The sequence below is a fragment of the Stegostoma tigrinum genome, chromosome 39 (genome assembly GCF_030684315.1).
Source record: "Stegostoma tigrinum isolate sSteTig4 chromosome 39, sSteTig4.hap1, whole genome shotgun sequence".
Lineage (NCBI taxonomy): Eukaryota > Metazoa > Chordata > Chondrichthyes > Orectolobiformes > Stegostomatidae > Stegostoma > Stegostoma tigrinum.
In genome coordinates, this window is record NC_081392.1 from 19,517,910 (window position 1) to 19,589,998 (window position 72,089).

The window sequence follows — 72,089 nt, forward strand, 5'->3', positions numbered from 1 at the left end:
CTGGCAGTCTTATTGAAAAACTAACTTTCACTCACTGCGAACTCGATGGCAATTACTACAAATCTGCCTTTTGTATCTTCACAGAGGATCCTTGTGCATTTACAGCTGCCTTCATCCAGTCCCAGGGAAGCCTTGTTAGTTTGAAAGAGAATAAAATGGTAGAGGAAGCTTTTATTGAATCATTTGTGCCTGACTTGTTTCCTGTAAGTGGATAATGCCCTGTCAGATCTGGAAACTGGACAAATATTCCCTTAATGGATATATGTTCTCTGAAGATGAAGAATGACCTTACTGCAGCTTACTGGATTCAGCACACCAACAACTGAATTTCTAGGATGTGAGATCTTAAACACATTCTATATTTCATGGACTGAAGAAACTAACATGTGTATTTATAGTTAAATAAAGGATGGTTACCAAATACTGAGAATACAATAGGACCAGGCATTGGAGCAGAAGTGGGCCATTCAACCCATCGCGTCTGTTCCATATTCAATGAGATCATGGCTGAACTGATAATCCCTATCTCCGCTTTCCTGCTATTTCCCCCATATCCTTGATTCCCATCCTGATTAAAAATCTGTCTATCTCAGCCTTGAATATACTCTATGGTTCAGCTTCGACAGTGCTCTGTGGTAAAGAATTCTCCAGATTCGCTCCCTATGTAGAGAAGGAAGTCATCCTCATCTCTGTCTTAAATGGGAAACTCCTCATTCTGAGATAATACATAGAACAGTACAGGCCCTTCGGCCCACAATGTTGTGCCGGCCAATTATCCTACTCGAAGATCAAACCACCCTGCACACCCTACATTATACTATTATCCATGTGCCTATCCAAGAGTTGCTTAAAAGTCTCTAAATACCAAATGCCTTCTGGCCCTAAACTCTCCCACAAGGGGAAACCACCTTTCCACATCTACCCCATCAAATCCCCAGAGAAACTTGTACGTTTCAATAAGGATGAATTTTACTCTTTGATTTATCCAATGTGTACAGGGCAGGTATATATACTTAATGGTAAGGCCCTGGTGAGTGTTGCTGAACAAAAAGACCTAGGAGTGAAGGTTCATAGTTCCTTGAACATGGAGTCACAGGTAGACAGGATAGTGAAGAAGGTGTTCGGTACGCATGCCTTTATTGGTCAGTACATTGAGTATAGGAGTTGGGAGGTCATGTAGTGACTGTACAGAACATTGGTTAGACCACTCTTCGAATGCTACGTTCAATTCTGGTCTCCCTACTATAGCAAAGATGTTATGGAACTTAACGGGTTCAGAAAAGATTTACAAGGATTTTGCCAGAGTTTCAGCGTTTGAGCCCTAGGAACAGACTGAATAGGCCGGGGTTATTTTCCCTGGAGTAGCAGAATCTGAAAGGTGACCTTATAGCGGTTTATAAAAGCATGAGGTTCTTTTTCCCAGGGTAGGGGAGTTTAAAGTGAGAAGGGAAAGATTTAAAAGTGACTTACGGGGCAACATTTTCACACAGAAGGTAGTGCATGTATGGAATAAGCTGCCAGAGGAAGTGGTGGAGGCTGGTACAGTTACAACATTTATTAAGGAATCTGGATGGGTACATGAATAGGAAGGGTTTAGAGGGATATGGGCCAAATGCTGGCAATGGGACTAGATTAATTCAGGACATCTGGTCGGCATGGATGAGTTGGACCGAAGGGTCTGTTTCCATCCAGTATATCTACTCTAGATTCCATGAGGACAGACCTAACCCTCTCAACTTCTCCTCATCAAACCTGTACGGATGCACATCCCAAATATTCTCAATTCATAATAAAAATAAGTGCTGGAGAAACACAGCAGCATCTGTGGAGACAGAAGCAGGGTTTCTGTTTTGAAATGACTCCACAGAGGCTGGTATCCCATCGCCACGTCAGCCTTTATATACACATAAACAGTCCTTAACCATAGTGCTGCCCCATTCAGAGTCAGTACTAGAGTGTCAGTACCTCTGACACCCCACCCCCGTTTTATGTGTCAGCCAGGGCTCCCTGATTGTACCAGATTTCAGCCAGAGAGTGGCGGGCTTGTGGAATTCATTGCCACAGCGTGCAGTGGAAGCCGGGACGTTGGGTGCCTTCAAGGCAGAGATCGACAAATTCTTGATCTCACAAGGAATCAAGGGCTACGGGGAGAGTGCAGGGAAGTGGAGTTGAAATGCCCATCAGCCATGATTTAAATGGCGGAGTGGACTTGATGGGCCAAATGGCCTTACTTCCACTCCTATGTCTTATGGTCTTATGGTTTTATAGCTTAACAGCCCCAACCAGGGAACTCGTATTCCATGAGGTTCTAGCTGGCTGACCTTGTTACATTTACTACATGTTACTAGTCTAATATGACTATTGACAGCCTCAGCTACTCAGGGTAAACAGTATCTGGTACATGCATTGGGAAGCAAACAGAAAAGAAATACTTTCGTGGGTGCAGTGACACTTTATTAAAAATAAAATTTAGAACAGTATTGCTCCTTTACATTCACAAAGTGCCTGATTGGTTCTCACAGTAACTGTAGCTACAAAAATAAAAAGGATAGAGTCTCTCCATCCTCAGCACAGTGCCATTGGCGTGATACCATGTTAGAAACCAAGCAAAGGGAGTGCTAATCTTTCCCTAACACCCAGCATAGAACAGCAATGTGGGAGCATCAGAAGCTGGAAAGCTTTCAACAGTGTTAAATTAAAAATTACATTTGCCTCTGGGGACAATCAAGAGCTAGTAGCTTTTTGAGAATCGACAAATTTAGTGTCAATGAATGATCATCGCACACGGCTCACAGCTATGGGAACTGCCTGTCTATTAAATCCCCCATCTGTGTCACAAGTATCCTTTAGGGGAGGAAATCTGCCATGCTTACTCTGTCTGACCTAGTTGTGACTCTAGACCCACTGCAGTGTAGTTGACTGGACGTTACTGAGATTGGAGAGTTTGCGTGATAAGGAGAAGGTGGGAGGCTGGGACTTTTCTCACTGGAGCATCAGAGGCTGAGGGGTGACCTTACACAGGTTTATAAAAACATGAGGGGCATGGATAGGGTGAAAGGCAGGTGTCTCTTCGTAAAGGTGGGGGATTTCAATACGAGGGGACATATTTTTAAGGTAAGGGGGGAAAGATTAAAAAAAAGACATGAGAAGCATTTTTTTTTAACACAGAGAGTGGTTTGTGTTGGAATGAACTTCCAGAGGAAGCGACAGATGCTGGTACAGTTACAATGTTCAAAAGACATTTGGCTATGCCCATGAATAAGAAAGGTTTCGAGGGATATGTGCCAAGCGCTGGCTGGTGGGACAAGTTTAGTTTGGGATAATGGTCAGCTTGGACTGGTCCTACGACTGATGTGATAGTGGGAACTGCAGATGCTGGAGAATCCAAGATAACAAAGTGTAGAGCTGGATGAACACAGCAGGCCAAGCAGCATCTCAGGAGCACAAAAGCTGACGGGATGAAGGGTCTAGGCCCGAAACGTCAGCTTTGGTCCTGTGACTCTTGACTGGCCTATCAGCAATAATGGTTGGCTTTAGCCAGTGATGCCCAGATCCCACAAACACATTTTTCATAAAGTCCTATCTGAATGTTGAGCCTGTCGCTGCTGTGCTCGCTGTAGGTGATGTTTCTCTTTCTCCTGCTCTCCCAGCTCTCCAACCTCCATCATGTCCTCTCGTCGCCTGGTCCAGTTATGTCTGGAGTCACTGAAAGGCATTCTCTTTGCCCGAGAGCGATCCAAGTATTGAAACCTCATCTTCAGGAGGATTATTGCCGACACCACCAATGCTATGGTGGAAAAGTGAAATGGCTTTACTCTCGGCCTCAGTCTGAGGCCTGTGCCTTGGAGTTATTGGCTGGTGATTGCAGAGAATAGCTCTTGTCCGCTGATAACTATCCCGGTACGGCATCAAGCCCTCACAGTGAAGCAGGAATCTGAGGGTTCTTCAGGATACAGGCACAACTGAAACCTGGTGCACACCTCTGTGAGGGGTCCTGATGATCATAAGTGACTTCCAAATTGATGAAATGGTACCTGTTTCTGTTGATGAAATCTGTGCAGTCAATTGCATCTTGCACCTGGGGAAAGTTGCTAATGTTGGCAAATCCTGCTGACCAGGCTATAGCATTGACCTGGTCACAGGGCTTCGAGGTGAAGTAATGTGATCTACCACAAACTCTGTCAGAAATGGCCTTGATACATTTGAGGGTGGGTGATTGAGGGATCCCACGGTGGGTTCTAGTGGATTCTTGGATACTCAGAGAGGGCAGGAAAGGCCCTGGGTGGAAGTGTCACCAGACAGATGGTACCTCCAACAGTGTAGCACCCCTTCAGCAATGCACAGGCAGTACCAGCCTAGGTTTGGTGGTTCAGTCACGAGGGTAGGGCTGGAACTGACAACTTTCTGATTAACCACTGAACTGGTTAACCAACCAAAGGCTGTCACTGGGCAGAGGGTTGGAGTCTGCAAAGCAATCAGCTACATGCTGGAGCAAACTCAGAAAGGCCATCGACTTTTTTTTATCATTCTGGCATCACCCCAATTCCCAATCTCCCCAAACTCCCAAATCATTCACGTTGACAAATGAAGTAGTTCACAGAAAAAGTTGATGTCACACTTACCATTTGAGATTAGCCCAACTGGATATTTGAACATGCTTGAAAATCAGGCAAACTGAGCGGGTCAGAGGCTGGGAATACTGTGGCAAGTAACTCATCTCCTGACTCCCCAAAGCTGGTCCACCATTGACAAGGCACAAGTCAGGAGTGGAATGGAATATTCCCCACTTGCCTGGATGAGTGCAGCCCCAACAACACTCAAGACACTTGACACCATCCAGAACAAGACAAGCCATCTAACTGGCAATGCATCTACCGACCTCAAAATTCATTCCTCAATCACAGCAGTGTGTACCATCTACAAGATGCACTGCAGAAATTCACCAAAGGCTCCTCAGACAGCACCTTCCAAACCCATGTCCATCCCAGTCCAACACCGACATCTCCACGTCATGGAAATATATCACTGTTCCTTCATGGTCGCTGGTTCAAAACCCTGAACCTTCCAGTTAGCACTGTGGGGGGGACTGCAGCAGCTCAGGGAGGCAAGCCATCTGCACCTTCACACGGGCATCTCTGGAAGGGCAAATAATGCTGGCCCTGCCCGAGGTGCCCCTATTCCATTTGATGAAAACTGTCGCAATGATATTGCAACATGGAACTTGGTCATGTTACTCTACTGCAGTGGGTTTGGGCTGTGGGTCATTTGCTGGAATTAGGAAGGATAAAGCATTATTTGACTGCATCTGTTCAAAATCCTTTCATGACCCTTGGATTACAAAAGTTAGTTAAGGTCTACTTGTACTTGTCAATTTGCTACTTGACTGGCCACAATTAGCTGCTCCCAAAATTCATCAACCACTTATCTTTTAAATTCTACAAACAGACTTTATACAAACAAAAGTGAAGCGAGTGGGTTATAACTGATAACAGAAATTATTTATTACACATATGCTATTTATTTTGATGTGCATGTTGTTGTTGAGCTGTGAGCTATAAATTTTGGAATAGAAACAGCAAACTAAGCTCCCCAGGAATGATTTGCTCCTGTTAATGTTTCTTATGATGTTCCAAAAATATTTGCAGGGAATACTGCCTCCCATGAAGCATTTGAGGCCTGGGGTTAATTAAAGATTGCAAAACTGTGATTCAGGGTTTTCTTTTGAGAGTCAATGGTATTAAGGAATCCAGGGGAACGAGGGGAAAACATGCAGGATGATAGAATTCAAGACCAAAGGTGATCCCGGTGAATGCTAGAGCAGGTACTAGGGACCAAATAAAAATCTCTTGTTTCAAATGTACAAATGAGACATTTCCGAATTGTTTTGGTGCGCTCAAGGGACATGTCATTGCTGGCTAGACCAGCATTTATTGTCCATCCTCTACTATCCAGAAAGCAGTTAAGAATTAACCAATATCACTGTGGGTCTGGAGTCACGTGTATGCCAGACCGGGTAAGGGCATTGGTTTTCCCCTGAAATCAGGCGTGGGCTTTTCCTTCTTCCAACCACTGTCAATGGTTTTGGGCCATCAGCAGACTTTTAATTCCAGATTCTTTTTTTAATGAATTTTAACTCTCCCATCTACTGGGGCAAGATTTGAACCTTGGTCCCCAGGTGGTCTCTGAATTAATGGCGTAGAGATCATCGCGTCCCCTTCATGCCCCTTTTAAACTTAATGTCCATCTTGAGCTAATCCTCACTGGAAGTTGTCCATGGGCCTTCTGAACCTCAGGTCTGTTCATGTCCCTGAGTCTGGGCTCTGCTCTTGGACATGGAAATGAAATGGCAATCAGTTTAACTCATTGAAAAATGCTGCTGTTAAGGTGTTTATGTCAAATCCATTTCAATTATTGTAGGATTGGTTGGGCTGGGTTGATGACACTCTCTTGGATCCATGTCTCATTCCCACACCTTGATTTCATGACGCCATGTCCAAGAGTTGGAGCTAGTTATGATGATCAATATTTGAAAGATGGCAGATTCTTGGCCTGCCATCACATTTCTGTTTGTAGGGACTTGCTGTGTGTAAATCATTTGCTCTATTTCTACATTCCAACAGCGAGCATAGCTCAAAAGGACTTCATTGTCTGTGAATGGGTGCATCTGATGTAGTGGATTTGAAAAGCAAGGCTTTATTTATTTCTGAGTTGATGTAACTCTAATATCATTATCCTTTCAGCAAGTTTAATCCATTTGATTGTTGCCCTGCTAGATTGTAGGCTGCTTCTTAAGCCTATTAAGCTGTTCTGAAAATTTCTTTTTTTTTCGCAAATAAAGTCACATTTAAAAGCTAATGAATGAATTTAGTCAATAACTCTCCAGAGGAATTTGTTGGTGAGGGAATAGATTAAAGTACCCCACTCTCATATCCTCACACGCTTTGATGATCTACAAGGCAAACGTTAGTTAGCGAAGTATTTCTGGACATCACTGTGCCAGTGGGGGATGTACAGGGATATATGAACAGAGCAGCATGAGTAGGCCATTCAGCCCTTCAAGCCTGCTTCACTCTGCAATATGTTAAGAACTAATCAGTCCCCTTGTCCCGCTTTCATCTGTTTGCTTTAAGAAACCATATCTAACTCCTCTTTGAAAACATTCGATGTTTTGTTCCCAACTTCTTTTTGTGGCAGAATACTCCACAGGCCCCCCCCGAGTCTCTGGGTGAAGACATTTTTCTCTATCTCAGTCCTAAACAGCTTATTCCATTTCCTTAAACTGTGACCCTGCTGCCTTGTCATCATGGTATGGATTTAAAACTGATATTTAGCTCTAACATCTGATACAGGGACAACCATATGGAGGTTGGTGCTTTTCAAGAGATCAACATTTCCAACCCAATGCCCAAAGGTGTTGAAACCTATTCCTGTGGCTTAATTAGAATCAGAGTCATACAGCACAGTTTCTAACCAGTCTGTGCCGAACATAATCCCAAACTAAACTCGTCCCACCTGCCTGTGCTTGGCCCATATCCCTCCAAACATTTATTATTTATGTACTTATCCAAATGTCATTTAAACATTGTAACTGTGCCTGCATACCACGTCATTCTGCACATGAACCACTCTGTGTAAAAAAAAGGCCCCATGTGTCCTTTTGAAATCTTTCTCTACTCACCTTAAAAAATGCCCTCTCATCTTGAAATCCCCCACACGAGGGAAAAGGCCTTTGCCATTAATCTTATCTATACTCCTCATGGTTTTATAAATCTCTAAAAGGTCAATCTCGTACACTCCAGTGAGAAAGGTCCCAGCCTATTGTTCAGATAAGGATCAGATGGATCATTCCTGCCACTCATATAGGCCTGAGATGCTGGTGGAGAGCTGTTTTTGATTGATTGTAATCTGTGGTTCCATTTCAGGCCGTTTATTTTATCCCAGAGAGAGTGAGACACCCTCAGGGCATTTTACAATAATTGTGTTTGGTTAAGGTGCTCCTTGCCTGGCTATAGCAAATTGGAGCAGTGTTCGCCCACTCTTAAGCTCTGTTCCTCTGGGATAACAACCATAGCTTGTATTTGCATGGTGAGAGTCTTCCCATAAAAACAATAAACCCCAAAACTCAACGAAGCCACTCAGAGAGAGAGTAGAAAGCTAACCAAATAGATGGGCTTGGTAGGAGAGATTCAGGGAAGGGGGTAATTTCGGAGATTAGGGCTTAGGCTGCTGAAGGCACAGTGGTGGAGTGATCGAGGGGCGGTCTCGTCAGAGATACAGAGGTGGGATTAAAAACTGGCTGGAGAATTTAACACACGGCCAATCTCGGACCTCTCAATGACAATGCTGTTGGGATTCAAATACTTCCAGGGTCATGTTCTTTAGGTGCCAGGTTGAGGTGCCCACAAGCATTTCACGCACATGATTCAGTGTCAGAGGTTAGCACCAGGGACCCGGGTTCGATTCCACCCTTGGGTGACTGTCTGTGTGGAGTTTGCACACTCTCCCCGTGTCTGCGTGGGTTTCCTCTGGGTGCTCCGGTATCCTCCCACAGTTCAAAGGTGTGCAGGTTAGGGTGGAATGGCCATGCAGTATCATCCATAGTGTCCAGGGGTGTGCAGACTTGGTGGGTTAGCCGTGGGAAATGCAAGGATAGGGAGGATCTAGGTGGGATGCTGTTCCGAGAATTGGGGTGGACTTGATGGGCTGAATGGCCTGCTTCCACATTGCTCACAAGTGTTAACCAGAGCACCTAGCCTCGGTTTCAGAGCACCAGAGAAAAGGGGGCACAAGATAAAACTGGCATCATAGTAAACTATTAGATCGAGGTTTGGGTGGTCAGTGAGACACCTTGTACTGAAGTTTGAAATCGATGGAAGTCCTTGTGAAAATTGGCCCAGGAAAATCTACTGAAGCATTAGCATATCTTTTACTAACATTGCTCTGCCTTCCTCTCATACAGGGTTAAAATACCAGGATCTGCACATTTTTATTTATGTCTCTTTTGTGCTTTGAATCAAAAATATTTTCACTTCCTGTCTGTTTTTGAAGGTGTGGACTTCAGTCTCTTTTCTAGCTCTGTATCACTGTTAGGGACTGTTCAGTTCCCAACTTCCATCTCTCCCATCTCACACTCACTCTGCTATTGTCCCTGCCTCCCACTAAAGCTCATGGTCCACCATTCATAGCATTGCATGCATCATCTTCCCTCGCTTGCTCTCAGCCACCCAGTCCTTCTAAACCTGCATGGCCACAGCACAGTCTACTCATTCACTTGAGGCAATTCACCACCTTTCCTGACCTGCACCAGCACTAATAGCTGTCCCAGTCACATTCATCACTTGCAATCTCTCCCTTTCTCTCATTCCAGGACATTTAGTCCGCAGTGAGGAAGGAAGTGGGTAATGAGCGGCCTGACATTCAGCTCCTCGCCCCTCATGAAGAGAGGTTCCTGACTCTGGCCAGTGTCAGACTGACAGTGACCAGATCTTTGGGTTGATATCCATGGTGGCTGCAGCAATGCTCACGGGCCTTGCTCTGGGATGTCATAACCGGGTGCTCGATGTGGAAGTCCGAGGGAGTGAATGATGAATGAGAATCACCAAGCATCTGGGAAACTCTGACTTTCTTGACACGATTTGTCAAAGGTGGATGGTAGGATATTACTGAGGTGTGATCTGCAGATAAGAAGGCCAGTAGCAAGCAATAATCCTATATAGGTGGCATCTTGCTGCTCCCTAGAGAGAATCTCACCTTGACACTCTGTTGGAAAATGGAGTTAGTTTTTCCCAAGGTGAGATACATGATATAGACTGTGGTATTATGGCGTTAAGCCACAGTTCAGAATGAACAATTGAACAGGCTTGAGGGGCTAAATGGTCCACTTTGCTTCAGTGTTCCCTGATAGACTTTGCTGGATCGCTCACACAATGATCATATCATTCAGGGCCCTATAGGACCTGTCTACATGCAATAAGGTACCAACAGGTGAAGGCTGAATATATTTACAGATCAGAGCCCATGGTGACAGTAGTCATATATTAGCATAGAGAGAAGATTGGTTAACTAATAGAAAACTAAGAATTGGGCTAAAATGGATCAATTCTAAATCAAATCTAAATTAATTCAATTCACTTCCAAGTCAATTCAATTCACTTCTAAACCAATTCAATTCAATTCTAAATCAATTCAATTCGATTCTAAATCAATTCAATTCAATTCAACACATACAAAGAGCAGGCATGAGCCAAGGAGATGCAAGCAATATGCAGGCCATGCACAGTTATGCATGAGGAAATACAGGGAAGGTGAAGGGAGTACTCAGGTAATGTGCACTCAGTCCACAGGCAGTGGGCATTGGAGCTTATATAAAATCACGGTTGCAAGATTGACCTGGTAAATCTTCTGATGACTGTCTCTTGACAAGTATGAAGGTTTTCCTTCCAAATCTTCCAGTAAAGTAGAAGCCACCATCTGATTATATCAAATCATAGAACAGGCTTGAGGGGCCGAATGGGCAACAACTGTTACTAATTCTGATATTCGTACAATCTTTGGCCAGACGCACAATCTGTAACTTGGGCCACACCAAGCCTAGCTAGTCTGTGGGATGTCCCAGTTGACTACGGTTTGTGTACTAACAGCAGACGCTGCAATAAATTCTGAGCTGTTTGTCATGCTTACACTGAATGTAAGGAAGCAGGAGCCAGCTGGTATAAGATTCCTAATTTCAATCTAATTTCTTAATTTAACACATGGTTAAGCAGGCAGAAAGGCAGAGCGATTATTCTCCAGTTATATTCTTTAGTCCTTCGATTAAAAACCAATGTGTTTTTGTTTTAATATTTGAGCAAATCTGGAAATAAATTATAATTCCATGCAAAGCAGCAACTGGTGCTCAGTTGAATTGCTAAGACTTAGTAAGGCTGCATTGCTTCAGACAAATGGCAAGATGTATCTTTAAACACCTTCTTTATTCCCTCTTCTTCCAACAGAGGCTGAGAACTTTGCTCAGCTTCACTACCCATTCACGTGATGTCAGGCCATTTTGAGTGAACTTTGATGTGGGGCCAGTGGTGTAATGTATAACGTTCTGACTTTGGATCAGAAGATTGCAGGCTCAAGTCCTACCTTGCTTGAGTGCAATTCACAACATTTCCAAAGAATTTTGGGATGGCACGGTGGCTCAGTGGTTAGCTCTGCTGCCTCACAGTGCCAGGGACTTGGGTTCGATTCCACACTCGGGCAACAGTCTGTGTGGAGTTTGTACATTCTCCTCGTGTCTGCGTGGGTTTCCTCCGGGTGCTCCGGTTTCCTCCCACAGCCCAAAGATGTGCAGGTTAGGGTGGATTGGCCATGCTAAATTGCCCCCATAGTGTTCAGGGATTTGTAGATTAGGTGAGTTATAGGGGGATGGGTCTGGGTGGGATGCTTTGAGGGTCTGTATGGACTTGTTAGGCCGAAGGGTCCGTTTCTACACTGTAGGTTTTCTATGATCTATAATCATAGTAGATCAGTGGTTAACATTGCGGCCTCACAGCACCAGGGACTTGGGTTCGATTCCACCCTCAGGCGACTGTCTGTGTGGAGTTTGCACACTCTCCCCGTGTCTGTGTGGAGTTTGCACACTCTCCCCGTGTCTGTGTGGGTTTCCTCCTGCAGTCCAAAGATGCGCACGTTAGGTGGATTATCCCTGGTTAATGTGGGGCTATGGGGGATGGGCAGTGCGGGAGTTGGATGGGGTACTCTTTGGAGAATCTAGTGTGGATGTGAAGGACTGAAAGGCCTGCTTCCACACTGTAGGCATTCTATGAAAAGCAAACCAAATATTGAGTTTCAACTCTAGATATTAGGTCAATATCAAGGCTACAAAGTGAAACTTGAATCGAACTTTCATCAGTACTTTGCACAGTTCTGACCCTCATTCAAAAAAATTGTGGTGATTAGATAGCTGCCTTCAATATGCTACAAGGTTTTAACAGATTTAGAGAAGTTGTTTGTGGAAAGTTCAATAAAATTGAGACAGTCACAAATAAATCCAATCAGGAATTCAGGAGTAACCTCTTTATTCAGAGACTTGGGGGGAATGTGGAAGCTGCTACCACATGGAGAGGTTGGGATGAATCCCACTGATATATTGTGTGTATCATCTATAAGATAGCACCTTCTGAACAGACAACCACTGGCAGATCTTCTGTGAACTGAAACAAAAGCTTTCCAGTGTATGGATGGAATCTTCCCTGGCCCTGAACAGGAGGAGCTTTAGTGAAAAGTTTTGATGAATCATGAGAGGTTGAATGAAGTCTTTCTTGATATCATGATCTAAAGTTGCATTTTCCAGTTAAGTCCTGGACATTGTCATAAGATTGAAACAAGTGAGCTTCACTCTCGTTATCACTTAATCTTGGCTCATCGTTATATGGGCTCCTGTTCTCGTTGGAAATGAAACACTGGGAATTCCCAACATGAAAGTCTGAGTGGGTACCAGCCCACTCCAGCTTGCCACTTTGCTCCTTAACTTGGCACCGACATCTCAGGCCATTCTCTTGAGTAGTGACTGCAAGCATTCCATCCAACATACTTGAGCATCTCTGCACCTCTCCGTTCCACTTACAGCACAATTCTGCAACTGCTGTGCTGCACTTTAGGTGCACTGGCAACTATCGTTGGTGTGATGGTCAAGAAAGCCCTCTACTTCCTCAAGACGTTAAGGAAATTCAGCATGTCCACAAAACCCCTTGCTAATTTTTAATAGGATCACCACAGAAAGCATCCTGTCTGGATGTGTCACAGTGTAGTTTGGAATACTGCACTTCCCTGGACTGTACGAAACTACAGAGAGTTGTGAACACAGCCCAATCCATCACACAAACTAACCCCCCATCCATTCACTCCATCTTTACATCCTACTGTCTTGGGAAAGCAACCATCATCAAAGACCCTCACACTCCGGTTTTACTCTCTTCCACCCTCTTTCACCAGGTTGAAGATATAAAAGTTTGAATACATCTACAAGTAGATTTAATAACAGCTTCTTCCCTGCTTTATAACAATTTTGAATGGACCTCTGAAATGTTAACGTTGGTCTCTCTCTTGCACCTTCTCTGTGGCTGTAGCACTGTATTCTGCAATCTGTTCTGCTACCTAATGAACTTTATATGGTATGGTCTGCCAGCAGTATATGCAAAGCAACACTTCTCACTGTATCTCAGTACATGATGACAATCAATCAATCAATCAATCAGTCAATCATTTCATTGCTGCTGAAACGACACTCTGTGTACAGGAGTAGGCCACCGATTCACAGACTGGACCAGGCTGAATCTTTACGCTCTCTCATTTGACACCTACTGGCTACTCACAGCTTATGTTTTCTTCTTTTATTTCAGATAGCACATTTAAATTTAGGTCATGACCAGTGGAGTAGTGTGAGTAGAGAGAGACAGAACACTCCTGGACTTCAGACATGATAACACCATCCTTAACAAAGGTATACAGTTTGCTTGGCATCCAGTCCATTACCTTAATTATTCAATCTCTCCACCACCAATGCACAAAGGCAGCAGTTTGTACTGTAGGTAAGGTGTCCTGCAGCAACTCACCAAGGCTCATGCGACAGCCCCTTTATAACCATCCCTTGCATTGATCTTTAACATTCTCTATCTTTGGTTGTTGGAGTTGGACCTTCCTTGTTAGAGTTTGCAGGAATAGCATCCTTTCAGTGATGTTTATTTTGCAGCCAGATAACTCATCAGCCTTCAAAAGATGGTGAATAAAGAATTGAGGAGTTCCATCAGATCAGAAATGTCCTACTGTGTTACGTCCAACTGCTTAGTAAGTTCAAGCCATTGGCAGGATCACTGTGCAGCGACAGAGGAGCATGTCATGGTCTGCCAAAGTGACCAGGTTTACTAATTTGTCAACCTCCTCAAATGGTTTTTAGCATCATGTCAGAATCTACACTGGGCCAGGCTGTCCTACCATCTCTTGGGAGTCAGTGGGTGGTCGGGGCGAATGGGCTATTGAGATTATGATGCCACATGACTGGCAGTGTGAGGTCCATTCTAACTATCAAATCTGCTTTGTGTTATTGTTTCGGTCCTTGCTGTGTTTTTATTCCTATTGGAATCCACGTCCCCTTTGTTTTCGGATCTGAGTCTACATTATCTGTGCTAGTTCATAACTTATTTGAGAATATCTCCAGCTTTCTCTTGTAACACATTAACAATCGGCGTTCTCAGCACTGCCCCAGGGAATGAATGCCTCCCTTTTTGTGCCTTTGATGAACACTGGAAGTCAGTCTGAGCAGAGCAGTGAGAACCCCCACCTCACTCACTCGGCCGTTCTATTTCACTTACTGAGATAGCAAGAGCTGCAGATGCTAGAATCAGTGGTAACACAGTGTGGAGCTGGAGGAACACAGCAGGCCAGGCAACATCAGAGGAGCAGGAAAGAAGGGTCCGGGCCTGAAACATCAACTTTACTGCTCCTCTGATGCTGCCTGGTCTGCTGTGTTTCTCTAGCTCTGCATTGCATTATCTCTCTTCCACATTCTAATCCTTTCATTAATTTTGACTCCAAAGAGAGTTGTCCTGGATGGTGTCAGCCTCACTCACATCCCCCTAACCCTGGTGCTCGACACGGCAACAGGTCTAGCTTAAAATTCTCTTCCTTATGTTTAATATTTCTATTACTTTACTCCCTCCTTATCTCTGTATCACCTCCATGCCACGACCCTCCCAGATCTCCTTACCCTCCAATTCTAGGCTCTTAAGCAGAGAGTGTTAATGACAATCTCATTCCTCTGTGTCTCTTTTTCTTTCTCTACATCTCTTTTACTCTCTCTGCATAGGCTGACTGTGAGAGGGGAAATATTTAAAAGAGACTTAAGGGACAACTTTTTCACCCAGAGGGCAGTGCGTGTTTAGAATGAGCTGCCAGAGGAAGTGGTGGAGGCTGGTACAATTACAGCATTTAAAAGGCATCTGGATGCTTACATGAATAGGAAGGGTTTAGAGGGATATGGGCCAAATGCTGGCAAATGGGATTAGATAAATTTATGATATCTGGTCAGCATGGACAAGATGGGCCGAAATGTCTGTGTCTGCGCTGTGCTTTGCTATGAGTCTATCTCACATAAATGGTTTGAAATGGCAATGTCACCAAAACTAATGTGTAGCTCAAAAATCCATGGGGAGGGAAATTACAAATGATGAACTTAGCGAATGAGCTTGGAATCAGTGAATTTGATTTCCTCACACCGTGAGGTATTCAAATCTGGAGTCAATTCCGTTTGGAGAGGAAAGTACTGAGGAACCTTCGGAACAAACTTGTTAACATTTCTGGACCATTCAAATTCACACCATAATTTCATGGTTCAAGGACAGTAGCATTCTGTAATTAGTCGAACTGACCCCTTCACAGAACAAACACTTTCCCATTTATTAGCTCCAGCTAATTGGAGACAAATATTGTGAGGCTTTATTTCATTCATTAACCAACGACTTGTGAAGCAATGAGGAAAAGGCAGGCTGCAGACTCCCACAGCTGCCTGACATTTGTGTTTTGCTTATATAATTCTTTTATGCTCTTGTGAACATTCCCGCACACTACTGTTCCTCACATGGCTGCTTACAATCTCCAAGGGAAAGGGGGGGAGCACGTAAGGAGACTGCAGATGGATTTCTCTATAATGAAACTCATGTTCAGCTGAAAGGAAAGGTTATCAAATGACTGATTCCACCTGTAGGTTTAGTGCCAAAGGGAGGAGGCTGATTGAGAGCCTTTTTCAGAGGTTAACAAAGTGTGGAGCTGGATGAACACAGCAGGCCAAGCAGCATCTTAGGAGCACAAGGGTCTAGATCCGAAACGCCAGCTTTTGTGCTCCTGAGATGCTGCTTGGCCTGCTGTGTTCATCCAGCTCCACACTTTGTTATCTCAGATTCTCCAGCATCTGCAGTTCCCATTATCACTATCTCTCTTCTTCAGAGGTTGATCACTTGGAGTTTATGAGGTGGATTGGGAGTGAGCCACAGGGATTGAACACAATGGGCAGAAAGGCCTTGGTCTGTGATGTGCAAGTAGAGATCATTGCAACATGAAAGCTGGAAGCAGTGTAGGCCATTTGGCCTCCTTCTACACCATTTCGATGGTGGCCCCAACAGCACGTTCTCTGATTAAACTTTGACCTCAATCCTGTCAGGAATTTGCCTGTTCCTCCTGGCCTTCGACTGGGGTGGTACGGTGGCTCAGTGGTTAGCAATTCTGCCTCACAGCTCCAGGCATCTGGGTTCGATTCCACCCTCGGGCGACTGTCTGTGTGGAGTTTACACATTCCCTCCCCTGTCTGTGTGCATTTCCTCTCACAGCCTAAAGATGTGCAGGTTAGGTGGATTGGCCATGGGAAGTACAGGGATGGGACTGGGTTGCTGTGCCTGGGTGGGATGATCTTTGGAGGGTCAGTGTAGACTCTATAGGTTGAATGGTCTGCTTCCACACTGTAGGGATTCTATGAGGGGACCAGTGTACAGAGACCTCAGTTTAGCACTACCCACCTAAGACAGCATAGTGCACAAGTTACCCCTCACTCCAAGTCCCAATTCAGATTGTTGGACAGGGTCGTACAGTGATTTAAGGGCAGAAACGCTAATGCAGAGTCGCAGTCAACATTGATAGGATAGCATGCTTATGGATTTAGTTTCAATGGAGTGTCAGGAAGCAGTCCTGGGGCTATCCTGGCCGTCTGATGGTTTTGTGGAACCTGCACCCTATATTTTCAGAAGCATGGGGGGGGGGGGCGGGGGTAGCAGTGAGGGAGGAGGGATGTTGAACAGATTCTTCACACCTTTCTGGAAGGAACAGTGTTAGGATCAGGTCAACACTCAAACAGCACAAACATATCCTTCTGTGTCCATTGTTGAGCCACCACACAGACATTGACCCAGGTATTCACTCCGACAGACAACCAACAAATTCCAAACTTAGCACAATCCCTGAGCTGGCAAACTATAGCACGCAGCCAGCTCATTCCTGTTCCTGTTCCTGATCACATTGAAACCTGCACTGCTCAACAAAGATTAAACTATGGCTCTGATGTTCAACATTGTGGCACACAGTGCTGTTCACTTTCTGACAGAGGGCCACATCTTTACTGTCCCTGGCCTGACAGTGTTTGATGGGGGGGCAGTGTAGAGGGAGTTTTACTCTGTATCTAACCCCGTGCTGTCCCTGTCCTGGGAGTATTGATGGGGGCAGTGTAGAGGGAGTTTTACTCTGTATCTAATCTTGTGCTGCCCCTGTCCTGGGAGTATTGATGGGGCATAGTGTAGAGGGAGTTTTACTCTGTATCTAACCCCATGCTGTCTCTGTTCTGGGAGTATTGTTGGGGGACAGTGTGGAGGGAGTTTTACTCTGTATCTAACCTTGTGCCGCCCCTGTTCTGGGAGTATTGATGGGGGACAGTGTAGAGGGAGTTTTATTCTCTATCTAACCCCGTGCTGTCCCTCTCCTGGCAGTGTTGGAAATTGATCGTGGGATTACACTGAGAACAGTTCTTTCTACAGTGAGGACATTTATAGATTATTTTCAATGACTGTACTTGATTCCTTTAACATGGAAGACATTGCCCTCTTCCTAGTAATATCTGCTTTGATTTGCAGCTCCTTTCCATTGCAGCTGTTTAAGTTTGGCTGTGAATGGAAGTTTGTACCTTTGTGAAAGTGAATGAGGCTGTAGTACATTGATTCTTAAACTGTGCTGATCATACTGGAGATGGAGCAAACATCAATGGCATACAGAGTCCATTGACAACAACTTTGACATTTCGAGTTCATGTCATTGTTAGCTCTCTGTTCACTAATGGGCCTAATCATACCATAGCGAGTGACCTTGAACTGTCTGTTTTTAGATATCGAGTTTGCTTTAGTAGTGTGATTTCCTCGGTGATTCCTTACAGTTTAAAAAGCTATTGAAAATAGTAACAAAGCAATTAAAGAGTTCTGGTGTTTTCCTCAATGGGTGCAATGATTAATTGCCTCAAATAGCTGTCAGCGTGGTTGGACTGAAGATTTTCTCTGTCTCTCCAGCTTTATATTCACATTTTGTTCATTCTTATTGACTTCCTTTGCGAATGTTGCCTCTCTTCCATCTTTCTCCGCTCTGTCCCTTCTGTCCTTCATGTTCAATTTCTATCTTTCAATCCTTCTCCCTCATGGCCCATCCTTCTCTCACTCTCCCTCCCTTCTTGTCTTCCTCTCTCTAAAGAAATCATTTGATTAAGTGCTGCTTAAAGGCTGTTTCACCAAAACAGAAACTCTTGGATTAAGAGGGTAAGAATCCAACTGCACAAGAGAAATGATGTAACTACAGAAAACAGTGAGCTGTGCTATTTTCCTGCAGAATCTGCAGTGTGGTGGAAAGTGTGATCCTGGGGTGTCAGTGCTGGGATCAATTTTAAGTTTGTCGATAAATGGCTTTGATATTAGAGTACAGAGTAAAGCTGGTGATGCTGGATATGAAGGAGTGACGAATAATGAGAATGATATAATTGAGTCCCAAAGGCTAGTTATAGGTTTAAAGAACAGACAAAGTGGTAACAGATAACATTTAATGCAGTGAGGTGTGAGGTGAGGTATGTTTTGTAAGAGGTATGGGGACAGGCAATGTAGACTTAATAACACAGTTTGTTTAAAATGTGTGTAGGGACTGTGAGGCACATGGGCATTGGTCTGTGAAGTTGACAGGGTGCCTTGAGAGATGGTGAGCCAGATGTAATGTTGTGCATCATGAATGAATGTTTTTGAGCACAAAGGTTATGCTAAAACTCTGCTTAGAATGCAGCTGGGTCCAGTTCAGATAACAACCACCAGGAAGGATAAGAGGACTTTTTGAGAGGGTGCAGGGAGATTTACCAGAATGGTTCCTGAAATAACTCCACAAATGTTGGTATCCTATCATCAAGCCATTCTTTATTTACATATGGAGAGTCCTTTATACTGACACAGAAATTGCTGGAGTAGCTCAGCAGGTCTGGCAGCATCTGTGAAGAGAAAATCAGAGTTAATGTTTCAGGTCAAGTGGGCCTTCCTCCGAATTCTGAGTTCTGAAACGTTGACTCTGATTTCTCTCCACAGATGCTGCCAGTCCTGCTGAGCTTTTCCAGCAATTTCTGCTTTTGTTTCTGATTTACAGCATCCACAGTTCTTTCACTTTTTATTCCTTGACACTGGTCTGACTCCCTCAGAGCCAGCTCTCCTCTGACCCTCCTATTTATATCTGTCAGTCAGGGCTCCCTGATTTGACCTAGTTCGCAGCCCCAATCAGGGAACTCATATTCTATGGGGTCCACCTGGCTGACCTTGTTACAATCATTTCAGTTCTAGGGAGAGGGCTTTTAGTTTAGGATTGACTGGAAAAGGTGGGGTTATCTCCATGGAACAGCAAGGACCGAGGAGAGAGCTGTTCGAGGTGTATAGGGCTCTGACAGGTAAACAGGGAAAGCCTGTAACCAATAGCTTGTGGCACAAGGTCTAGGTAGTACGAGACGTTTGGTAAGAGAGGGAGTGGGATTGTGAGGAATGGCGTCTCACAAGGAGACTAGTGCTAATACTGGAACTTCCTGCTGATGAGGGTGTCAAAAACAGGCCTGGCGAGTGATTAGAAAACTAAGTATTCTTAAATTCATTTGTTGGATGCTGGTCGGGCCAATTTTTATTGCCCATCTATAAATGTCCAGAGAGTAATTAAGGGTCAACCGGAGTGTAGTGTGCCTACGGTTACATGTGGGCTGGACTAGGTAGGGATGCCAGGTTTCTTTACAAAACAACAAAAGAGAACCAGATGGATATTGATACAGTACCCATTGGGTGAACTATTTTCACCAAATTCACACTTCTCCGTCAGTGATGGTAGGTTTGAATTCAAGACCCTCAAATATTAACCTGTGGTTCTGGACTGGTAGCTCAGAGAAATTGCCCGTCTCCCACCACTACAGCTTCGGAAGGTATTTTACAGGCATTGAGTCAGAGTATTGGATTGAATGGGTTGACACAAGAGTCGGCACAATGGACTCTTTCTGTGCCATTAATGACTCGATGACTCCTGCTGTTTGTTGCTATCACTCCCTCTTCCCTTCCTCTCTTCTGAGGAAAGATCACTGGACTTGAAACATTAACTCTGCTTTCTCTCTGCACAGATGCTGCAAGACCTGCTGAGTTTCTCTATAGGACCAGAAGATATGGGAGTTGAATTAGGCCATTTGGCCCATTGAGCCTGCACGGCCATTTGATCATGGTTGGTATGTTCCTCAACCCCATTCTCCTGCCTTCTCCCAATTAGCCTTGATCCCCTTGCTAAACAAGAACCCATCTATCTCTGTCTTACCATTTAGTGACTTGGCTCCATAGCTTTCTGCAGCAATGAGTTCCACAGATTAACCACCCGAAATTCCTGTGTACCTCAGTTCTAAAGGGTCGGCCCTTCACACTCAGACTGTGCCCTCACGTTCTAGTCTCTCCTTCAAGAGTCATACAGCATGGAAACTAAGCCTTCCTTCCAACCTGGCCATGCCAACCACCTTTCCCAAATTAAATTAGTCCCATTTTCCTGAGTTTGGCCCATGTATCTCAAAACTTTTCCTATTCATGTACCTGTCCAAGAGTCTATTAAATGTCGTAACTGTGCCTACATCTACCACTTCCTCTGGCAGCTCATTCCATACACGCACCACCCTCTGTGTGAATAAGTTACCCCTCAAGTCCCCTTTAAATCTTACCCTTCTCACCTTAAACCTATGCCCCTCTAGTTTTGGACTCCCCTGCCCTGGGGGAAAGGCTCTTGCTATTCACCTTATCTTTGCCCCTCATGATTTTATAAACCCTGATAAGGTCACCTCTCAGCTCCTATTCTGCAGGGAAAGAAGCCTGTGCCTCTCCTTATCATTCTCCTTAAATGCGCCTTCAGTGGTTACAAAGTAGGAAATTAGCCAATCCTATCTCCCTTCCCAACCCCAACCCCAGAGATGTTGAAGCTATCTGTCACACCCTGCCTTCTGGCTGTGCCATTAGTTTATTCCAAACAGATCAGGATTGAGCCTCAGAAGTTTCAGCCTTTGTAGCTGAGAGAGCTGAGGATTTTACACTTCTGTGAGCAGGCTGGAACTTGTTGGACCAAGCTTTTCAATAACTCTCAATGTGGCTGCAGTTTTAATTTTTGTCATTTGGCCTTTTGAGCCTGCAGCAGGAAACCCACAATACACCCAACCTGAAGCACACCCCTGCATTAAATGGGTCATCAGCACTGCCAATAGATGACCCCAGTTGTCAATGTGTGAGAGCACAGGGATGTGACTGGCTGGTTTCCAGCAGGGCACTAACACACAGCATTCATCAGCACAAAAGGCTGCATGATACCAACACTGTTATCATTACATATTCATTCAATGACAAACTTCATCCTGCAAGCAGTAGACCCAAGAACACAGAGAAAAGTCGGGAGAGGAGACCCTGGAACTATGGTGTGCTCCTCTTGCAAAATGAGGGAAATAAGGGATGCTTCCAGTGTCCCTGACGATTACATGTGCATAAGGTGTGTCAAGCTGCAGTTGCTGGCTTTTCAGAGCCGGAGCTGGGCTTGGACTCACTATGGAGCATCCGTCGTACTGAGAATGCTGTGGGCAGCGTGCTTGGCAAGATGGCCCCAGTGCAGCTGAGGATTACACCGGTGGAAAGGGTGACCATCAGACTAAGTATAAGGCTCGGGAAGAATGCGCAGTAGTCCCCTGTGGCCACCCACCTCTCAAACAGATACCACCTTGGAAGTTGTTGTAAGGAGACAGCAGCATTATTCAAGTCCCTGACACCACTTGTGGCTCTGCTACACAGGAGGGAAGGAAAATAAGTGGCAGGGCGAGAGTGAAAGGGGATCCAATAGTGAGGGTTTAGACATGTGCTTCTGTCATGAATCCAGAACGATATATTACCTCCTCAGTGCCAGGGCCAGGTCTATCATGGGAACATCTTTTGGAACCACTGTTGGAATGTCCGCTCTGTCCAGTGTCAGTCCTAAGACGTGCAGGGTGTACTGCTGAGGCTGTATAAGGCTCTGCAGACCCCGTTTGGAATACTGTGAGCAGGTTGAGCTATGTATCTAAGGCAGGATGTACTGGCATTGGAGGGGATCTAGAGGAGGCCTACTAGAATGATCCTGGGGATGAAGGGCTTGGCATATAAGGAGCAGTGGAGGAATCTGGGTCTGTACTCAATAGAGTTGAAAAGAATGAGAGAGGGTCTGAGTGAAACTTAAGGGAATACAGAGAGGCATGGATAGAATGGATGTAATTATATGAACTGTATGTTTATTTGAAATCCTCTTTGCACTGGTCAGTTTTACATCAGTATTCCCAGCCTGTCCCTGAGTAGTGGCACTTCCAGGATTTGGACCCAGTGACACTGAAGGAACGGCGATACATTTACTAGTTGAGCTGGTGAGTGGCTGGAGCAGAACTTGCAGGGGGATGGTGCTCCCATGTATCTTTTGTGTGTATCCCTCATATCTGCTGCCATATGATCAGAGAACAATGAACTGCAGTAGGCCACTCAGCCCTTCAAGCCTGCTCCCCCATTCAGTAAGATCATGGCTAATCTGATTTTAACCTCAACTTTACATTCCTACACATCCCAGAAAATCTTTCAATCCCGCAGGCATCAAGAATCTCTCTATTTCGGCCTTAAAATATTGAAAGATTCTGCACCCAGTGACTTTTGAGGAAGGGAATTCAAAGATTTACTACCCTCTGAGAGGGAAGGATGTTTCCTCCTCTCTGGATGAGCCTGTGCTTGTTCCTTTCAAAGGCGGTGATGGTGGGTTTGGAATGAAATCTGGGTGAGTTACTACCTCCAGGGGGTAGGGCTGATGGTGAGATTGTTGCCGGGGGAGTGGATATTTAAAGCGGGAGACATTTGTGGCATTTATCGTTTTTCCAGATGGGATTGTTAAATCTGTAACAGTTACCCATGTCCAGCGTCACTTCACTGCCCTTCACAGTCAAATACTGGGTGAGAGTTTTCTGTGTGAGCTACCATCTAACTGACATTTGTTTCCAAACTTTGGTTACTGGGGAAGGGGCTCTTGATGAATTGCCTAGTGTTGGACCACAACCTGCATTTCTATAGCACCAGTATAGTAACATCAAGACACTTCTGCAAGAGCAGTATCAAGAAAAGAATTGACTTCAGGCCACTTTAAGATGATATTGAGGTAGGCAGGTAAGTTTCAGGAAGACTGAATAGGACCCAATAGAAGTTTAAAAGATTGTGAATGGCACAAATTGAGTGGAAAATATGAGGCTTTATTCAGGTTGGAGTTGTCAATTACCGAGGGCCACAGGCTCAAGGTGCAGGGGCTGGGAGTGCAGTTTAAAAGAGATTTGCAAGGTGGTGAGTGTTTGGAACACGCTGAGACTTGAGATGGTCAAAGCAGGCATACCTGCAGCTTTTAAGAAGCACCTGGATGAATACACGAAGAGGAAGAGAACAGAGGGATGCAGATCCTGTAAAGTGGAGTCAGGTTTTATAAGGAAGGGCAAAATTGGCTCAGGCTTGGAGGTCTGAAGGACCTGTTCCTGTGCTGGATAGTTCTTTGTTCATGTTCACTTTGAGGAAGGGGCATACAGAAAGGAAAAAAAGAGAAAATTCTAGAGTGATGTGGTAAAGGGATGCTTAAGAGGCTGGAATTGGAGATTGCAGAGATGTCGGAAGAGATTATAGATATAGTGGTGAATCCAGAAGCAGATGCATGTAAAATCAAGGCTGACAGCAGCGAACATTCACCACAGGAGATTTGCTTAGCCTGAGAAAACTGAAGTCATAAACTCCAAAAGGTGACATGTTGATGCATGTGAGAACTTCCTATGAGGCACTGAAAGGAAAGCTGAACTTAGTGTGTGTTTCGCAAAACCCAAAATATAGTTTGGACAACATTTACACATGTGAAACACTGTCATCAAGTATTTTCAGAAAATTGACAAAAACTCAATTGTTGGCCTTCAGTCTAGCTGTAAATGAATGAAATGTGATCACTTTACAAGTAGAATGATCCTCAACTTTACTCAATAAATCCAGTGCCTTCTCACTAAAAATTGCTATTCTAGGTCAACCAGATGGAAAGTCAGAGACCTCTCTCTACATGGCGGGAATAATAGTGGCATAAGTGTTTGAATCATCACAGGACAGACATTTGTCCAATTTTAGTTCTCAATGTGATTTCTCTTGCATTGATGTCCCCAACTCTTACTGGAGTTAGTGAATAACAATGTTGAACCGAGCCACACTGAGCGCATTGCATCAGGTGTGTGTTGAGGTAGCTTGCCAGCTGTGGTTCTATCAGGCATACTCTCGCCTTTAGCATTGATGCTCAGGGGTTCAAGTCCCACGCGAGATAGGAAACCAGTGACAAACTTTCATTGGATGAAATTCATGTCAATTCCTCACATTCCAATCAAATTTTCAGGGCGTGAGTGATTATTGGTCATGTTTGGAATGTTACTGAAGCTCCTGAGATGGTGCTTCAAGTGCAGCCTTGTTGTGGAGATCACAAAGTCATTATGGCCTTAGAAGCACATCTTCAGCCCTGTACAGAATCCACTTCAGCCTGATCCCAGGTGTGGAGGGACCGTCTCACAAGGAGAGGCTGAGTAAGTCTGGTCTTCTCTGGTGGGAATATAGAAGAATGAGAGGTGATCTTATTGAAACATCTTTGGAGATTAGAGGGGCTGGACAGGGATAGGTTACTTCCCCTTGTGGGGGAGCCTAGGACATCATCTCAGAGTAAGGGGTCTCTCCCCACTGAGATGGCAGAGAAACTGTGGAATTTTTATCACTGATGCTGTTGGTTTTGCGTTGCTAAGGCCAAGATCGTTTTGGCATCCTGAAGGAATTGAAGGTTATGGGGAAAAGGCAGGAAAGTGGAGTTGAAGATTGTCAGGTAGACAAAAAGGAGGCTGGGAGAACACAGCAGGCCAGGCAACATCTGCAGGAAAAGAGCTATCAACATTTCAGGTATCACCCTTTTTTCAGGACTGTCAGACCAGCCATGGTCTGATTGAATGGCAGACCAGACTCAATGGGCTGAATGGCCTACTTCTGTTCCTCTCTTACAGCCAGTCAAACAAACAAATAACACAATCAATGGGGGTCTGGCCTGCCTCAGCTCCCCGGTAGTGGTGAGGGATGTGAGCAGGAGCTAAATGCTAGTTTGCAGTCAGTACAAATGGGTGATTTTGAATGTGTAGAGAGGGTTTAACCGTTGGATTAGTGCTTTTAATGCACTGCATAAAGGTCAAAGGGCAGTTGGATATGGAGTACAAGGAAGAGGGACCATCTGATTGGATTGTTGCTAATTCTTAAACCTCTTGTGACAGTAACAGGTGGACTACATCAGGGACAGATGGCAACATTGGGACTTGTCAAAACCATTGACCCGAATGGTCAGCAGTTCAACCAATAGGGCTATACCTGCAAGCAGCTTCTTGATGCACGCTTGCTCTTGTACCTGGGTGACTCAAAATTTGCCTCAGGGCTTCCCAAACATTTTCCCCCATCGAGGCATGAAGGGTCTGCCATGACCCCTCAATGAGAAAAGTTTGACATTGAGGGAAGTTTGGGAGGGGGCCTGTGGGACAAGGGGATGTTGTGGAAAGGACCTGGGGAGGCGTGTAATGGAGATGAGAGAGTGGGGGTAGGATGGGGGAGGACAGGCATGGTGGGAATGTATTGAGGAGGAGGGGAAGGAGGGATGATGAACTCAGTGGGAGTGGGGGAGGACAGGCTAGGGGGAATGAGGCAAGGGCAGGGGGTTTCCAGAGGGGATGCTAGAGATGTCCAGCTGCTATTGCTTAGAGGGTCACACTCCTGCCCAGATCTCCCAATATTCCAGCTCGCCTCCCGTTGTTAGGATCCCTTGCTCACTTTGAGAAATCCATAATCTAACCAGCTAGTTTATTTTCATGTGCCCAGTCACACATTACTCCCAGTCCCCAGAAAATCACAGAGACACACAGCACAGATCTACTCAAGGTTGGAACCACAAGGAAATGTGAAAGTTTAAACAGCCCAGTCTGGCTGGCCTTGTGTTGCTGTTACTGTTCAAGAAATCACTCCCTCGGAAAGGACAGGAGGTACAGTCTGTGGCTGAAGCGTCATCTGAAGATAGCAATGGCTCAGCTCAACAATGAGGTTGTGCTGAGGAAATAACTTGAATGGACAGCTTGTGCTATTTATAATTCTAAATGCTGTCACTGAAAGTACAGTCACAGATTGCAATCAATGGCTTTGTGCTAATGTAGAAATACATTAGGATAACATATAAAGTTTAAATATGTTTCAAGAGCCAAAAATGTGCATCATGTCAGTGTTTGTGGCGCTCTGATTAATAGCAGGCTGTAATGTCTACACAGCTCCAGCCTATTTATTGTACTCTTATTTGTTGGTATTCGCTTTTTTCCAGGTTAAGGGTTAATTCAGAATACCAATGGACACGTTGCCAGAAGGGTGTGCTTTGAGGGAATCTAATTTCCCATCCAAGCCCATACCTGATGGAAAGTTCATTTCGTGGTCTCTCTTCAACACCAGACAAGGGAGCAGAAGACCATTCAGCCATTGAGCCTGTTCCATCATTCAATGAGGTCATGGCTGATCTGATCGTCCTCAACTCCATTTTCCTGGAGTGTCCCCATAACCCTTGAATCCTTTCCTGATTAAAAATCGCTCTCTCTCAGCCTTGAATGATGTGGCTTTCCCAGTGTTGGAATGGGTTGGAGAAGGTTAGAAGTCACATAACACCATGTTATAGTGCAACAGGTTTCCTTGAAATCACAAAATTGCTCCGAAAGCTTATAATTTCAACTAAACCTCCTGGGCTGTAACCTGGAATCGCGTGGCTGTGGACTTCAGCCTTGACAGTCCCCTGAGGTAAAGACCTCCCCAGATTCACTTCCCTTGGAGAGAGAAGTTCATCTTTGCCTTAAACCTCTTATTCAAGACAGATTTTAGTTAAAGAGGCTTTTCTCGAATTTTATCCTAAATTATGCAATCATTGGTTTTAACTTCTGATGCCTATGTTTTTAGATACGTTGGAATCAACCATTTTGAGATGCTACCATGCACCTCTGGAAAAGGTGAGACAGGTTTCCTAGCTTCGAATGCACTGAGAGCCTGAACCCCGTGTTTTTATTTTTAAGATTTTTTCAAAAACAAAACCATCACCAAGTCAACCATGTTTCCAATCGAGAGAACAGTTTACTAGCTCCACTGACCTGGGGCATCACACCAACATCAAAAGGGAAGGGATCTCAATTAAGACAGAGCTGGGGGGGTGGGGTGGGGAAGGGGGAAGAGACTGTGTGGTCTAACTCCTGCAGTGCCCACCTCTCCATCTCTAAAGATTGTTCACGATTTAGATATAGTGGCATGATTTATTATAATCACCCTTCTCCGTAATTCGGGTAATTGTGGTTTTAGGGAGCATGTTAAAGTCATGCTTTCTGACTTGGGTGGATTGGGGTGTGTAGTTGTGTGGGGTTTGGGTTGCACGAGCATAGAGAGCTTCCTGATGCTGCCCAGCCCTGGTATGGTGGGAACAAAGGAGGCAGGCAAGAATGGGTACCCCCACCCCGGTGCACCACCCCCATTCCACACCACCCCCACCCCCTTTCCACACCACCCCCACCCCCATTAACTGCACATTCCCAGGGTCATTAAGCTCATAACCCAGCGTAAATCCTGCCTGTCAGAAAGCCAGCAGTAGGTGCAGGGTCTCAAACCAGGAGTGGTCCTGGTCCCACATTAAACATAAAGCTAGGAGCAGATAGAGGCCATTCAGCCCCTTGAGCTTGTTCCAACATTCAATGTGATCTAGGCTGATCTCATCTTATAGTGATTGGAACCATGGCCAGGTGGATCTCATCAACTACCAGTTCCTGATTGGGACTGTTAACCTAGGCCAATCAGAGAGCCCTGGCTGACAGATATGAACAGGAGACTTGTGGCCTGTTTCTGTGGTGTATTGGTTAGTACATTTGCTTTTTATGCGAGTGGTCCCTGATCGAAGTCACAGGGATATTTGGCAAATTGCTGGTGTCACAGTGGAACTGCATAAACAGGAGATTCAGAGAGTTCCCTCACACTAGCGACTGGCCCTGAGTGAGCTGGTACTGTGAACATGTAAATAAAGGGTGACTTGGCAATGGGATAGCAGCCTCTGTGCAGTTATTACACTTCTCAACCTCAACTCCACTTCTCTGCCTGCTCCCCATAACCCTTGATCTTGTCACTAATAAAACATCTGCCTTTCTCCACATTAACGTCCCAGCATCTACTGCACTCTAGGGCAGTGTATTCCAGATTCATGCCCCTTTGGGAGAAGTAACATCTCATCAGTGTTTGATAACTGCTGCCCTTTGTCCTAAACAAGGATGACCTCTCATTGTAAACTGGCCCGCAATAGGCAGCATCCTGTTTAATGCCTACTTTGTCAATCCCCTTTAGCATCTTACATACCTCATTTAGAATCTCCTCTCAGCCTTCTGAACTCCAGAGTACAGACCTAAACTGCTCAGCCTCTCTTCATGAGACAAACCTTCATACAGTCGCAGAGTCAAACAGTACAGAAGTAGGCTCTTTTGTCCAACCAGTCTATGCTGAACATAATCCCAAACTAAACTAGTCTTATCTGTCTGCTCCTGGCCCATATCCCTCCAAACCTTTCATGTACTTGTCTCTGGAATTAATCCAGTGAACCTTCTCTGAACTGTCTCCAATACAATCACATCATTCCTCAAGTAAGGGGCCCCAAACGGTACACAGTATATTAACGGGGAATTATCTAGACTTAGGAAACAGCTTTCACCGTCCTGCTTCTGAGAGAAGAGCTTTCAGTCCAGTGAGGCCAGTAAGGAACGGGCCACTCACACGCAGAGCAGAAACTCACGTTGTCTCCTTGAAAGAGGGAGGGAGGTCAGCATAGGGCCAACTTCAATAAACACCAAATACTGCAGGTAACAAAAAATCTGAAATAAAAACAGAAAGAGCTGGAGAAACTCAGTGGGTTTAGCAGTTTCTGCGGAGAGAGAGAGAGAATGCCAGGTTAATGTTGAGCCCAGTATGAGTCGTTAGAAAGAGCTTAAACGGACAAAATAATGGCAGGCTGAAATTTCACAGATAATTTTTTAAACGCCAACACCCTTTCAGATGCAGATTCCGAATTCAATTCGGCCCGAGTGAGCTAACCCTGCCTTTCCAGTTCCTTACAGTATACAAGGGTTGTGATGTGAGAGGGGGGACTCACCTTTCTGGAATTTACACTGAGTAATGCTGCTTTGCTGTATTGTGGACAGGGGACAACAACTGAGGGAGACTTCTGTTATAAAAGGGGCCAGTCAAAGAGGCTCTGAGGGAGGGAGGTGGACTGATTAATGGGGAGGGGGGTGGGATCCCCAGTTATTTGAGCTGCAGGTGTTCAAGTGGCTCTCCTGCTTTGCAATACCCACAATCATGCCCCTTCAAACATAGTGCCTTCGACCTCTGACCCCTTACAGACACCCCTCCCTGTTTGGCAGGCTGCTCAGTTTTAGATGTGTATTAAGTGGACAATTGTATCATCATTGTCCAGACAGAAGCAATACTCACCCCCACACCTGAACTGCACCTCTCCAAGACAGTTGACATCATCCAGAGAGAATGCCAACAGCTTTCGCTGGCTTTGTCACACACTGAAACTGGGCTTTTAACCCACACAGCAGATACCTCTCACTGTGAAATACTGTCATGGACTGATAATCATCTGCGCTAACAAGCTTCTTATCTTGGTCCCCTCAGCGGTAGTGACACATATTGATTGAACAATTTCCCACTGTTACAACCAATGATCAGTTTGGTCTTTCAACAAAAATAGTGAAGAGAAATAAGTTAACCCTTAGGTCAGGACCAATCTTGCCCCATGTCCTGGTTCAGGGCACTCACTGTGAAACTTCAACAAACACCAACCTTACAGAAATAATTTCAGTCCAGGAGCAGGGGCTATTGCAGTAAGATTAGTCTTTAATAACCAGAACCATAATTCCATTCACTTGTCATCAGTCTGTGCTGTTCCCTTCATCTCCTAGGAAATTTAACCCGTAGATGTGCAACCTGTTTCCAGGCCACAATAACCCAGTTGCTGAGCACCACAGCATGCATATAGGTCACTGGACTCATCAAATCTGCTCCAACTGCTCAGAAAGGTAATTCAGTTAGCCTCATTCTCCAAACATTTCCCCATATCTCTGCAATAATTATCTTCTTCAAGTAGTTATCCAGTTCCCCTTTGAAGGTGGCTATCGAATCTGACACCACCAGCTTGCCCGGAGCTCCTTCCCTTCTTAGTGCTCCACCTCCTCCTGCAGGCCCTCTTCCTACTGGTGCTCCTCCTCCTGAATCTCCACCTCCTTCTGGTGTTCCTCCCACTGAAGCTCTGCCTCCTCCCTGAGCCTCCCCCTGGTGATGGGCTGTCACAGAATGTTCTCTTGGTCTCTCTCTCTCTCTCTCTCCAGTCCCTCTCAGACTCGAATGCAACTGCTTTCTACCCCCATTCGGCCCCTCTTTCTGCTGCCTTCACTTTACCCTCAAGAAGAGAGCACTGCACCTTTTCAGCTCTGATCAAAAGATTGAAGAGGTGACATTCTGTTTTCCAGAATGAGGAGTTCTTCTTGCTCTTGTTATTTCACTTCAGGAGTGAATTTTGTGAAACTTTGAGCCAACGCTCTACATTTCAAAGGTCTTTATGTTGTTCCACAGATCTTTGCTTATCATCCAGGCAGGCAGGAATGTGGAATGAGTTAAAAACTTAAATTCTGTTGCAAATCAAATCAGCTTCTGCTTGTTATCAGCCCTTCAACTACTGGAACACTTAGTTCTTTATCTTTTTCTAACTTAACTTTCTGTGATGTTATACCTTGTCTAATCCTCTCTAACCATCCCTGTTCTGAGCCAACTTTTTCAGCGCAACCATTTATCATAATCACTCAAACTGCAATTATTTCAGTAAAACCTTTACAGCTCAGTAATTTCCGACCATCCATAAAAACTTATAAAGATAGCATCAAGCTTAAAGGAAAAAGAAATAAAACTACAGCAGAGGATGACTGGAAAATTAAAATGGAGAGAAAAACTAGACAATGAGAAAAAGCCAGCTAGAAATCTAACAAGTGACAGTGAGAGATTCTATAGATAATTTACCAAGTACATGATTAGAGTTAGCTTTATTGTCACGTGAGTACTGTGAAAAGTTCTCAAGTCTCCACCTACAGTGTCATCTAGGCACAAAGTTGCCTGGGTACAGGTTCTTAAATGCAGATTTTTAGGAATAAATTAGAAAAATGCAAACTCATATGAATAAATCAGAAATGTAAAGGGATAAAAAGTTCAGAATTACATTCCTTTCAGCCCAGTCCACGCTGGCACCTAGCAAAATAAATTAAAAAAAACTAACATAAATAGAGATGATGGGATCTGCAGATGCTGGAGAATCCAAGATAATAAAGTGTGGAGCTGGATGAACACAGCAGGCCCAGCAGCATCTCAGGAGCACAAAAGCTGACGTTTCGGGCCTAGACCCTTTATCAGAGCATGATGAAGGGTCTAGGCCCGAAACATCAGCTTTTGTGCTCCTGAGATGCTGCTGGGCCTGCTGTGTTCATCCAGCCTCACATTTTATTATCTAACATAAATAGAGCTTGTCTTCTGAACAAGGGGTTTACAAACATGAGTACAGACCTTTGGCAAGGTCTCTGCAAGGTTTCACAGCTGAGTCCAGACTTCAGGCACTGTTACCATTGCAACCAAACATCTCTGAGTCAGGCGGCAAGTGCCTGAGTCCATGCTGCAGGGATACCGCAGCCTGGAGACCTCTCCTGGGCACGGTCACTGCCACAGCTGTGAACCTGCTCTGTTCCTGAGTTCACGCCCTGGGCCTTGCTGCAGTCAGGAATCTTTGTTGCGGGCACTGCCAATGCTGAAGCCACCCGACACCACTCCAGCTTCTCCACGATGTCAGAAGATGAAGTATAAAAAAGAAAGAAAAGATGAAGGAAGAAAAGAAAGCCGGTGGAGAATAACAGCTCTGTGTTCCTGGGCTTACAAACTGTGTATTGGTCCTATTGACAGTTGGCAGAGAGGGAGAACCCATGTATTTAGGAACAGTCAGAGAGGTGGTGAAGGAGCCGGGAATGTGTCGCTCCTGCATTTTTGGCGAGTTTTCAACCTTCATATGACTATAAACTTGTTCCGGACCATCACACCTACCCAAACTTTATGTGTGACTAGATCTGACCTTGCTTCAATCGGGCCTCTTAGCCAACACCCCTCTGCAGCCTGGGAAGATCATGTTTAACCTGGTGCAGAGTCTTCTCCCCAGTAACAACTCTGCTGGAGCTATCCCTGTAGTTACATGAGGGGTGGTCCTATAATCAAATAGGAACTGGGACAGGTTGGTATTGAGTGGGGCTGTAGGCTGTGTCTTTATCCCTGCCTTCAAACTTCGGGCTGCTGTTCCTGCCTGGCTATTGGATGATGGGTGTGTGGAACAGCTTATATATCAAATCCCATTCGACTTTAGGCAGTACGCAAATTCCCTGCTGGTAAATGATCGCCTGATGTCAGTGACCAACACTTCCAGGAGTCTGTATATTGTAAAAGATGCTTGCAGTTTGTCTACCATTGTCTCTGTGTTTGACGAATGGACTCCAAACACATCCAGCCACTTTGAGTGGGTGTCCATAGTGACTAAGAACATTGAGCCCATGAAAGGACCTGCATAGCTGATATGTAACTGAGTCCAAGGATTACCTGGCCATTCCCACGGTTGTGGGGGAGTTGCTGGCGATAATTTTTGTCCTTGTTGGCACTCTGGGCATTTCCCCACCAACACGCTTTGTCTGCATCAAAGCCTGGTCACTAGATAGAACTTCTCATCAACATCTTCATTTTGGAAACCCCGAGCTGACCCTGGTGGAGTTTAGCCAGAATCTGGGGATGACCTTTGCTCGGGGCAATCTCTCTTGCTCCCCGGAACAATATACCGTCCTCTACCATGATCTGATTGCTCCGGGCCCAAAAGGATTTCTGTTCTGGTTGTGACGGCCCTTCGGTTTCCTCATCAACACCAGCTGTTTCTGTTTTGCCAGGATCAGACCTTTCTGCGTCCAAACTCTGATGTTATCGGCTGTGACAAGGAGTGTGTCTGGGAATTTTAAAACCATCACAGACCCTTCCAGTAGCGGTACGACCGGCGGTGTATCTGCCAGCGGGAGGCAGCTCAATGCATCCGCATTTGCTACTTGTCCTCCCACATGATGTTCCAACTCATAATGATACGCACTTAGTATTAGAGCTCTCCGCCAAATTTGGCCTGAAGCTATGGGCAGTGCTGCCTTGTCCTCTTTGAGTAATCCATTTGTCATCCATTATTAAGACAAATTTATGTTTATAAAAGTATTGGTGGGACTTACAGACTCCAAATATGATTGCCTGGGAATGTTTACACTCTGAATTAGCCAAAGTCCTGGATGTATTGCTAGTGGGTGTTCCTCTCCTGCGGGCCACCAATGAGCTCATACTATCCTGATGCTATACGGCGAGGCATCACTTTTGTTAATGCCAAATCTTGCTTGGGATCATAGTGTGCCAACACCTTAGAGAATGATAGCTGCTTCTTCACTTCCCTGACAACTATGGCTTGCCTACGCAATCATTTCCAAGGCTGACCCTTCTTTAAGAGTGGATGCAAAGGTGCCAGGATGGAGTCCAGGTTAAGCACAAACTTTCCAAAATAGTTCCCCAGCTCAAGGAAAGGCTGTGGCAGTTTTGATTATCCTCACTTTATCTTCCAACAGGCATATCTCGCACTCATCACCACTGAAATAACTCGACAGAAACTGGCACCCCATCACCAAGTCATCCTTTATTAACACATGGGAGAGCCCTTGTCACTGATCCAGCTCCCTCAGAGCCAGCTCTCTGAGTGAGCAAAACCTCTGTTACTTCTGTTTATATCTGTCAGCCAGGGCTCCCTGATTTGACCAGGCTAACAGCCCTAATCAGTGATCTCATATTCTACAGAGTTCCACCTGGCTGACCTTGTTATAATCACTACAACCTCCAGATAATTACAATCACTGGGGAAGTGGCACTGAGCAAATTGTGAGAGTTGTGTGCTGACAGATTCCTAAAACCTGAACAGCTTCATCTTGTGGTTTTGAAAGAAGTGATTAGTGAGACTGTTGATGTATTTGTTTTAATTTTCTAAAATTCCCTGGATTCAGGGAAAGTTCCATGAGATTGGAAGATGGTGAATGTAAGCCTTTAGTGAAAAAAGGATGGAGACAGAAAGCATGACGTTACATGCAAATAAATTTAACATCTGGCATAGGAAAGATGTTAGTAGCTATTATTAAGGGAATTATATCGGAGCGCTGAGAAAATTCAAGATAATTAGACAGAGTCAACATGTGAAAGAGAATTCAATGTTTAACCAATTTATTGGAGTTCTTTGAAGAATTAACATAATAAAGGGTAGAACTAGTTCCTGTACCGTTCTTCGATTTCCAGAAATCATTTGATAAGGAGCCATGAGAAATGTTATTAAGGAAAATAAATATTCACGGGGCACAGGTAAACATATTAGCATGTGTAGAGCATTAATCATGGAGTCCCTGCAGTGTGGAAACAGGCCATTTGGCCCATCAAGTCCACACTGACTCCCTGTAGAGTACCCCATCCAGAACCAGCGACCCCTACCCTATCTCCGTACCCCAGCATTCCCCATGACTAACCCACCTACCCTGCACATCTCTGGACACTATGGAGCAATTTAGCATGGCCAACCCACCTAATATGCATTTCTTTGGACCGTGGGGGAAACTCGAGCACCCAGAGGCACGGGCAGAGTGTGCAAACTCCACACAGACAGTTAGCTGAGGGTGGAATCAAATCTGGGTCCCTGGCGCTGTGAGGCAGCAGCGCTAACCGCTGAGCCACCGTGTCACCCCAGTCAACTAACGGGAAAGGGAGAGTGGACATTACTGGGAATCTCTTTATCTGATCGGAATGGAGTAACAAGTGGTGTGCTACTGGGATCACAGGCAGCACCTCAACTTATTACAACATTTTATATCAATTATCAAAGTTATGGTGATTAATTTGCAGCTGACACAAAGATTAGGTGGGAAAGTAACTTGCATAGAAGGCTTAAAGGAAACTACAAAAAAGATGTAGATGAGTTAAGTGACGACACAGGTCTGGCAAATACAGCATATTCTGGGAAAATGTGACATTGTCCGTTTTGACAGGAATAATAAAAAAAAGGCATATTATCTAAATGGTGAGAGATTACACAGCTGTGAGATACAGAGGAATGAATGAATGAATAAATTAGCTTCCCTGTCACAAGCATGTGATGACTGCAGTGAAAGGTTTGCAATGTTGCTGTTTATGGCCCCATTTTAGGTAAAGGATACCGAGGTACAGATACTTAAAAATTTGGTACAAAATTGCAGATCTAGCATAAGAATTAAGAGGCAAATAAAGTACAGTACTCTCACCCCGAGTGTGTACCAGCACCCAGACAGCACTGGGCAAAGCTCTCCAGACCACACCAGGCTTCAAAACTCGAAGACTCGCCTCCAGTTCACAAGGACCTTAACTCCCTGCACCAGTCTCTAGTCTAGGACTCACCTCCCCTCGCACCAGTCTTGAGTCTGGTACTCTCCTCCCCCATGCACGGTCTCCAGTCTGGGACTCACCACCCACCAACATCCCCACCCCACCCCCGCTGCACCAGTCTCCAGTCTGGGACTTACTTTGCCTTGTGCTGGTCTCCAGTCAAGGACTCACCTCCCCCTGCGCTGGTCTCCAGACTGGGACTCACCTCCCCCTCCGTGCTGGTCTCCAGTCCGGGACTCACCTCCCTCCAGGTTGTCTCTAGTCTGGGTCCCTCCTCCCCCCGAGCAGGTTTCCAGCCCGAGACTCACCTCCCCTTGCACCGATCTCCAGTTTGTGGCTCACCTCGACCATTTCCCTCCAAGTAAGTTCAAATCAATTTAAAGTTAAAAGTTTTAAAGAAAACACTCAAGAAAAGAAAAATGAAGTGAATAAAGACGAAGAACAGGTGGTGCTGAGAAGCAGCAGCTGGAACATCTACGCTGCTACCGCCTCGGACCAGGAATCTGAGTGCCCCAGTGCACTAATCGGAAAACCTTTGTATCAAGGTGCTGTAAGCAATTAGGAAAACTAATAAATTTGTGTTTGTTGTGAGGAGAATTGGATTCAAAATTAGGCGTGTTATATTGATGGTACAAAGGGCATCCGGGGTATTGTGCATAGTAAAAACTGAAAGAACTGCGGATGCTGTAAATCAGGAACAAAAACAAAGTTGTTGGAAAAGCTCAGCAGGTCTGGCAGCATCTGTGAAGGAGAAAACACTTAACGTTTCGGGTCTGGTAACCCCTGAGAAAGGGTCACCGGACCCAAAGCATTGACTCTGTTTTTATCTTCACAGATGCTGCCAGGCCTGCTGACCTTCTCCAGCAACTTTGTTGGTGTGTATTGTGCACAGTATTACTGTCCTTATCTAAGGAAAAATGCAAATACATTAGAAGCAGCTCAGAGAAGGTTTACCAGAGCAAGACCTGGAATGTTTATGTTGTCGGTTATTATCACTTCAAGGAACTTGATGCTCTCGACCTTCTCTACCCTATTCCCATTGATGTAGATGGGGACGAGCCCTCCTCCTTTCTTTCTGAAGTCAATGATTAGTTCTGTTGTTTTGCCAACATTGAGAAAGAGGTTGTTATCAATGCACCAAGCACTCTATCTCCTCTCTGACTCATCCCTGCTATTATTAGGCTGATGAATGGACTCTCTAACATCAAATAATGTTGATCTTACTTTGTGGTGCAGTGTAACCTTGTGTAGTTTGCTCTGTCTATGCACCCTGTGATCTGTACGTCCTTGCTTGCTCGATACTGCTCACAAAACAAAGCTTATCGCTGTACTTAGGTAAATGTGTCTACAATAAATTGATTCAAATCTAATCAAATGGGTGGGTAGTCTTCTCAGGAAAAGTTGGCTTGGTTAGTCTCATATCCACTGGGGTTTACAAGAATAAGAGGCATTTAAGTTGAAAAATATAAGATCCTGAGGGTGGATGTAAAGACAAAATTTCCTCCTGTGTGAGAATCTAGAACTCGGGGGCACATTAAGACTGAGACAAGACAAAGATTTGTGAATCTTCAGCCCTTTCTGCATCAAAGGTGGTGGAAGGAGACTCATTGAATATTTTAGGGCAGAGTTCAATACATTTGGAGACAGTAAGGACCGCAGATGCTGGAAACTAGAGTCAATAAATGTGGAGCCGGAAAAACACAGCTGGTCAGACAGCATCTGAGGAGCAGGAAAGTCAACGTTTCAGGCCAAACCCTTTGTCAGAACTGATGATAGTTTCTTCATAAGCAAGGGGGTGAGAATGTGAAGAAATCATATGAGCACCGATGACAAATCACTGGATCACAGAGTGTATCCAAATGGCTCATCATACTTAGTCAAATGTAATTAAAAGAGAACTCAACAACGTAACTTTACTTAAACGTGACCATTTATTAAGTAATAAAAAATGAAAAAAGAACAAAAATAAAAAGCAATAACTCTCACACCCTCCTGCACGTTGGGGACCCCTTGATCGAAGGCTGGTCTGGAGGCTTGGGTTCAACCCTACCACCGTTTGTGACCCCAGTCCAAGGAGAAGTCCAACAATTTGGAACAAAACTGTCTCTCTTATACAGCGTAGCAAACAGCAAGTGCAGAAAAACAAGCTGTTTGTGCTGCCTTCTGCATGTACGGGAATGTGAGTTACCCATCACAGGACTTATTCTAGGTCACGCAGCTGCCGAATATCATCAATAATTCTAACCCATCGTATATAATCGACCCCGATGATATTTGACAGTGTTTGTCACAATTGCAGGTGAAGATGCAAAGCAGCGATAGCTGCGCATGAACGTATTGTAAAAATATATAACTTTCACCAGAAAATTAAAACTGCAATGAAAAAAAGCATCACCAATATGAATAATACAACAATAGGGTGTATCATCAAATTAATGACTGCGGTGGTATTTCGGGGCCAACCCTTAAAGATATCCCATCATTAATGTATGGTCAAGGCTGTGATAGAATCAGCAACTTGTGTTAACGATCCATCCTCATATCCACACTCCAGCTACGTACATCAGTTACCCACGTCAAGTGATGGTTCATCTGCAGAAGCATCCATCCATAATAAATTCACATGGTTCTGTGAAGAACTCATCTTATCAGGATATAATCTTCGTACTCCCTTTTCATTAATTTCCTTCTGCTGATCCATTCTGATACTTTCTGCCCCATTATCAATATCCAATAAGTATCAAATAAAAACCAAAAGAATTGTGGGTGCCGTAAATCGGGAACATAAACAGGATTTGCTGGGAGAGCTCAGCAGGTCTGGCAGCATCTGTGAAGATGAAAAATCAGAGTTAATGTTTCAGATCCAGTGAGGAGAGGTCAACGGACCCGAAATGTTAACTCAGTTTTATCATCACAGATGCTGCCGGACATGCTGAGCTTTTCCAGCAGCTTCTGTTTTTGTTCCAAAAGGTATCACCCTCTCCATAGGTATGTATCTCACCATCTTTCCCCCTTTGTCTCTGCCACAAGCTCCACGTGGCTACATCTTCTATAACAGATACTTCTAATTCAAAGGTATCCATGGGGCTGGGGAAGGAACTAGTGCTCAGGCTAGCGGCCGTAAATGTTTCCTGTTGTTCATAGCCCCACTCCAACTGACATTCCTTTTGAGTAACAACATAACAGCAGCTCTTGGGAACGTGGCCAGGTGAGGTATAAATCTGTGCCAATATACAAGCAGACCTATCAATTTCTGTGCCTCCGTATTGCTGGTTGGAACAGCCATTTCTGTATTTTATTCTTTACGTTTTCAGGGATGACTCGATCTCCTTTTGGCCACTGAATACCTAAAAGCTGCACTGATCGTGCTGGTCCCTGTATCAGCTTGGGGTTCACTTCGCAGCCTCTGCCTCTCAGTGTGGCTAAAGCTTCCTCCACTGCGATTTCCATTGGTCCACGGGTCAAGATGTCATCGGTGTAATGAGCTGCATGAATGTCCAGTGGCAGTGGGCACATATTTAAGCCCCTTGCTACTAGCCCATGGCATCAGGTTGGGTTGCATAGGTATCCTTGTTGTAGCCAGCAGAAGGTATATTGGTGACCTTCCCACGTGAAAGCAAACTTAGCTTGTGATTCCAGGGCAAGCAGTGTCAAAAAGAAGGCATTTGCAGGTCAATAATGGCATCTGTGCCTTTCTATGTAAGTGACCACATCAGGCATGACCACCAACAGTGGAGGAGAATATTTGTTGAGTTGTTGGCATCAGCTGTCATTAGATTTCTTTACAGGCCATTCAGGGCTGTGGTATGCAGATGCTGCATGTTAGACAATCCCTGAGCCAACAGGCCCTGTATAGTATCCCCAATTTCTTTGTGTTCTCCCGGGATACAATAGTGTTTGAAAGAAACCACCTGTATGGTGGATGATTAATGAGGGTCTCCCATGTTGCCCTGCCAGCAGTAACTGTCACAGCTCACTTACCAAAAGAGAATTTTCCCAGTGGGATTTGCAAGGTTAATAAGTCCATACTGATAATATTTTCTGGTACATTGGATATCAATACCGGGGCTGCTCATGGGGGTGCGTACCCCAAAGCTATTCTAATACTTGGCCTGATTACTGGTGTAACGGCCCCACCAAATCCATTAATAGTCATTTTGAGGCCAACATGTCTACGTGGATTACTGTGTATAATAGTAACTTCTGCTCATTGTACATTGCCTTTCCTCCAATAAACAGTGATAGGGGCATGAGGGCTTCAGTCTCTGGTTGACCCACCAGAACCCGGAGTCCCGTCCCGACTCCTAATCAATTGGCTGACCAGTTCGCCATAACTGCCAGACCATCTCCAGGCTGGGGTATAGTGACGTTGTGGGAGACACAGTCGGTGTGGCTTCCTTTTCCCAACTCCATATCTGAGTTAGTCTGTCTTACGCCCTTGGAGAGCAGTGAGGCCTCCAAATATTGTACAAGGCACCCATAGGTATTCCTTCCATCCTACTATTCTCTATTCCTGCCTTTAGTAAAGTCACAAACATTTCTCTTCTGGTTATCTTTTGTTTCACCTTTGGACCCAAGCCAGTCTCTACCTTGTTGCCCCTGTTTACCACTCATTTCGGTGGACCTCCCTCCTTGCTTACCAGCCTCCATGTCCTCTAACTGTCCCAACGACAAGCATACCTGTCCCACTGCCTCTGGTCCTACTAGGGCTACCAGAGCACCTCACATTCAGGCCGGACTACTTCGCATTAGCCGGCTCCTCATTCCGGCTATGAAAGCTTCCTGAACTGAACCCCGAAAATGTGGAGAATATGCACCTGCTTGTGTAGCCAAATCCCTCAATTATTTTATACCTTGTGGCACGCTCTCCTATTTTTCAACAGCACCTTCCCAGTCTATAGGGGAAGGGTATTTATTCCCAACTACTGGTGTCAGTGCATTCCACAGCGTCTCAGTTTGCCCTATGTTTCTAAAGGTACCATTCACATGCTGATCAACGCTCAGTGCTCCCAGATTCCCTCACTCTGTCCCATTCAGCATAATATGGGTGATACCTTTGTCCCATGACCATGTCAGTCGACAGACCAACATCTGCTTAAAGCACGACCTCAAATCCTGTAATTCGAACAGAGTAATGTGTGAGTACTCTTGCATTGTTTGGGCTTTGTCCTCCTATTTGTTTTGCCGTATTCGTTATTATGGGCGGTGTAAGTAGGCCCTTTCCTAAAGCTGGATCTGGAGGAGGAACATTCCCTTCCCTGCCCGTTTCTTCGTACTCTGAATCAGACTAATACCAAATGACTCCTTCCCAATGGTCAGAGTCCCACTGTGAGGTTAATAACGCATACACTTTGACTGGATCAACTTTCCAATTGTGCCATTTTGCTCTCTTTTGAGTCGTACCATTGTCAGACGGCATACTTATAAGCTCCATTTATCCTCCATATTCTCAGTCTCTCCTGCACTGTCTTAACTCCTTCTGTTGGATAATATAATGCTGTTCTTCTGCCGTCAGCTTGTCTTCAAGTTCTTTTGCCTGGCACACTTCTAACAATATCCATCCCATTTGCAGCACACTGTAGTGCTTCTGGGGAAGCCTACTCCCACAAACACTTGGCCACAACAGTCTGTATGAATAACCCTCCTATCTCTCTTTTGCCAGTTATAACTTTTTGGGGGTCCTAAAGGTACTAAAGTATTAGCTACAGTCTGTCATATGCCATCATGGAATATGGAAGGCCTCCGGACCATCAGGTCGCCTTTCCCTTCTCTTAATATTTTACTGAATCCTATCCTTATTGCCAACAATGTATTGGATCACAAAGTGTGTCCAAATGGTTCTTCAGATTCAGTTAAATGTAATTAAAAGAAGGCTCAACAGCATAAATTTACTTAAATATGAGCATTTATTAAGTAAATAAAGAGATGAAGAAGCAAGGGAAAAACAATAAGCCTCACACACTCCTGCATATTGGGGGCTCCTCACTCGACAGCTGATCCTGGCACCGTTTATGATCTCGGTCTGAGGTGAAGTCCGACAATTTGGAATAAAGCTCTCTCCCATACACAGTAAGATGAACTAACAACAGAAAACCAAGCTGATTGTGCCTTACCCAGGAATATTAATCACCCATCACAGGTCACGCAGCTGTCAAATATCATCATCAATTCTATACATAGACTTGAAACATTTAATTGTGCTTTCTTCTCACAAATGTGTGGTACCTACTGAGTTTCTCCAGCTATTTCTGTTTTTGTTTCAGATTTCCAGCCTCCACAGCTCTTTGTTTAATCATACTTGGCATGGTGGAGTAGGTGTGAGGTGCTGAGTGGCCAAATCCTGCTTCAAATGGGTTTTCTTTTTCCTTTATTTACTTGCAGGGATGGGGATGTTGCTGGGTTGGCCAGCATTTATTGCCCATCCCTAACTGTCCAGAGGACAGTTAGGAGTCAACCACATTGCTGTGGGTCTGGAGTCACATGTAGATCAGACCAGGTAAGGATGGCAGTTTCCTTCTCTAAAGGATTTTAGTGAACCAGATGGGTTTTTTTTCTGACAATTAGCAGTAGATTCATGGTCATCATTAGACCCTTAATTCGAGCTTCATTTTTATTGAATTCAACTCAAACCCTTCCATCTGCCGTGACAGGATTTGAACCCAGGTCCGCAGAATATTATCCAGGTCTCTGGATTAACAGTCCAACGATAATGCCACCAGGCCATTGCCTCCTGTTATGCCCCTCTCCAATGCCTACATGTTTTAATTGGATTCTGAGCTCTCTCTAAGTTCAGTGTTATATTCTGACCTTTGCACTCTATGAATCCAAAGATCTTACTTTGTTAACCTGCCCTGTCGCCTTCCAGGATCGGTGCTTAAGTGTCACCAGTTCTCTCATTTTTCTCAGTTCTTTCCAGTTGAAATGTTTCACGACCAGTGGAAGAACATTTTCCATTGTGACAGACAATGATTTATCTCTCTGACCTCTGAACTCCTAGAGGAAGTCACTTTTCAAATTTTGAGAAAGGAAGCCATATTTTAGGGAAATTGGTGAATGCAAGTAAGGGACCCAAACCTCAAACATACACTTTGTCGCTCTATTTCCAGCACCACTCAATCTTTCACCTATCCTTCACTAATGTATGCTCACCTTCCACTCATATCCTTCAATCTCAATTACCCCCTTAGAACCCACTTCCCTCCAGCACACAATAATGTTATGGACCAGACCAGACCCCCTCTAAATATTTTAAGAAGGTAGCCTAGACCCTAACTATTTCTTATTTTAAAGACAAATATGAAGTGCCCTCTTCAACATGCAATGTGACTGGTCCAACTATTTGATGTTGAGTAAAATACAATTTATTTAAACACTGTCATTAAAATACAACCAAAGAAAGATGAATTTAGAATAACCTAACTCCATCAGTTGACTGTCACTAATTAACTGTTCCAATGTAGTAACATGCCATAAACATACCCTTTGGCAAAACAGCTAATTCAGAAAAACAGATTTTGTCTCAGGCACAACTGAGCAGCCAAGGAAGAGATGCCCAGCTTTTGGCTGTAATCGTGAAAGGGTAAAATAGCTTCCAATTCTTCAGGCTCACAACAGTAACTGCTTCAAGCTAAACCTAAAAACATTAGAAACCCTGGTCGGGGAGATCTGGCCACACCCAGCCAGGCTGCTTCTTTTGTTCCATCTTTAAAAAATACCCCAAGGCCTCACAAGCTGTTCACCCTAGTGGCTCTGTACCTCTGCCTTAAATTGTCTCTGAAAAAAAAGGACATAACATACCTCTTAAACCTACAGCATTATCACAATATCCCTCAACCTCACCTCAACATGTCCTTTAAACCCTACTCCAACCTACTCACCTATCCCTGATAAAGCCGGTACCTAGTTAAGCACTATCTCAGCATACCCTTCACTCACTCTCTCTCTGGAAGCCCATTGAGATTGCTTAATGTACATTGGTTGCCTCGGTGCCAATAACTCCATGACCTGATTTCTCTTTAGAACAAAGAATATTACAGCACAGGAACAGGCCCTTCGGCCCTCCGAGCCTGCGCAGATACATTTTGCCCTTCCATACTAAAACTGACCCCACTGTACAGGATCCGTATCCCTCTATTCCCTTCCTATTCATGGATTCATCCAGGTGCTTCCTGAATGTTGCTATTGTGTCTGCTTTCACCACCTCCTCTGGCAGTGCGCCCAGGCACTCACCGCCCTTGGTGTGAAAAACCTGTCTCGCACGTTTCTTTTAAACTGTCCGCACCCACCCCACCCCAACACCCCCTGCACCTTGAACCTGTATCCCCTAGTAATTGTCTCCTCTTTGGGTGATATCAATTCTTCCTCCTCATGCTGATTTCTGAATTCATGTCTCTTGAACATTTGAACTTGTGAACAATTTAACTGGGTGCAGCTGAATGTGAGAAGCTGACATTGCTTACCAAAATAAATGTTGACATACTGAACAAGGTTGACAGTGATGACACACTGAAGATGTTTTTTTAATATATCTTGGATTATGTAGAGAGGATATTGCATCCACAGCTTTCTTTGCCCTAAAGGAACACTGAGACATTGCTCTAAAATAATTTTCTGCTTGATCAAAATTGGTTGAGAGTAAATTCTATGCATTTGTTTGTAAGACCAAGTTATGGTGAGCTGTTTATGGTCCTAAAGAGGGTTTGCCGAGGGAAATCGAGCGGCAAAGCGGGGAGCTGAGGTTTGGGTTCTATGTTTGCATTGGCCAATTTCCCTTAAAAAAGTCTCCATGTAAATTACATTCACCATAGCCTCATCCTCTCTTTATAGACAGCCAACTGGTAGCAAGCATAACCTGACATATACCTCAGGTGAGGGGCAATGATACCTCAATCATTCACAAGAATTGAATCCATACCATTTGCACTTTTTTAGGAAATTGGTAAATGCAAAGAAAGAACTCAAACCTTAAAAACATATGTTGTCACTTTATTTTTCTCACCACTCAATCCTTCACCTATCCCACATTCCTCTGTATTCACCCTCCACTCATATCATTCAATCCAACATTGTGGCTCAGTGGTTAACACAGCTACCTCACAGCACCAGGGACCTGGGTTCAGTCCCAGCATTGGGTCACTGGGTGTGTGGATTTCCTTTCACAGTCCAAAGATGTGTTTAGGGTGGATTGGTTGTGCTAAATTTTCCATAGTGTCCAGGAATTTGCAGGCTAAGTGGATTAAGCATGGAGAAATGCAGTGTTACAGGGATTGGGTGGAGAGGTGGGTCTGGGTAGGATGCTGTTTGGAGGGTTGAAATGGGCTGAATGGCCTGTTTTCACACTGTAGCGATTCTATCAATTCCACTTTCCTCCATCCCTCAATATCCTCCAACAACTCCCTAGTCCCTCACACCAATCTACTCAGCTATCCCCCTGTAAAGCCCGAACCTATTTATTCACTTTCTCATCATATCCTTGGCCCATTTTCTCTGGACGCCTATTGAGCCAACCTGCCATGTTAGCCCAAGAGTCTGTTAACTTATAGAACTCATGTTAGCTTGAATTGAAATGCAAATAGTTTCTTTTCATGTTTCGTAAATATTTCAAATTTAGGTGGAAGCCTCTAGGAGTGCAAACATTCAAGTAAGAAATGTTACATCTTCATTGTAATTTCTGTAATGTCTGGCTTGAGCTGTTTTGTTATGTGCTCATAGATAATTTATAAATGCAGTATACTTTTGCAAAAACACATTTCAGACTTTAATGCTCAATTTCCAATGGCAAGTCTAAACCAGAGCCCAAAGATGCTTAGAGCCATAAATTGAATTAAACTTTTCTGTAAGAGAAGGGGAGGGTGAGAGAATGAAGGAGAGTCAGAGCAGCACCAAGGAGTATTTTCCCATGCGCGTGAATTTTTGCAATTAGGCTAGACTTCAGCACCAGTGTCCAGCTCCATTAATTAAACTAAAAGTCAACTGAAATTAGGAATGAACAAAGAGGTGTATTTCTGTTAAGACTGTATGGCATCTTCCTGATGCCACTGCATTATGACCTACGAGGCCTAAAGCCCGTCACCAGAACCTAACACATTTTTTGCTGAGGCTGTTTCTGTGTATTGCCATTCTCTGAGTCCACTTACCATGTTTATTTTGGAGGTTAAGAAAGGGATTGCACCTCCTTTGCCTGGTACACAGGAATCCTGCTGTGCAGGGACTGGGAGAAAACATCCCAGAAAGCTGAGCAATGGCAGCAACAGAAAGTGAGTCAATCACATATCATTGTTGTTTTATGAGCTACTTTCCCTTCAGGGGCAGGTACCTGTGAATTACTTAGATCAGTGTCTGTGCACTGTAGCAAAATAATTTATTGCGTGTCAGAAGTGATAAAAGATTTTGAATTACACATCAAATTCTCGTCGACATGGATTTTGTGCAGAAACAACTTTGTTTAGCGAAACCAAGGGTCCAATTTGACAATTTCAGCTGTGGAGAGGAGAAAAAAAATCTTCACTTTCTTTTGCCTCTATTAAATGTTCAAGACTTTGCACCATCTGCCTTCCCCTTAAGGCAAATGTTTAAAGAAAAACTTATTTGGATTTTTTAATCACATCATTCACAGAGCGTGAATTCATTTTAACTTCAGTCAGCAAATGGTCTCCTGAAGGAAACCAGTGCAGACGCGGCCCTCTCACTCCAAGCTGGTGCACCTTAACCCACAAGGTTCTCACCACCCTCATTATTTCATCTAACCTGACCTTTCTCCCTCATGTACCATCTGAACTCCCCTTTGTGGTCTTAGATTGGCACTAAACTTGACCATTTTAGCAAACCTGCGCAGGCATGCTATGAGAGATAATGAGAACTGCAGATGCTGGAGAATCCGAGATAACAAAGTGTAGGGCTCGATGAAGGCAACAGGTCAAGCATCATCTTAGAAGCACAAAAGATTTCTGATGAAGGGTCTAGGCCCGAAACGTCTGCTTTTGTGCTCCTAAGATGCTGCTTGGCCTGCTGTGTTCATCCAGCTCCACACTTTGTTATCAGGCAAGCTATGACACATTTTTGGAGCAGGTGGGACTCAAAAACCGAAATTGCCTAGACCAGAGGTAAGGACACTACCTCAATGCCAAAAGAGCCTGACTTCTCCTTCAATGTTTTTTTTTAACAAATAGCACCTTCACATGTAGTAAGGAGATGAATGGTTAAACTCACTCCTGGGCATGACTGAATGATCTAGGCTAACCATCTGGGTGTGAAGAGGTGCCACACTGTTGAACATGCCACCTTTCTCTGACAGGTGTTACACCCACATTCCAACTGCCTGTTGCGATGGGTAGAAGTGATCGCTGGTCACTCTTTAAACAGTGGCGTTTTATCCTTGAGGTGCTAAAAATACTAAAAAGTTATTTATGGGATCTGGCTACGTGTGCATATGCTGCCACATTCTGCTATTGAACAAGAAGAACTCCATCTCAACTGTGACTAATTGGCTCTGAGGAACTTTGGAATCCTCTGAGGAGTTTACATGTGACATATAAATGTAACTTTACTCACTCCTTGTGACAGAGTGACCTCTACATTTTGAGAGGGAGAAGCTGCAAACAGATCTAACAGTATTACAGTTGAATAAAGACACCTAAGGTGGCATGAGAAGGAGTTGACCAGAATTGACTGGGAGAGGAGCTGAGGAAGAAAGACAGTGGAACAGGGAAGGCAGGAGTTTCTGGGAATAATTTAGGAGACTCAGCAAAAATTCCTCCCTAGGGGAAAGAAGTGTGCTAAAGGGAAGATGAGACAACCATGGCTGACAGGGGAAATGAGGGAGAACAGAAAAGCAAAAAGAGAAAGCATACAATGCGGCGAAGGGCAGTGGGCTGCCAGAGAATTGGGAAGTCAACAAAGGCTAACGGAGGACAATGAGAAAAGAAGTAAGGAGGGAGAAGATTAAATATGACGTCAAACTCACCAGTAATGCACAAACAAAATCGCAAGAGTTTCTTTAGATATATAAAGGGCAAAAGAAAGGCAAAAATGGGCATTGGGCTGCTGGAAAATGATGTTGGAGGAGTAGTAATGGGGAATAAGGAAATGCTGAGGAACTGAATGAGTACTTTGCATCAGTCTTTACGGTGGAAGGCACGAGTAACCTATCAAAAATTCAACAGAGTTGGGGGGTAGTGCTGAGTACAGTGGCCATCAACATGGAGAAGGTGCTGGAAAATCTGAAAGGTCTGAAGGTGGATAAATCACCTGGACCAGATGGGTTACACGCCAGAGATCTGAAGGAGATAGCTGAAGAGATAGTGCAGGCGTTAGTGGTGATCTTTCAGGAATCACTGGGGTTAGGAAGGGTTGCAGAAGTCTGGGAAATGGCCAATGTAACTCCCCACCTCCCCGCTGTTTAAGAGTGTAAGGCAAAAGGACAGGAAATTACAGGCCGATTAGCATAAACTTGGTTGTTGGTAAGATTTTGGAGCCCATTGTAAAGGATGAGATTGCTGAATATTTGGAAGTGCACAGTAAAATAGGGCAAAGTCAGCATGGTTTCATCAAGGGGAGGTCATGCCTGACAAATCTGCTGGAATTCTTTGAGGAAGTAATGAGCAGGTTAGACCAAGGAAAGCCAGTGGATGTTATCTCCCTGGACTTCAAGAAAAAGCCATACATGAGGCTGCTGAGTAAGATAAGGGCCCATGGTGTTAGAGGCAAGGTGCTAGCATGGAGAGAAGACTGGCTGTTTGGCAGAATGCAGAGAGTGGGGCTCTTTCTCACGATGGCAGCCGATGACTAGGGATGTTCCACAAGGGTCAGTGTTGGGACCACAACTTTTCATTTTACTCATTAACGATCTAGATGATGGAACTGAGGCCATTCTGGGTAAGTTTGTAGACTATACAAAGATACATGCGGGACAGTATTGAGGAGACAGGAAACCGCTGAAGAGTTTAGACAGGTTAGGAGAGTGGGCAAAGAAGTAGCAGATGGAGTACAATGTGGCAAAGTTTGAGGTCTTGCACTTTAGTAAGAAGAATTAAAGCATGGACTATTTTCCAAATGGGGAGAAAATTCAGAAATCTGAAGCGCAAAGGGACTTGGACGTTCTAGTCCAGGATTCTCTCCAGGTAAACTTGTGTCAATAGTTAGGAGAGCAAATGCAATGTTGGCATTTGTTTTGAGAAGACTAGAACATAAAAGTAGAGATGCACTTCTGAAGCTTTAGAAAGCTCTGGTCAGGTCACGTTTAGAGTATTGTGAGCAATTTGGGCCCCTTACCTCAGGAAGGATGTACTGGCCCAGGAGCAGGTTCAGAGGAGGTTCAATTGTAGGAATGAAAGGCTTAACATATGAGGAAAGTTTGAGGGCTCTGGGTCTATACACAATGGAGTTTAGAAGGATGAGGTGGGATCTAATTGAAACTTACAGAATACTGAATGGCCTGGACAGAGTGGATGTTGGGAAGATGTTTCCATTGATTGGAGAGACTGGGCCCCAAGGGCACAGCCTTAGAGGAAAGAGAAGACCTTTTAGAACGGAGATAAGGAGAAGCTTCTTCAGCCAGAGCGTGGTGGATCTATGGAACTCACTGCCACGGAAGGCTGTGGGAGCCGGGTCATTGAGTACACTTAAGACAGAGATAGATAGGTTCTTGATGGTCAAGGGGATCGAGGGCTTGGGGACAAAGCGCGAGAATGGGATTGAGAAACATATCAGCTACGATTGAATGGCAGAGCAGATGGGCTGAATGGCCAAGTTTCTGCTCTTATGTCTTATGTCTAAGCCTGAAACTATAGACCTGTCAATCTTAATTCGAATGGGGTGGGGGGGGAACATGTTTTTGGAGTGGTTTCTGATTGATAGGAGTTATATGTATTTGGAGAGGCCAGGGTGGGGAGGTGCTGGTGCTGGTGCTGGGCTGGGGTGGGCACAGTCTGAAGTCACATAACACCAGGATATAGTCCAACAGGTCTATTTAACATCACAAGCTTTGTGAGGCTTGCTCCTTCGTCAGGTCATGTGGAGATAGACGCACAGGCACAGAATATATAGGCAGAGAGATAATGACAAGATAATTCCAGGTAGTTAAGAGTGTCAAAAAGATAAGTACGAATAGTGTGAGTGGAGTGTGGACAGGCTGAATAACAAGTGAAGGGATGACCTATGAACTGATTAATTAAGGCAGAGGGATAATTACAAAATATCAAAAATATGATGGTGCGGAGACAAGCCACGATGGCTGGAATAACATGATATGTATAAGAGCTGTACAACAAGGGTCCAACCAAAGTACCAAGATATCAAAAACAGTACAAACTAATTAAGGTAGAGAGATAATCACAAGTAGTCAAGGTGATGGTGACAAAACAGAACAGTAAGGAAGATTTTAAATATCTCTGACCAGAGCTTTATAAAGCCTCAGAAGTACAGCCCTGCTTTTATATTCTAGGTCTCTCAAAATAAATGCCAACATTGCATTTGCTTTCCTGACCACTGACTCAACCTGCAAGTTTACCTGGAGAGAATCCTGGACTGTAACTCCCAAATCTCTTTGCACTTCAGATTTCTGAATTTTCTTCCCATTTAGAAAACAATCCATGCTTTTATTCTTCTTATCAAAGTGCATGACCTCACACTTTCCCACGTTGTACTCAATCTGCCACTTCTTTGTCCACTCTCCAAACTTGTCCAAATCCTTCTGCAGTCACCCCGTATGCTCAATACTACCTGTCCCTCTATCTCTCTTTGTGTCATCTGCAAAAGTAGCCAGAATGCCCTCCGTTCCATCATCTAGATCATTAATGTATAAAATGAAAAGTTGTGCTCCCAACACTGACCCTTGTAGAACACCACTTGTCACCGGTTACCATTCTGAGAAAGACCCTTTTAACCCCATTCTCTGCTTTCTATCAGACAGCCAGTCTTCTCTCCATGCTAGCAGCTTGCCTCTAACATCATGGGCCCTTATCTTACTCAGCAGCGTCATGTGCAGCACCTTGCCAGATGCCTCTTTGAAGTCTAGGGAGATAACACCCATTGGCACTCCTTGGCCTAACCTGCTTGTTACTTCCTTGGAGAAGTCTAGCAGATTTATCAGGCATGACCTCCCCTTGATGAAACCATGCTGGCTTTGCCCTATTTTACTATGCACTTCCAAATAGTCAGCAATCTCATCCTTTATAATGGGCTCCGAAGCCTTGCCAACGACTGATGTCAGGCTACCAGGCCTGTAATTTTCTGTTTTTTGCCTTACTTTCTTCTTAAAAGGGGATGTGGGGGACTTACATCGGTCATTTTCCAATCTTCTGGGACCCTTCCTGATTCCAGTGATCCCTGAAAGATCACAACTAATGCTTACAGCTATCTCCTTCAGAGAATTGGGGCGTAGACCATCTGGTCCAGGTGATTTATCCACTCTCAGACTTTTAGTTTTTTCAGTACCTTCTCTTTGGTGATGGCCACCATACTCAGCTCTGCAACATCCCACCCCTCTGACTCCAGTATCATTAAGGAGGGCACGGTGGCTCAGTGGTTAGCACTGCAGCCTCACAGCACCAGGGACCCAGGTTCGATTCCCACCTCGGCCAACTGTCTGTGTGGAGTTTGCACATTCTCCCCGTGTCTGCGTGGGTTTCCTCCGGGTGCTCCGGTTTCCTCCCACAGTCCAAAGATGTGCAGGCTAGGGTGGATTGGCCATGCTAAATTGCCTGTAGTGTTCAGGGGTGTGTGGGTTATAGGGGGATGGGTCTGGGTGGGATGCTTCAAGGGCCAGTGTGGGCTTGTTGGACCGAAAGGCCTGTTTCCACACTGAAGGGAACCTAATCATTTTCCAGTGGACCATTGTCCATTTTCGCCTCACTTTTTCCCTTTATATATCTAAAGAATCTTTTGCAATCTTCTTTTACATTGCCCTCAGTTTTAATCTTATCCCTCCTTATTTCTTTTTTTCGCTCTCCTCCGTTGGTCTTTGTGGGTTTCCCACTGCCCTTCTCCACATTCTATACTTTCTCTTTTTCTTTATGCCATCCCTGACTTCCTTTGTCAGCCATGGTTGCCTCATCCTCCCTGTGCATGCTTCTTGTTCCTGGGGATGAATTTTTGCTAAATCTCCTGAATTACCCCCAGAAACTCTTGCTTTTGCTGTTCCACTGTCTTTCCTGCTAGGCTCTTCTTCCAGTCAATTCTGGCCAGCTCCTCCCTCAGACCTCTGCAGTTTCCTTTCTTCAACTATAATACCATTAGATATGATTTCAGCTTCTCAATCTGAAATTGCAGAGTAAATTGTATCATACTGTGGTCACTGCCTCCTAAGGGTTCCCTTACCTTAAGCTCCCTTATCAAGTCTGTCCCATTGCACACCACTAAATCCAGTATTGCCTGTTCCCTGGTGCACTCCACCACCAACTGCTCCAAAAATCCATCTCATTGCCATTCTATAAATTCCCTTTCTTGCAACCAATACCAATCTGATTTTCCTGCTCCCCCTGCAGATTGAAATCCCCCGTGATCGCTGTAACTTTGCCTTTCTTACACACCTTTTCTATCTCCCGGTGTATCTTGTGCCCCAGCTCCTGGCTACTGTGTGGAGGCCTGTAGATAACTCCCATTATGGTTTTTTTTTAAAGTTTGCGGTTCCTCAACTCTACCCTCACAGATTCTACATCATCTGACACCATTTCACTTCTTACTATTGATTTAATCTCATTTCTTACTGATGACCAACACCACACCCTCTGCCCACCACCCTATCTTTGCGGTGAGAGGTAAGTCCTTGAATATTCAGCTCCCAATCCTGATCCCCTTGCAGCCACCACATCATTCCTGCTCATTTTGATCTGCACCACAGGCTCACTTACCATATTCCTTACACTGCGTGCATTCAGATGTAACACCTTCAGTCCCGTATTAACCTTCCCTCTTCTTATTGTTATTCGCTTTCCAGTGTGCCTGAAGTTTGATGCCTAACCCTCTCCAAACACTCTGTTCTATTTTGTGTAGTGGAGACTTTAATAACTTCTCCTCAGTTCTACTTTCTTTTCATCTTTTTCATACTAGCCCATGCAGTTGAACCCACCCTCACAAATGTTAACTTGCTGCTTTGCTTCCCTTTGGCCATTATACTTCCTGGCATTTACCTTTCTCTCTCCTCCCTAACCCAGCCTTTCCAGTTTAAAGTCCTGTTGGCCAGCCTATTTACCTTTTTTGCAAGAACATTGGTCCCAGCTCGATTCAGGTGGAGACCGTCCCAGTGATACAGATCCCTCCTGTTCCAATACTGATGCTCCATGAAAAGGAACCCCTCTTCCCCACACCACTCCTTTAGACATGTGTTTACTTCCCTTATTCTCATGTCCCTACGCCAATTAGCACACAGCTCAGGCAGTAATCCGGAGGTTATAACCCATGAGGACCTGTTCTTTAATTTAGTTCCTAGTTCTTGACAATCCCTATACAGGTCCTTTTTCCTAGCCTTGCTGATGTTGTTTGCCTCCACGTGGGCTAAAACAACTGGATCCTCCCCCTCCCTCTCTACTGTCTTTCCAAGCCAGTCAGGGATGTCCCTCACCCTGGCACCGGGTGCTATGTGGGACTTTCGATCCTGCTTACAAAGGATGCTATTTATTCCCCTAATTATAGATTCCCCTACAACTACCACCTGTCTTTTTACTCCCCACTCTGGGATGGTCTCCTAAGCTATGGGGCTGTGGTCAGCTGGTTCATCGTCCCTACAGCCCTTTTCCTCATCCATACAGGGAGCAAGTACCTCGTACCTGTTGTACAAGGCTAAGAGCCAAGTCTACTCTGTTGCTGACTGCAGGATCCCTCTGCCTGCCTCGCTTACAGCCACACCCTGCTGTCCCTGGCCACTGATCAAATTTGTGATACTTAATCTACCAGGCATGGCTTGTCCTTACAGGCTTTCTTCAACAGTGGCAGAACCTTTGTCAATGTCCAGTCCCCCAGCAGCTCACCTGTGGTTAAAGATGATACAAGTTTTCTGCTAGGGGGTCTGCAATTTCTTCCCTAACTTCCCATAATGTCCTGAGATACACTAAATCACTTCCCAGAGATTTAATCACCTTTATGTTTTCTAACACCTCCAGCACTTTTACCTTTATCGTTACCGTTTGATAATAGGAACTGTTTTCAAAACATCAATATTTATTTCCCCGAGTTCTCCAGCCGCTTTTGCTTTCTCCAGGGTAAAATTTAATGTGAAATATTCATTTAGTATCTTTCCCAACTCCTGAAGTTCATCACAGAGATGACATCGTTGATCTTTAAGAGGCCCTACTCTCTCTCTAGTTGCTCTTTTGCCCTTCATGTACTTGTAGAATCTCTTTGGATTAACCTTAACTTTATCTGTCAAAGCTATCTCATATCCTCTTTTTGCCCTCCTGATTTCCCTCTTAAGAATGCTCCTACACTCTTTACACTCGCTAAGAGGTTCGTTTGATTCCGATTGTTTATATCTAACATATGATTCTTTTTCATTCTTCACTCCAACCTCAATATCTTTATTGGTCCATTGTTCCCTAACTTTACTCGCCATACCTTTCACTCTCACAGGAACATAGCGTCTCTGAGCCCTCATTAACACACTTTGAAAGTCTCCCACTTGACAGTTGACCCCAATCACCTTTTCAAAATTCCTGTCTCATACCATTAAAATTTGCCTTACTCCAATAAGGAACTTCAACTTTTATGGAAGGCTTATCCTTTCCCATAACTGTTTTAAAACTAATAGAAGTATGATCACTAGACCTAAGGCATTCCCCTACTAACAGTTCAGTTACTTGCCCTGCCTTATTTGCCAAGAGAAAGCCAAGTCTTGCTCCTTCTCTAGTAGGAACATTTAGATATTGATAAAGAAAATGTCCTTGGGCACATTTAACAAATTCCTCACCATCCAACTCCTTAACACTATGGCACCATGATGAAACATAATTTGTAAATGTAATGCATTGCCGAACACCTCGTTGTCAATTATAGGCACGACACTGAGCTTCGTGCCTCTTGCTGCATCAGCAGCCTCAATCCCATTCTTCTGCACTCTGTCCTTCCATTGCACTGAGTAAGCTGTGATACATTGGCTATGATACAGTAGTTTTGATTGTTGGACACTGCCGTGATAAGGGACTAAAGGAATGAGAGAAAAACATTCAGAACATCAGTCGACTTGGGCCAAGCATAGGCAGGTAGGACTAGTTTATTTTGGAATTATGGTCAGTATGGACTGGTTGGACCGAAGGGTCTGTTTCCATTTTGTATAATTCTATGCCAATGACTTAGTGAGAGAAGAGTGAAGAGATGGGGAGAAATGGGACTGAAGATCACAGCTGATCTTTTATCTTTTATCTCAGACACAGAAGGAGTATCTGAGTGACAGTACCTGTGAAATGGGAACAGATCATACATTGTAGGAGAGGAATAGGCCATTCAGCCCATCGGGTCAGCTCCAGCATTCAATGAGCTCATGGCTGTTAAACTCAAGCTTTAATTTTGTTGGATTTTATGGAATTGTTGGGAAGTCTGGAATCTACAAGCCAAGTTTCTTAGAATTTGATTCCCTAATGTCAATCAAGCATTGATTCAAAGATAGAGATAAAACACACTTCAAAGGATTAGAAGATGTGATTATGTAGTCTATTTACTCATGTTCTGCTTCTCATGTTCTGATATCCCAAGTTGCTCCATTTTAAATATTTACAAAATTGACAAGTAGTTTGAGGAAGAGGTGCTGAGCTTCACAGAGAATGACTGTGAATTAATTCTTTTCATCTTTTGACGCATTCCTGTCAGCTTCTATATTTAAAGTAAGGATCTGTATCTTTAAACAGATGTCCGGGAAATGCGTAATTGTGTGCTCTGCTCTAAATTGCCAGGCTAATTCATTAACTTGTAATTTTGACCATCTTGCTATGGGATTAAAGAGTCTGAAAGTGAACACCTTCTCAGCAAGGACCAGCCCTTGGAAACTTTAATTTAGTTTCTTTGAGATGTAAAGGGATGGAGGAACTCTGGTGCGGCCGCACTTGGATTATTGCGTACAGTTCTGGTCGCCACATTATAGGAAGGAAGTGGAAGCATTGGAAAGGATGCAGAGGAGATTTACCAGGATGTTGCTTGGTAAGAAGGGAAGGTCTTATGGGGAAAGGCTGAGGGACTTGAGGCTGCTTTCGTTAGAGAGAAGAAGGTTAAGAGGTGACCTAATAGAGACATACAAGATGATCAGAGGATTAGATAGGGTGGACAGTGAGGGCCCTTTTCCTCGGATGGTGATGACTAGCACGAGGGGACATAGCTTTAAATTGAGGGATGATAGATATAAGACAGATGTCAGAGGTAGGTTCTTTACTCAGAGAGTAGTAAGGGCGTGGAATGCCCTGCTTGCAACGAAGGTACACTTACTAAGTTTAAGGGCATTTAAATGGTCATTGGATAAACATATGGATGATAATGGAATGGCATGGGTTAGATGCGCTTCAGATTGGTTTCACAGGTTGGCACAATATCAAGGGCTGAAGGCCCTGTACTGTGCTGTTATGCTCTATGTTGTATGTTCCATGTTCCATGTTCTATGTCCCATGTTTTATGCTCTATGTTGTATGCTCCATGTTCTATGTTCTATGTTCCATGTTTTATGTTCTATGTTATAGGTTCCATGTTTCATGTTCTATGTTCCATGTTTTATGTTCTATGTTGTATGTTCTATGTTCCATGTTCTATGTCCCATGTTTTATGTTCTATGTTGTATGTTCTATGTTCCATGTTCTATGTCCCATGTTTTATGTTCTATGTTCTAAACACTTGTCTCCAACGTTTATCCAGTTGCTTGTTTTGCAGCTTGATGGTGCTGGTTTTTAACTAGAGTTGCCATGCTATGAGGTCTGTCTCAGACACAACACCTCAAAAATCATGAGGTGCTCACATATGAACAATGATATGATCCAGAAATTGAACAGATCCATTTTCTTCCTGAGCCAAAAACCTGAAAGAACTTCAGATACTGGAAATCAGAAACAAAACTGGAAATTGCTGGAAAAACTCAGCAGATCTGTGGAGGGAAAGCAGAGTTAATGTTATGGGTCCAGGGGCCCTTCTTCAGAATTATTGTGAATTTTTCCAGCAATTTCTGCTTTTTGTTTCCATTGTCTCCCTTCCTATTCCTGGACACAAAGACCAAACCGTTGCCCAGGTGGGATTGTCTAACTTGGGCTGGAAATGGTACCTCAGGCTTTTTCTGAGGTGATTCTCTGCATTAAGGGATCTTCAGACAGAGGCTGTATGGAGTTCCTTGTGGTCTGTTTGGATTGAGTTTGAACAAGGTGCAGAGCTGCAAATATTCAGATAGACTGGATAGTGGGGGACCTTGACACTCCCCATTTATATCACAAAACAAAATCCCGACAGTGCAGAAACAGGAAATTCAGCCTATCAAATCTGCACCTACCTACCTCACCCCATCCCCATGACCCTGCATTTCCCATGGCTAACCCACATAGAGTGCGCACTATGGATAATTTAGCATGGCTAATCGACTCGAACCCACATATCTTTGGGCTGTGGGAGGAAACTGGAGCACCCAGAGAAAACCCACGCAGACACGGGGAGAATGTGCAAACTCCACACAGACAGTTACCTGAGGGTGGAATTGAATATGGGTCCCTGGTGCTGTGAGGCCGCAGTGCTAACCGCTGAGCCATTCTAGACATTTTTATTCAGGCAGATTAATTGAAGGGTTTCGATCACACCTAGCTCCCTTCAGGAATACAAACCAGGCTGATTTCAAGATGAGATTATTGACTTATGAGTTTGTCTTGATTGGCAAATTGATATTAGGAGGGGCCAAGATAATAAAGTGTGAAGCTGGATGAACACAGGAGGCCAAGCAGCATCTCAGGAGCACAAAAGCTGACGTGTCGGGCCTAGACCCTTCATCAGAGAGGGGGATGGGGTGAGGGTTCTGGAATAAATAGGGAGAGAGGGGGAGGCGGACCGAAGATGGAGAGAAAAGAAGATAGGTGGAGAGGAGAGTATAGGTGGGGAGGTAGGGAGGGGATAGGTCAGTCCAGGGAAGACAGACAGGTCAAGGAGGTGGGATGAGGTTAGTAGGTAGGAGATGGAGGTGCGGCTTGGGGTGGGAGGAAGGGATGGGTGAGAGGAAGAACAGGTTAGGGAGGCAGAGACAGGCTGGGCTGGTTTTGGGATGCAGTGGGGGGAGGGGAAGAGCTGGACTGGTTTTGTGATGCAGTGGGGGGATGGGACGAACTGGGCTGGTTTTGGGATGCGGTGGGGAAAGGGGAGATTTAGAATCTGGTGAAGTCCACATTGATACCATTGGGCTGCCTGTATTCCGCATACAGATGGCCTCAAGGCCCTCTGCTTCTTCCTGTCCTGCAGGCCCGACCAGTCCCCCTCCACCGACACCCTCATCCGCCCAGCCGAACTCGTCGTCACCCTCAACAACTTCTCTTTTGATTCCTCCCACTTCCTACAGACCAAGCGGTTGGCCATGGGCACCCGCATGGGCCCCAGCTATGCCTGCCTCTTTGTAGGTTACATGGAGCAGTCCCTCTTCCGCACCTACACAGGCCCCAAACCCCACCTCTTTCTCCGTTACATTGATGACTGTATTGGCGCCGACTCTTGCTCCCCAGAGGAGCTCGAACAGTTCATCCACTTCACCAACACCTTCCACCCCAACCTTCAGTTCACCTGGGCCATCTCCAGCACATCCCTCACCTTCCTGGACCTCTCAGTCTCCATCTCAGGCAACCAGCTAGAAACTGATGTCCATTTCAAGCCCACTGATACCCACAGCTACCTAGAATACACCGCCTCCCACCCACCCACCTGCAAAAATTCCATCCCCAATTCCCAATTCCTCCGCCTCTGCCAGATCTGCTCCCAGGATGAGGCATTCCATTCCCGCACATCCCAGATGTCCAAGTTCTTCAAGGACCGCAACTTTCCCCCCGCAGTGGTCGAGAACGCCCTTGATCGCGTCTCCAGCATTTCCCGCAACACATCCCTCACATCCCGCCCCCGCCACAACCGCCCAAAGAGGATCCCCCTCATTCTCACACACCACTCCACCAACCTCCGGATACAACGCATCGTCCTCCGACACTTCCGCCGTCTACAATCCGAGCCCACCACCCAAGACATGTTTCCATCCCCACCCTTGTCTGCTTTCCGGAGAGACCACTCTCTCCATGACTCCCTTGTTCACTCCACACTGCCCTCCAACTCCACCACACCCAGCACCTTCCCCTGCAACTGCAGGAAATGCTACACTTGCCCCCACACCTCCTCCCTTACCCCTATCTCAGGCCCCAAGATGCCTTTCTATATTAAGCAGAGGTTCACCTGCACATCTGCCAATGTGGTATACTGTATCCATTGTACCCGGTGTGGCTTCCTCTACATTGGGGAAATCAAGCAGAGGCTTGGGAACCGCTTTGCAGAACACCTCCGCTCAGTTCGCAACAAACAACTGCACCTCCCAGTCGCGAACCATTTCAACTCCTCCTCCCATTCTTTAGATCACATGTCCATCATGGGCCTCCTGCAGTGCCACAATGATGCCACCCGAAGGTTGCAGGAACAGCAACTCATATTCCGCTTGGGAACCCTGCAGCCCAATGGTATCAATGTGGACTTCACCAGCTTCAAAATCTCCCCTTCCCCCACTGCATCCCAAAACCAGCCCAGTTCGGCCCCTCTCCCCACTGCATCCCAAAACCTGTCCAGCCTGTCTCTGCCTCCCTAACCTGTTCTTCCTCTCACCCATCCCTTCCTCCCACCTCAAGCTGCACCTCCATTTCCCACCTACCACCTCATCCCGACTCCTTGACCTGTCCGTCTTCCCTGGACTGACCTATCCCCTTCCTACCTCCCCACCTATACTCTCCTCTCCACCTATCTTCTTTTCTCTCCATCTTCGGTCCGCCTCCCCCTCTCTCCCTATTTATTTCAGAACCCTCTCCCCATCCCACTCTCTGATGAAGGGTCTAGGACTGAAACGTTAGCTTTTGTGCTCCTGAGATGCTGCTTGGCCTGCTGTGTTCATCCAGCTTCACACTTTATTATCTCGGATTCTCCAGCATCTGCAGTTCCCATTATTTCCGCTATTAGGAGGGGATCAGTTTTAGATATTTAAAACAATTCAAGGTAATGACAATATGAAACAGAAAGTTTGATTTGTTCGAATTCAGTGGAACAAGGAGTTACAACGTTCACAGTATGAGCATACAACATAATAAAGTACACAATCATTGTGTTTCTTTAAAATAATACAATCTTGAAAGACAAGGGCAACAAATACATTGTAACAATTCCACCTTCAATTTCCTCTCTAACCCACTCAACATCCTGACTTGGAAATATATCTCTGTTCCTTCAGTATCACTGGGTTAAAATCCTGGAATAGCTCCCTAAGGGGCATTGTGGGTCAACTCACAGCAAATGGGCTGCAGCTGTTCAAGAAGGCAGCTTACCCTCACCTTCATAATGGACAACAGGGGCAGGCAATAAATATTTTGCCAGCCAGCGATGCCCACATCCCATAAAACACTGAAAGGTCAGGTGAAATGTATTGGGATCGTTTTTTTCTGCAATGAATCCTGGAGCTCCATTCAGGAATGCTAAATATTTGCTGTAATCACTACATCTGGATCTGGTTTGGATCAGTTTTGGATCTTGTTATTCACTGACAATGATTGGAAATTAAGGTAAATGGCCTGAGATTTTCCACTCATGGTGAGATTGTGTACTTTGGAATCGGTAAGTTGCAGTGCGTACACTCACCCAGGCTTAGCTCAGTCCCCCATGTAACACTTAGAGTGAGTTCTCATGGTCAGTAATGTTAGCAATGTAGCTGCCACATCCTTTGAAGCACAGATTCAACCAATTCCAGCTCAGACAGCATCTAGGTTCTTAGCTAAAGTGTTCATTTCTTTTAATAAAATGTTCAATCCCAAAACAAATTCTAACATGCTCGGAAGAAGATTGTGTAGAGGTAATGTCGCTGGAACAGTGATACAGAAATGCTCAGGCTAAGGTCTTGATGCGTTCAAATCCCAGCCTGGCAGACAGTGAAATTTGATTTGAATTAAAATCTGGAATTCAGGAGAAAACCAGCTCAGCAGTGACCATGAAACCTTTGTCAAACTTCATCTGGTTTCACTAATGTCCTTTAGGGAAAGAAAGCTTTTGTAGGCACTCAGTCTGTGACTTCAGACCCACAGGAATGTGGTTGACTCTTATCTGTCCCTCTGGGCAACTGGGGATAGGCAATAAATGCTGCCTGGCCAGCGATCCCGTGAGTGAATAGAAAGTTAGGTCACAGCTGGGCTATTGTGTAAAGTTGCCTTCACCTCAGTGGGCTGCTGTCTCACCTGAGAGAGATGCCTGGTGATGGTTTAACCTGGTGAGGGTCACCACACCTCAGGCAAGCGGCAAGAATCGAAAGTGTGGGGCCTTCGAGGTGTCTTTCGCCGATTTTAGGAATTAAACCAAGTCTGTCAGCATCATCCTGCAACATATGCCAGCAGTCCAACCAACTGAGCTAGCCTATCCTGAGCAGTTCTGGTCACCACATTGCAGAAAGGATGTGATTACACGAGAGAGGGGGAGGGGGACAGAGGACGTTTGCTGAGATGTTGCCAGAAATGGAAAATTTTATGAGAAAAGGTTGGAGAAGTACATGAATAAGAAAGTTTTGGAGGGATATGGAGCAGGCAGGTGGGACTAGTTTAGTTTGGGGTTATGTTCAGCATGGACCGGTTGGACCAAAGGGTCTGTTTCTATGCTGTATGGCTCTATGACTGCGAACGTTTATTCGGAACAGAGACGGCTGAAGGGAGATTTAATTGTGCTTTAACATTATGATGAGCTAAGACAAGTGAATAAGAGGGACCTATTCCCATTATCAGAGAGGGCAATAACTGAGGTGAGAAAGATTGGGAGCTTAGAGGGGAGTTAGGGAGAACTGTTTTCTCTCAAAGAATGGTGGAATCTGGAGCTCAGGTGTTGAGTGGCTGGTCGAGTCAGAAACCATTAATGCTATAACAAAAAAAAACAATTTACATATGCCTTGAAGTGCCATAACCTACAGGATTATAGCTGGGAAGTGAAATTGGGCTTGATAGCCCTTCTTGTGATATCATAGAGTTGGCGAGGTGATTGGCCTTCGATTGGTCCGCAGCTTTCAATTATTCTGCACTGCGTTTTTGTACTGTAGAAGCCCCTGAATATAAGGTCACCTAGAAAATTGTTTCTGATTAAAATTTCATGCAAATATAGAATGTGCAAATTTTGAAACGTATCCACAAACTATTTTGTTAATCTGTCGATGCTAATTAAATTTATGAAGAGCAACTTGCCTCCAACTGAAAGGCCATTGGCAAAATGCGAGACAGACCTGAAAAGTAATAATTATTTCAAAAGTGAAAATTAAATTTCTATCCTTTAAACATTCGAGTGGGTGCCACAATTTGATTTTTCTTTAAATTGATTAAATAACATTCAGAAAGGCAACTTCTGGAAATACCACAAAGTTACTCAGCTTTGAGAAGGTTCATTGTCCATGTCTCAGACTGTGCTGAGTTCGATCATCGCGAAGGGATCTCTGCTTGGGTGATGGAGATGAGGTCAAGTATTTGTACAAAGAGAGCTTCCCCAATGTATTTCAGTATTTCACTGGGGTCTCTGTCTCCTACTGGTCTTGGTGGTTCTCATTGTTGGCTGAAATGAATTGAAATGACACTTATTTTCTCCTTGAGTAAAGTGCTGTTCCATTGACAACATAGAAACAGGGCCACATTAGGTAACAGCACTGAAAGGGTTAATGCTTGAGCCAGTCTGCGCTCCACCTGGTCTGAGGATGTCACACAGCTTCACAGACTGTGCAGAAGGAAGCCATTCAGTCCATCATGTTGGCACTGGTTCTATCCCTTGTGCCAATCTCCCTCCTTTTCCCTGAATCCCATTGTTATCAAAATACTCATCCTCTCAAATGCCTCGTTTGAACCTGTCCCCACCAGCTTTCCAGGCAGTGCATTCTAGCCCCTAACTGCTTGTTGTGTGAAACAAGGTTTTCCTCACAACCCCTTGCTTCATTTGCACATCATTTTAATTCATGCTCCTCTTGCTCCCTATTCTCTTAGGCACAAGAACAACCTCTCCCTATCTACTCTACATGGTTTTGAAAACCTCAATCAGATCTCCTCTCAAATCATCTTCTCTCCAAGGAGAACAGCCCCAACTTCTTCGATCTTTGTGGGGATTCAGTTAGACACTGTCATGTTCTCCTGGTGGAGAAGCCCAAGTCTTCTCTGCTTCTTGTTAGTAATGGTTAACATTCCTGAGGTCTATGCCTTTAAATAGTTACTGAGATGTACAAATTGGCATCTTATTCCAAAAGACAAAAGCCTCTTCTGCTGAGACTCATTCCTGGTCCATTGTCCCTCACAGTTTACTGAGCATCAGTGAGATTTGGTGGCAGCTCCCCACCCTGTGTTTGGTACCTGGGTCTATGGTAACAGCAGCATGCATTGTCACATAATACCACATGGTGGCAGCAGCAGACACTGTTGTGTAACATCCCTGATAGACCAAAGGCTCAATGAACCCAGAAGACCCTGACGAAGAAGACAAAATATTTTTCGGACATTTGGGATACCATTTTAACGGCATTGCTGTTTTAAGAAAATCTCGGTGTCTAAACAGGAGTGGGGTGGCAAGGTGGGTCAGTGGTTAGCACTGCTACAGGGAGCAGGGTTCAATTCCAGCCTCAGGTGACTGAATGGAGTTTGCATGCTCTCCCCGTGACTGTGTGGGTTTCCTCTGGGTGCTCTGGTTTCCTTCCACAGTCCAAAGGTGTGCAGATTAGGGTAGACTGGCCATGCTAAATTGTCCCTAGTGTCCAGGGATGTGTAGGCTAGGTGGTTTAGCCATAGGAAATGCAGGGTTATGGGAGTAGAAAAGTGGGGTGGGTCTAGGTGAGATGCTCTTCAGAGAGTTGATGCAGGCTGAATGGTCTCTTTCCATGCTGCCAGTGAAATAACTCCACAGAGGATGGTATCCTGTCACCAAGTCACTCTTTACTTACACGTGGAGAGTCCTTGGCTGTGGCACAGCTTCGTCAGAGTCAACAACCAGGTTGTCAGAATTTCTGACACTCCTCAGTCCTTTATTCCTTCTTTACACACAGACTCTGACCAGCTAGCTCAGAGCCAGTCCCCTGAGGGGACTGGAGGGGACTCTCCTTTTTTTTTGTTTGGTAATAATCCACGCTCCCATTGCATCACTCCTGTTTATATCTATCAGCCAGGGCTCCCTGATTGGACCGGGTCAACAGCCCCAATTAGAGAACTCATGTTCTATGAGGTTCAGCTGGCTGACCTTGTTTTAATCTCTCCAGTCAGGATTCTATGATCATTTCTGTAAGTTGGCATCAGGCTTATGAAAATGGGAACCCTATAGTGGCTGTAATTTGAGGTTTAAAAAAAGGGTACTGGAAATAGAAATTCAATTAAATATGCCAGTGTTGCCTGTAAGAAGGCACTCAGGCAGGAAGGGAATAGACCTGAATTCGATTTGTTGAAGAGTGAATGAACATTAGGACCCGTGGCAGTAAATTAAATTCATCTGGGAGAAGAGCAGAAAACATGCGTGTGTAGTGCAAAAACCAAAGCTGGGAGGTAGGAAAAATAAACAGGGAATAATGAGAACTCCTGCAGTCATGAATAGGTGCATAAGCTGAGAAAATTTGGAACAGGACCATAACTTTAATTTCAATCAATGTCAGGAAATTTAAATATCATTAAGTTCACTGCAGGGAAAGGGGCTTTTGAAAAAAAAGTAATGTATTTAAATGATGTGATAAGTGTAGTTCACCAATTTGTGGGCAGGAAAAGGCAGAAAGAAGAGAACATGGCCTAAGCCCCTCTATTTTATTTGAAAAGGTGAGCAAGGATTCAACAAGAAGGAAAAGAGATAATGGGAACTGCAGATGCTGGAGAATTCCAAGATAATAAAATGTGAGGCTGGATGAACACAGCAGGCCAAGCAGCATCCCAGGAGCACAAAAGCTGACATTTCGGGCCTAGACCCTTCATCAGATGAAGTTCTGATGAAGGGTCTAGGCCCGAAACGTCAGCTTTTGTGCTCCTGGGATGCTGCTTGGCCTGCTGTGTTCATCCAGCCTCACATTTTATTATCTTAAGAAGGAAAAGAGGTCAGGTTTCTGAAACTGGGAAGATTGTACCGAAAAAATACTCTGAAGTGCGAAAGAGAATTTACAACCTCTGAAGTGTTTAAAAGAATTTGAAATGTTTTATTGGAAGAACAATGCCACAGTGCAAAATTTTAAGATATAAACATTTTAACATTATAGGGATTTCATGAGATAGAAGATTTAGAAGCTGATTGCATCCCTACTCAGCAACTGTTAAATACATTTCCATCGATAAAGTGGAAAGACATCAGGAAGCTTCACAGTGATTAAGATTAAAACTAAATTTCTGAATAGATGAATAAAAGTTAATAGAATAGAACATAGAACATTACAGCACAGTACAGGCCCTTCAGCCCTTGATGTTGTGCCGACCTGTCATACCGATCTCAAGCCCATCTAACCTACACTATTCCATGTACGTCCATATGCTTATCCAATGACGACTTAAATGTACCTAAAGTTGGCGAATCTACTACCGTTGCAGGCAAAGCGTTCCATTCCCTTACTACTCTCTGAGTAAAGAAACTACCTCTGACACCTGTCCTATATCTTTCACCCCTCAATTTAAAGCTATGCCCGCTCGTGCTCGCCGTCACCATCCTAGGAAAAAGGCTCTCCCTATCCACCCTATCTAACCCTCTGATTATTTTATATGTTTCAATTAAGTCACCTCTCAACCTTCTTCTCTCTAATGAAAACAGCCTCAAGTCCCTCAGCCTTTCCTCGTAAGACCTTCCCTCCATACCAGGCAACATCCTAGTAAATCTCCTCTGCACCCTTTCCAAAGCTTCCACATCCTTCTTATAATACGGTGACCAGAACTGTACACAATACTCCAAGTGCGGCCGCACCAGAGTTTTGAACAGCTTCACCATAACCTCTTGGTTCCGGAACTCGATCCCTCTATTAATAAAAGCTAAAACACTGTATGCCTTCTTAACAGCCCTGTCAACCTGGGTGGCAACTTTCAAGGATCTGTGTACATGGACACCGAGATCTCTCTGCTCATATACACTACTAAGAATCTTACCATTAGCCCAGTACTTTGCCTTCTGGTTACTCCTACCAAAGTGCATCACCTCACACTTGTCTGCATTAAACTCCATTTGCCACCTCTCAGCCCAGCTCTGCAGCTTATCTATGTCTCTCTGCAACCTACAGCATCCTTCATCACTATCCACAACTCCACCGACCTTAGTGTCGTCTGCAAATTTACTAACCCATCCTTCTACGCCCTCATCCAGGTCATTTATAAAAATGACAAACAGCAGTGGACCCAACACCGACCCTTGCAGTACACCACTAGTAACTGGTCTCCAGAATGAACATTTCCCATCAACTACCACCCTTTGTCTTCTTTCAGCAAGCCAATTTCTGATCCAAACTGCTATATCTCCCACAATTCCATTCCTCCGCATTTTGTACAATAGCCTACTGTGGGGAACCTTATCGAACGCCTTGCTGAAATCCATATACACCACATCAACCGGTTTACTCTCATCTACCTGTTTGGTCACCTTCTCAAAGAACTCAATAAGGTTTGTGAGGCACGACCTTCCCTTCACAAAACCGTGTTGACTATCCCTAATCAATTTATTCTTTTCTAGATGATTATAAATCCTATCCCTTATAACCTTTTCCAACACTTTACCAACAACTGAGTTAAGGCTGTCAGTTTCAAAAGAAGATTTAAAATACCTTTAAAGTTAGAAGATTGATCAATGCACTAAGGAGACATGTAAAACACTTCACACTCTCGAGCAGATTCAGGGTTAGAGATGGCACTAATTCGATAGAAGATTGGACTTCATGGAAAATATAATTTTTAAGATTTGAAATTGCTTCAAAGTTAAATTATAAATCAGAACTAGAACAGGTCAATATATTGCTATGTTCAGTAGGTCTGATAGCCTGGAAAATAAGGAAACTACCAAACATTTTTAATGATGCCATAAATGCCATGGACAATTACTTCAACTTGAAAACAAATATAATTCTTGAATGGGCAAGGTTTAACAGAAGATTTCAATTTCCAGGATAATCTGTAGACTATTTCTTGATCTTGTAGAGTCATACAGCTGGATAAAGGCTCGCCCATGTCCACTGGACATCCCAATCTGACCTGGTCCCATTTGCCAGCATTTGGCCCATATTGCTCTTAACCCTTTCTGTTCATGTACCCTTCCAGATGCCTTTTAAATGTTGTAATTGTACCAGCCCCCACCACTTCCAGCTTGTTCTATACAAGCACCACCCTCTGTGTGAAAAGGATTCCTCAGGTCCTTTGTAAATCTTTCCCCTTTTTACCTTAAACCTATGCCCCTCCAGTTTTGAACTCCCCTACCCTGGGGGAAAGGTCCTCGCCAACCACCGTCTCCATGCCCTCCCATGGATTTATAAATCTCTATATGGTCAAAAATGGTCTGAGGAGAGCCAGGAGGGGGCACGAGAAAGGCTTGGCAGAAGGAATCAGGGAGAACACAAAGGCATTTTACACTTATGTGAGGAATAACAGAATGATCAAAGAAAGAGTAGGGCCGATCAGGGATAGCATAGGGAACTTGTGTGTGGAGCCTGAGGAGGTAGGGGAAGCCCTTAATGAGTTTTTTGCTTCTGTCTTTACGAAAGAAACGAACTTTGCAGTGAATGAAACCTTTGAAGAGCAGGTGTGCATGCTGGAATGGATAGAGGTAGAGGAAGCTGATGTGCTGAAAATTTTGTCAAACATTAAGATTGACAAGTCGCCAGGCCCGGACCAGATTTGTCCTCGGCTGCTTTAGGAAGCGAGAAATGCACTTGCTTCGCCACTTGTGAGGATCTTTGCATCCTCGCTCTCCACTGGAGTCGTACCTGAGGACTGGAGAGAGGCAAATGTAATTCCTCTCTTCAAGAAAGGAAATAGAGAATTCCCCAGCAATTACAGACCAGTAAGTCTCACGTCTGTCGTCTGCAAGGTGTTAGAAAGGATTCTGAGGGATAGGATTTATGACCATCTGGAAGAGCATGACTTGATCAAATGCAGTCAACACGGCTTTGTGAGGGGCAGGTCATGCCTCACAAACCTTATCGAGTTTTTTGAGGATGTGACTAGAAGAGTTGATGAGGGTCGAGCTGTGGATGTGGTGTATATGGACTTCAGTAAGGCATTTGATAAGGTTCCCCATGGTAGGCTCATTCAGAAGGTCAGGAGGAATGGGATACAGGGGAACTTAGCTGTCTGGATACAGAATTGGCTGGCCAACAGAAGACAGTGAGTGGTAGTAGAAGGAAAATAATCTGCCTGGAAGTCAGTGGTGAGTGGGGTTCCACAGGGCTCTGTCCTTGGGCCTGTACTGTTTGTAATTTTTATTAATGACTTGGATGAGGGGATTGAAGGATGGGTCAGCAAGTTTGCAGACAACACAAAGGTTGGAGGTGTCGTTGACAGTATAGAGGGCTGTTGTAGGCTGCAGCGGGACATTGACAGGATGCAGAGATGGGCTGAGAGGTGGCAGATGGAGTTCAACCTGGATAAATGCGAGGTGATGCATTTTGGAAGGTCAAATTTGAAAGCTGAGTACAGGATTAAGGATAGGATTCTTGGCAGTGTGGAGGAACAGAGGGATCTTGGTGTGCAGATACATAGATCCCTTAAAATCACCACCCAAGTGGACAGGGTTGTTAAGAAAGCATATGGTGTTTTGGCTTTCATTAACAGGGGGATTGAGTTTAAGAGTCGTGAGATCTTGTTGCAGCTCTCTAAAACTTTGGTTAGACCGCACTTGGAATACTGCATCCAGTTCTGGTCGCCCTATTAAAGGAAAGATGTGGATGCTTTGGAGAGGGTTCAGAGGAGGTTCACCAGGATGCTGCCTGGACTGGAGGGCTTATCTTATGAAGAGAGGTTGACTGAGCTCGGTCTCTTTTCATTGGAGAAAAGGAGGAGGAGAGGGGACCTAATTGAGGTATACAAGATAATGAGAGGCATAGATAGAGTTGATAGCCAGAGACTATTTCCCAGGGCAGAAATGGCTAGCACGAGGGGTCATAGTTTTAAGCTGGTTGGTGGAAAGTATAGAGGGGATGTCAGAGGCGGCTTCTTTACACAGAGAGTTGTGAGAGCATGGAATGCGTTGCCAGCAGCAGTTGTGGAAGCAAGGTCATTGGGGTCATTTAAGAGACTGCTGGACATGCATATGGTCACAGAAATTTGAGGGTGCATACATGAGGATCAATGGTCGGCACAACTTTTACTGCAAAGGACAGGATAGAGAGCACACTGGTGGGGGACATCCAAGCAAGGTTAAGTGCTTGACCATGTACTGAATTTGTGAGCTTCAAAATCTCTCCATCCCTGACCTCAGCCCAAGGCCAGCCCACCCTCTCGCCTCTGCTTCCTTGACCTGTCTGTGTTGTCTCTCACCTATCTGCTCCTCCCTCCTCACTGACCAACCCCCATCCTGACTCCCTACCCACACTCACCTGTACTGGCTCCATGCCTGCCTCCTCTCCACCTATCTGCTCCACTATCCACCTTCCATCACTGCCTCCCCCTCCTCTCTATTTATTTCAGAATCTCTTTCCCGTCCCCCATTTCTGAAGAAGGATTGAGACCCGAAACGTCAGCTTTTCTGCTCCTATGATGCTGCTTAGCCTGCTGTGTTCATCCAGCTCTACACCTTGTTATCTCAGACTCCAGCATCAGCCATTCCTACTATCCCTAGTTACCTAGCAGTGCTTCATCGGTCTCCAGCTGCATCCCTGTACGGTATCTATCTGAAGGCTATCTTAATCCAATCTCATTAACCTTCCTTGAACCAGCCCAGATCCCAGCCTCACCTTTCTTTTGCTGGATCTGCTGGAGAGAGCAAACAGATATATTAGGGAGCATCTCGTGAACGTGCGAACATAAATAACAGGAATAGGCCATATGTACCCCTTAAGCCTGTTCTGCTGTTCAATAAGAGCATGGCTGATCTTCCATCTCAACTCAAATTTCACAACCAGTTCCATGATTCCGTAGTGAGTTCCAGTTCTCTCACAGAGTGTTAATGTAGAGTGTTCAAGGTAGGATTTATTGTAAATCGTCAAGTTACATTGTGAGTCCCAGTCTGGAATTACTGCCTCAGATTAATTCCAGACACTTAAAATGCTGTTTAGCAAGTTAAATGGATCAGTGAACCTATTTAAGGGAAACACTACGCAGGGGGAATGTTACACTTGCCTTCAACCAAGGCATAAGGATTTTGGTTTCAGTAACTTAGTTTAAATGCAAATCATTGAAAGAATCACTAGTTACCAGCCATGCAAGGAAAGTTAGAAAGGAAATATTTCGAATCAAACTTATCACCAAAACGTGAATAACTGGAACCACTTACAACATGCAAATACCTGTTATCGTAGAACGGGCTTCAAAGAAAATCAAAAGTGGAAAATCAGAAATCAAAACAAAACTGTATATTTCAGAGCATTGAAGGCCATTTTCTCTGATCTATATCAAAATAAAAGCACTTACACTGTATTGTGAATGCCCTAAATTGTCAGAAGATAGTATTTTAAAACTGTCACAGTATATTGAATATTGTTTGATTGGCATTTTGATTTCTTTCTTGTTCCAAAGAAAACCTTTTCTTCTTAATAATTGCTTGCCTTAAACATTTTTAGACATCAATGATAATTCTAGTGACTAAATGATTCATTTTCAAAATTAGCACGTTGGCTTTTACCGAGCTCGTTGTTACTCAGCATGCCCCCTCATCTCTATCCCAAGCCCCAAAAATCCTTCCACACTAAACAGATGTTCACCTGCATATCTGCTAACGTGGTATATCGTATCCACTGTTCCCGATGTAGCCTTCCCTACATCGGGGAAGCCAAGCGGAAGCTCGGAGACTGCTTTGTGGAGCATCTACATTTGTTTCACAACAAACTACAATGCCTCCCAGTCACGAACCACTTCAACTCCCCCTCCCACTCCCTGGGCAACACGTCCATCCTGGCCATCCTCCAGCGTCACAATGATACCACCCAGAAACTGAAGGAACAGCACCTCATATTTGGCCTTGGAAGCCTCCAACCCAATGGTCTCAATGCGGACTTTATGAGCCTCAAAATCTCTCCACTCCCAACCTCATCCCAAGACCAGGCCCCACTCTTGTCCCTGCCTCATTGACCTGTTCATTTTCTCTCCCACCTATCCACTCCTCCCACCTCACTGACCAACTCCCACACCCACTTCCTACCTATTAGCTACATCCCCGCCTCCTTGACGTGTCCGTCTTCTCTCCCACCTATCTGCTCCACTTTCCATCTTCTATCATCGTCTCCCCCTCTCTTTATTTATTTCTGACCCCCCTTCCCCCTCTCCCCCATTTCTGAAGAAGGGTACAGACCCGAAACATCAGCTTTCCTGTTCCTCTGATGCTGCTTGGCCTGCTGTGTTCATCAGCTCTACACCTTGTTATGCTCACAGAGGGGATATTCCAGCCAAACGGTAGGAGTCAACATGCAATTTAGGTAAAACATTAGTGTTAAAGTGGTCCAGGAGGCAAACGGCTGACAAGGGTCTGAAGTCCGTACCCTCATTTGGTATATTTGGTATAACAGGCATATTTCTTCACTTGGGCTGTTTAACATGAAATGAATGTGATATTATACACAAACAACAGACTGCAGCCAGATTGATCAACTGCTTGATTTATTCTACCAAAATGCTTTGTTTCTGAGCAATACAGGCAGATCACAGTAGCCAAAGGATACACAGATCAAAAACAGTTAGAGGCACACAGGTGACATTGCACAGGGCATGCGCTAGGGGAGATCAATGTCAGCAAGGTCGGCATTATTTGAGGCTAGTGAGTCCATTCATTAGTCTGTTCACAGCTGGGAAGTAGCTGTTCCTGAACTTGCTCATGCGTGTGTTCAGGCTTCTGTACCTCCTGCCTGATGGAAGAGGTTGTAGGAGATCATTACCAGGATGTGATGGGGCATGGATGATGCTGGCGCCTTTCTGTGGCAGTAAGCTGTGTAATTGCAGTCCATGGGTGGAAGGTTGGTTTCTGTGATGGTCTGGGTTGTGCTCACCACCTTCTGTAGTTTCTTACAGTCCTGGGCAGAGCAGTTGCCGTACC